This window comes from Apium graveolens, chromosome 4 (assembly GCF_009905375.1).
Source record: "Apium graveolens cultivar Ventura chromosome 4, ASM990537v1, whole genome shotgun sequence".
NCBI lineage: Eukaryota > Viridiplantae > Streptophyta > Magnoliopsida > Apiales > Apiaceae > Apium > Apium graveolens.
This window is the reverse complement of record NC_133650.1, coordinates 7900659-7961606: the sequence shown is the minus strand read 5'-3', so window position 1 is coordinate 7961606 and position 60948 is coordinate 7900659. Positions and strand designations below refer to the sequence as shown.

Here is a 60948-nt window from a genome sequence, read left to right as displayed (position 1 = left end):
ACATTTTTCAAATTGTGCCTTTATTATGCTCTTTAGATTTTTAAGGGCCTTTTAATTTTAAAGTAAATGGATTTAAAACTCAATTTATCGAATGGTGTGTCATGTGAGATAACTTATTTGTACCAATACGGGAGTGCCATATATGATGGTTTTTGACCATTTATTGGTTTTACGAGTCTTTAATGACTGATTGTATCCTTTTATGAGAATTTTGTGTCTAACCAAATATATCGTTTGGTTATATCTTATTTCATTTTAATGTCGTTTTTATATGTACATTTGTTTTTATGTTTTAATATATTTTCCTTGTTTCATTTGTTTTTATTTTCAGGATAATTGAAAGAGGTTCTACTTTGTTTCTTTTTACAGACTTTATAGCACAATCTAACGGCGGACCTTGAAGCACAAAACGTTTTGGTTTCAAATTGATGATATGAGAGTTTCTTACTATTATCGGAAGACAATAGTTATTATGAGTTTTGTATAAAATCGAGGGCACTCTTTTTCCTTCCTGAGTTTTTCCCCCATAGGGTTATACTCTTGTGAGGTTTTAACGAGACCCTTTTTGTGGGTTATCTATTTCATACATTAAAATTTTATTGTCTAAACTTTCGGAGGCAACTTGCGTGCCTTTCGATTAGATGATGAATTCTATGATTGGAAGATATACTCTTTTGTATTCCGAAATTTTATCGATGAAATTATTTCATTTTTGACAAAAAAAAAACTGAGTGTAGTTAAATGAATGGGGAGATGCAGGGTTGTTGTCACTTTGTTGTGTTTGATTTTGTTTCAACTTTAAGTTTAATTCCCTAAGAGCTGTTATCTCATCATCTATGTTGTCCACATTAGAACTATCCTCATGAAAACTAACATTAACATCCTCTACATCACTAATTACAACAGCCTCTTCAACTACACTTTCCACCCTATGACCATAGTCACCAATGTCATTAACATTATCAACAATACCCTCTAACTCTAACATTTTTCTAATCTCATCTTCTTCAACATTCTTATTTTTAGGATCACTAATATAATCGAGATACAGTTGCTCATTCCCCAAATAATTTTGTGATGGTTCATCAACAAATTTAACAGTGACAGCATACACATAGACTAACCGGGTATAATCAAGTTTCCCACACGTTGCAACTACATCACTATCATGTTTCAAGACAAATACTTCAGAAGTTTTTGGCATCTTGCAGCTTAGTTTACAATAGCCTATAGGACCAAATGCCTCTTCAAACATACTAGCAAACTTAGGGCCTGTTTGGCAACCACTAAATAAGCGGCTTATTGGCTTATAAGCCCGTAAGTACTTATCGATGAGTGTTTGTCGACCCAACTTATAAGTTGTATTTATAACTTATAAGCTGATAAGTTGAATGTTAGTAATGACGTACTTTTTCTCAATTTATTATGGTTTTTTAATTTTTTATTAATTTTAGTTTTCAAATTTATGTTTTTAAATGTTAAGTTAATTTAAAAATCATGAATTAAGATAATTATATTTAAAAAATATTTATTTTAGTTCATTTAAGTTAAAAAAAATTCCGACTAATAAGTAAAATTAACCAAACACTTAACTAACTTATAAGTATTATCTACTTATCACTTTTAAGCCACTTATTAATTTTAAGTCATAAGTTACTTATTTTAAAATTTCCCAAACGGACACTTAATCTCATCAACATCACACATATCAACTTACCTAAACCCTCCACCTACATATTCTCCATTTTCATTATTATACTCAACTCCATGATATAATTTAATTGAAAACAAGTTATTATTGGCAATAATTTTATCATTTATATCAAGGATCGGGCATATAAAATTGGGTTATATCAAACCATGTGTATAACAATGTCAATCAAAGAATTTCATATAAAGAAGAGAAAAAATAATCATTAAAATCTCACAAATCCTAAATAAACAAGACAAATAAATACAATGCTACAAACTAAGACTGCAAATACATGTGTAAACGGGAGCTCAGCTAGGAAATATTGCAAATTATCACCACCATCGCGTAGAAACCAAGGCATTGAGCTCAGTTTGCTCAATTTCAAGAAAACAAACTCAATTTTGGAGAATAAAAAAAATTAAAAGTGATAGAGGATCGAAAAGTCTCTCGAACATTACGAGAGATATAACTTAAAACTGAGTTCGATTTGGTAAACTAGGGTTTCATCTCCTCCCGAGTTCTTTGCTCTCAACACTCGTCAGGATAACACAAGGGGGTTAGTCTATGAAAACGCTACTGAACTTTTTATACCGTCTTTATATATCTGAGAATTTATCATCCCATTCTACATTTCCATTACCAGTAAATAATTTTCATTATCTTCTATTAATTGATTTTCATTTACAGTCTAATTAGTTCATTAATCCATGTGGGTTGCCTCTAATTTTTTTATATTTTAAATTCAAACCCGTGAAAAGACTAATTTAGATCAAGAATTCTGATACCCATGTCTCAAATTTTGTTAGAAAGTTTCATTTTAGTACTATCAAAGTGATTTTGTTAAGTCCATTAAACCCGAGTTCAAATTTTTAGAATAAATTTTGGTACGAATAATGGGGAACTAGTGGTAAGTCTTTGTGTCTGTGTTTTAGTGTATGTGTTTCAATGAAATTGTGTTTGATGGTCTTGAATTAGAGTTTAAATATCTGTTATGTCAAATGTGCTTTAGCAGAACAATTTCGTATGTTATGTCAAATGGTCTTGAATCGAGTTATATTTCTTTAGTAATCCTTGAATTGCAATGTTACTTCTGATTAGTAATGCTTCTTGAACCTAGTATGTGAATTTCAGACACTATCGTAAATGTATATTTGGTATCTACTCTGGTCTGTGGCGAACTTAATAATTGGTAAGTAGATGAAACCTTGGAGTGCGCTAAGTCAGTGAACATTTTCTTTTTGCAGAAGAGAATGGCAAAATCTAATAGAAGAAAGATACGTCGTGTTAACAAAGATATAATCAGTGAGGTGCCCCATGAAGATTTAATAAGTGAGCTGCCTCAGCACATACGGGAAACTATTGTATCTTTTCTGCCAATACGAGATGCAGTGAGAACCAGTGTCTTGTCAAGAAAATGGAGGTATTGCTGGACTATGATTCCACATTTAATCTTTGAAGATGAATTCGTTAATAGAATTATGGATAAATTAATTCAGTATGATGATCCAGAAATGAAGGCGCATAAACTTGTTAGTGTGATAAATAAAATTCTCCTCTTACACAATGGTCCAATTCTTAAATTCTCCTTCAGCTTTTGTGAAGAAGATTGTGATTCTCAAGTAATTCATGATTATATTGATCAATGGATTCCGCTATTCTCCAGAAATGGTATCAAGCAACTTGCTCTTGAGGACCTTCAGCTTGGAGAAACTTCAACACATAATTTCTCTTCCTTAGACCTGACTCATCTGAAGCTTATGAAACTATGGTTTCCCTGTGCACCTACATTTGGAGTTTTTCCTTATCTGACGAATCTTGAGCTAATTTGTGTCGAGCCAATCGATCTTGTTGCTTCCGAACAAAGGTTCTTTAATTGCCCTGTGCTTGAGAAGTTGACCTTGATACTTTGCGATGGTATACTCCTGACTAACTTCTGTGCTCCTAAACTCAAATGCCTACGTCAACTATGTGATGATATAACTTCAGAATATTCTTTAGCTGGGTTCGAGGACCTTACAGAATATTCTTTTGGTTTGTTGGACGGGTGGAGGACACTAACAAAGACTACCAATGTTTTCGGTAGCTTACCAAAAATTGAGAAGTTGTATATTGCATTAAAATTTATTCGGGTAATTTTCAGATCTCTTTACATTGTCCTTTTTAACTTGGCACAATGCATCAATGTCTAATTGTTTGTGCTCTTTGTGTAAAACTTGTTTCAAAGTATTTGGCTGCAGGACGTTTTCTGGAAACTCTTTCTAAACCGTTGCCTTCCCTAAAGACTCTAAATATCTCTGACATACGTTTTGATAAGTTGTCTGAGGTTTCTTGTTTGCTGTGCTTAATTCGGAGTGCTCCCAACTTGTGCAAACTAAATATTGTGGTGAGTCATGCACCATCACTTCATCTTATTCTGTGTCACTACAACTTAGCTACTGTTTGTCATTTTTTATAATATTTTCTCTATATTAGGCTGTGTGTTTAGTTGAAGGTGATCTCAAGAAATATCAGATAAAAGATTCTGGAGACTGTACCCTGGATCATCTTGAAATTGTCACCTTTGGTAACTTTAGAGGTCTTAGAGCCGAGTTAGAGCTAGTCAAGTTTCTGCTTGCCCGCTCTCCTTTGCTGAAAAAAATGCTCATTCACTACAGTGTATTCATTGAAAAGGATGTAGCAGTAACGGTGTCAAAGGAGATGTTGCAATATCCTACAGCTTCTTCTAGCTTGCAAATTAGACACTTGAATCGCTCCGTTGATATTGATGATTTTGGTGACTTCTTTTCATATTATTGTTAACCTTGTTCAGCTTTTGGCTCATGCCTTCTTTGCGCCAATGTATTAAAACTATTGTTACTGAATTTTTACATTACTTGAGTGTTATTTTGGTAAGAGTAGTTTCCTTGCATTTAGGTTGGATATTTGAATTCATAATAATTATATTTTGACTAAATATTCACGGCCGTACAATTACATCATTGAAAAATATTCAAAAAATATGATTTTAGGTCACACTAATAAAAAAAAATTCAACATTTAGAAACCTCAAACCCATGAGAAAATGGAAGTAGTGGGTTTTACAAGCCAGAGAAATTAATATTCTTAGCCCTCTATAAATATTTTACTATTATTATTATTGGTGAGGGCCGAGGGGAACTTAACTTTTCAGTTTTCACCTCTCCTACCACAGGGTGGACACAAATACCGAGTCCTTGAGACTTAGATATAAATTAATTATGCTTTAAATAAGAGGTCGTTTGGTTTACAAAAAAATTTAGATGGTACTTCAAATACCTGCAAAGTAATAATTGATATAGTTGTTTGGCTACACAAAATATGGGTATTAGAATTATCTTGAAATTTCAAATGCCTACACAATATGAGAAGTTATTCACCCACCCCTACCTAGATTAGTCACACTTCCCATGTATGGATATAAAATCAATTCATATATTAAATAATTAAAATCCAAAATTTATGTCTAAATGAAAGATATTTGTTATTAAAGTTATTTAAAAATTAAGAAAACCTAACTCACTATATTAATAAATTATAGCATATGTGCAAATAATATTTCATAATATTAATTTTTAAAATCATGTAATATAATTTGATATTTAAAATTTTAGTTAGCATACGAGTTTGTAATTAAAAATATAATTATTACAATTCAATTTTTATTATTATTCAACTAAATTTTATTTTAAAATTTAAAATGTACATTTATAATTTATTGATGATAACAAAAATAATTTCAAGTCATGTGTTAAAATACTAGTAATTATGTTTTAATACATTAATACAAAAATATATTGAATAGATATATAATTTTGTATAATTATTTTTTATTGTATATAATTAAAAAATTAAGATAAACAATAAGATAGATATTATAATGAAATAATAATAATAATAATAACTCAAAATAATTATTAAGAAAAAATAAAATAAGTAAATTAAATTAAACATGATAACAAGTACCTAGGAATTACATATACCTATAAATATCAACCAAATAAATTTATTACACTTTCACGGAAGTGCAAGTATAAAGGAAGTATAACTTCCTACGTAAATTAGTTCCCTCGTGGAACCAAACAAGCACTAAGTGTATTTTAAACGAATTTTTAACGAGTTCAGATAAAATTTAATGAATCGAACAATATTTGATAACTTATCTGATTATTTTTTTGTCCGACCTCGGTTATGTTAATATTTGAACCGCAGTACATTTGCACGAACATTTTGAACTGATCACAACAAATTCGCCAACGTCAAATATTTTTAATAAATTTTAGACCGTTTCTAAGTTAATTTAATGTAAAAAGTTAGTCCAATTATTAGTTTAACATTCCTCACCCATACAATAGCAAGAGTATATTTTAAATAGTTTTTATTTATAATTTAATGGACAGTAACCCATTACCGAAATTCTCAGTAACCAATTACCGAAATTCTCACAGTTGTTAGTACGTACGAAAGTATTAGAGCATATGCACCCATGAAAGGTTTTGCTCCATCAATTCATTGATAAAATTGATGGAATCAATTACTATTCATAATAAATCAACTTTTTAACTCAACTTTTATGTAGCTATATAGTTCAATCAATTCATGAATTACTATTTGCTGGACTTAAAAAAGGATTTTCTAAAAAGAGAATGGAAGAAAGAGATGGACACAATCTTAATATACTACTAAAAATAGGTTAGTTTTGGTGTGAATAGTAATTGAAATCCGTTGATAACTCCATCAAAAATCAAAGGAGAGTTTGATGAATTGATGGAGTATTACAAATTGATGAAGTCAATTTATTCCCAATGCATAAAAATTACGTTAAACTCCATTGATTCATTTCATGAATCAAAATTTTGATCTCCCCGGTACATATACTCTTAGTATAGGTTAAAATTCCGTTTGTAATTGCTGTTAAAAATTGATATACGGTTAAAAATGTGCTGGTGAACAAATTAAAAGACTGTTTGGTAATATTTTTAATATGTATATATTTTGATATAAAAAATTATAAAAAATAATACTTTTGAAGAGGTTTGATGGTGAAATTAGCATCCGTTTCCCGCAAAAACTGAAAAACAGCTTTTTCCAAAACTATGGAACTTAAATTCTATAACAGCAGTTTTAGCGCCAAAAGCATATTTCAGAAAAACAGCTTTTGAATTTTAACAAATAGTTATTTAAGACTTTTCAGAAAAAAGCTGATACTGCAGTCTGCAATAGCAATGCACCTAAACCAAAATTTCCAAATCAAATATGTTGGGCCCAAACATATTACAAAACCCAACCGCCATATATATTGGATCACAGACTAATGAGCTTCCAGGTTATTGGATTGATAATATATTCGGGCCATTATTTTCTTGCGTCTGTTTATGATCGACATTTGACAGTAGAAAACTCAACCGCCATATATTATTGTAAAATGTTAATGTAATCGTTTCGAACTCGAAGAAATGTAAACTAGGCTTCATCAGAATAACAAAAGAGGGTTAGTTTATCAAATCCTAGTAAATTTTAGTACTGTTTCTCCATGTGTGTATATATATAATGTTCATCATTTGCTATAATTGATTTAATTTCATCAATAATTCGAGTTATTTATAGTCTCGTAAATTCATGTGGATTAGCTTCCGATTGTTTAGAATTAGAAACACACATTACAATTAGAATTAAATGTTTCCTTTTGTACTCTCAAAGTGATTTTGTTAAGTCCATTATACCTAAGATCAAGTTATTTAGTTTAAATTTCAGTTCGTGTAAGTTGGAATAATCAGGAAATGAGTGAATTCGTATGTGTTTTTAGTGTATTTATGTTTAAAAAATTAGGTTGTATGGTTCTCGGAGTAGAGGTTAAATTTCTGTTTTGTCGTATGTACAATTTCGTATTGCATTTTGAAATTGGAGTTAAATTGTCGCTGTATTAAAGAGTTTGTATTAAATGTTAAATGGAAGGAAACTTATATGGTAATGTCTTTTATGTAGATAAAACTTAGGTTGTGAGGTCCTCGAAGTAGAGGTTAAATTTCTGTTATGTCATATGTACAATTTCGTATTGCATTTTGAAATTGGAGTTAAATTGTCGTTGTATCAAAGAGTTTGTATTAAATGTAGGGGACCTGAGATTGCAATGTCTTTTATGTAAGTAAAAATTAGGTTGTATGGTTCTCGAAGTAGAGGTTAAATTTCTGTTATGTCATATGTACAATTTCGTGTTGCATTTTGAAATTGGTGTTAAAGTGTTTTTGTATCAAAGTGATTGTATTAAATGTGGGGAACCTTAGATTGCAATGTCTTTTATGTAAATATAAATTAGGTTGTATGGTTCTCGAAGTAGAGGCTAAATTTCTGTTATGTCATATATACAATTTCGTATCACTATTTGGAATTGGGGTTACAGTTTTTGTTGTATCAAAGATTTTGTATTAAACGGGGATAAACCTTAAATTGCAATGTCTTTTATGAATTTAACTAATGCATCTTGAACCTGGTTAATGAATCATATATATGTATAATATTTGGTAAGTGGATAGAACCATGGAGTGTGCTGGTCAGTTAGCGTTTTTCTTTTTGCAGAAGAGAATGGCAGAATCTAATAGAAGAAAGGGACGTCGTGTGAAGGAAGATATAATCAGGGAACTGCCTCAGGAAGATATAATCAGTGAGCTGCCTCAGCACTTACGAGAAACTATTTTAGGTTTGCTGCCACTGCGAGATGCTGTGAGAACTAGTGTTTTGTCAAGAAAATGGAGGCATTGCTGGACTACGATTCCACATTTAATCTTTGAACATGAATTTGTTGATAGAATTATGGATAAATTAGTTCGGTATGATGATCCAGAAATGAAGGCGTGCAAACTTGTTAGCGTGATAAATAAAATTCTCAAACTCCACAATGGTCCAATACACAAATTCTCCTTTAGTTTTTGTGAACAAGATTTGGATACTCAAATAATTCATGATTATATTGATCAATGGATTCCACTATTCTCCAGAAAGGGTATCAAGCAACTTGCTCTTGAGGACCTTGAGCTTGGAGAATCTTCAGCACATAATTTTTTTTCTTTAGATCTGACTCAATTGAAGCTTATAAATTTTTGGCTTCCGTGTGCACCTACATCTGGAGTATTTCCTCATCTGACAAATCTTGAGCTAATTCAGGTAGAGCATCTTGCTGCTTCTGGACAACAAATCTTCGATTTCCCTGTGCTTGAGAAATTGACCTTGATACTTTGTGACGGACTACTCCCTACCAACTTCTGTGCTCCTAAACTCAGATGCCTACAACAATTGCGTTATGATATAACTTCAGAATATTCTTTAGCTGGGTTTGGAAACCTTACAGAATATTCTTTCGGTTTGTTAGAAGAGTCGAGGACATGGACAGAAATATCCAATGTCAATAAGGTTCTCGGCAGCTTACCAAAAATTGAGAAGTTTTATATAGCAATAAAATTTATGCAGGTAACATTCAATTCTCTTTACATTGTCTATATTTACTTTACATAATGCATCGACGTCTAATTGTTTGTGCTCTTTGTTTGCAACATGTTTCAAAGTTTTTGGCTGCAGGAGGCTCTCCAAAAACTCTTTCTAAACCACTGCCCTTTCTAAAGATTCTCAATATCTCCAACATTTGTTTTAATAAATTGTCCGAGGTTTCTTGTTTGCTTTGTTTGATTCGAAGTGCTCCCAACTTATGCAAACTAAGTATCTCGGTAAGTCATGCACTTCTTTTAATTTTAATTTGAATACAATTTGGCAACTGTTTGTCAATTCCAATATATGTTCTCTATATTAGGCTGAGCATACCATTGAAGATGATCTCGAGAAGTATCAGATAGAAGATTCCGAAGCCTGTACTATGGATAATCTTGAAATTGTCACCCTCAGTGACTTCAAAGGTCTCACAGCTGAGTTGGAGCTAGTCAAGTTTCTTCTTGCCAGCTCCCCTTTGCTGAAAACAATGTTCATCCACTTCAGCAGAGCCTTGAGATTTGCAGCGTCAAAGAGGTTAAGAGAGTTGTTACAATATCCTAAAGCTTCTTCAAGAGTGCAAATTAAACAACATCTGGTTTCCGATGATATGGATGATTTTGGTGCTTACTGTTTATATTACTGTTAACCTTGTCAGTCGAGATTTTGGCTTCTGCTCTCTGCTCTACATATTAAAAGTTAAAACCTGTGTCCTAGGTATGTTTTTGTAAGATAGCTAAACCTTTCTACTCGTTTACTCGTATGGTTTTGTTACCGCAGTGTTACTTTGCGGGATTTTATCTATTCAAGTGTGACATTTATAACGTATCAGTTTTTGGTGCATCTCAATTGGAGTTGTAAGGGCGTCAAAAGAATTTGTCGGCTTTTAGCATAATCTTAGCATTCGCTCAATTTGGAAAAAAGCACAAATTCTTGTACTGAAAATGTATACGACCCCTTCCTACTTTTGTTTTGTCTATCTTTTCTTTTATCACAAGTGTTTAATTTAAATGAGAATCATATAAACATTTACAACAACCATTTGATGATGTGATATTTTATTAACAAAAGCATCATTTTCGGTAGAAATCATGAAATACCGCATCAGTCTTCCTTCCGGCAACACACAGATCAGTATATTTGTTCATAGGTAACATTTTGCATTGTTGTACATTGATAGTAAAATTACCATTTTAACAGAAAATCCGAGAAGAGCTTGAAAATTAAACTTGTGAGTAAATAAAAATAATGTAATAGAGTGGTCAAGATCAATAAAAATAGATGCTGTTGATTATACTTTGCTTTTCCCAACCACCAATCAAACAAATGCATATTCTAAAGGCGGTGATTCTATAACTGTTTTACAGAACTGTAAAAATGAGCTTTGGTGCTCATCCCCTTCACAACTAGAACAAACTAGCATGCATGCATGCACGTTTTGGATCATCAAACACGAAATTAAGGAATCAAGAACAAAAATCTAAACAGAAACAAATGTAACTAATACCTTGCAAATAATGATTCATCCAAGATTAAAAATGCAAGATGGTGTCAAAGAATGTCCCTTCTTTTCCATGGTGTTTACATTCCAATACTGATCAAGGCTCCTTATTGCATCACCATTTCCATTACCCCACTTCTCCTCTTGTCTTTCTTTCTCTGTTCTACCATTTTCTGAACTTGAAATCGAGACTTTTCTCCAGTTGCACCATATTCTTAGCATTATGTAAAGCAATACTAAGCATATAACTGTAGCTGTAAACACAATGGCCACTATTATTCCAGCAACTTGACTATTTGATAGCCACTTTTTCTCATTAGAAGAAGATGATTGTGAACAGGATACTAATGGTGGGCCGCATAAGTTGTCGTTGAACAGGAATGTGCTTAGTGGGAATCTTGAAAAAGTTAATGGGATTTGGCCTTGAAGATGGTTATTTGAAAGGTTGAGCATGTGAAGGCTGGTCAGTTTTCCAAGGGAATATGGAACTTGTCCGCGAAGTTGGTTAAAAGAGAGGTTTAGTCTCTCTAATTTCACAAGGTTTCCGAGGGAAGATGGAATTTCTCCAGAGAGGGAGTTTCTACTAAGGTCTAGAATCACTTGAAGCTCGGTAAGTGTGCTTAATTCTGGTGGTATTGGACCGGACAAGAAGTTGTTGGAAAGTCTCAGTTCATAGAGCTTTTTACATTGCTGGATTGTTGGAGGAATGGATCCGGAAAGATTGTTTCTATGAAGGTTTAGGACATTTAAAGAAGTAAGGTTTCCAATCTCGGGTGGGATGTTGCCTGAAAGTTTATTGCTGTGAAGAGAGAGCTTGAGTAGTTTTGAACACTTACCAAGTTCTGCTGGTATCGTTCCATTGAAATTATTAGCTGACAGATCACACTCACCGAGTTCTTGCAACCCTCCTAACCATGTGGGAATCATGCCAGAGAATTGATTATTGTTGAGAAGAAGGTGAGCAAATTTTTCACATTTTGATAGCTGAGGTGGCAGTTCTCCGGAGATATTGTTAAATGACAAATCAAGAAAGTTGAGCACCATGAACTGGCCAAATTCAGAAGGAATGTAGCCTGTGAAAAAATTGTGTGCAAGACGCAGCCGGATCAGATCTTCTGACATGGCCAGTCTTGAAGGAATAGGACCGGAGAAGCTATTGTTTGTCAAGTCCAATATGGAGAGGGAAATTGAGCCAGAAAGTGGAACTATGCTACCAGTGAATCTGTTGTGAGAAAAATTGATGATTTTGAGGTTTTTCAAGAGATAAAGAGATTCAGGAAGGGGACCTTCAAATGAGTTGTTGTAAAGAGTAAGTAGAAAAAGGTCAGAAAGGAATCTGAATGTTGGTGGCAGTGACCCCGAGAGCCTGTTATCAGCCAAAACTAATCTTTGAAGCTTTTTGCAGTTTCCTAAACTTGGAGGAAGGGTCCCTGACAAGTCGTTTTGCCTCAGCTGAAGTAATTTCAGATTGCTGAGTTTCCCAATTGTTGGAGGAATGGAACCTGAGAAATGATTCCCAAAAAAGTCAATCTCAGTTAAGCTTGAGCAGTTTGTTATCTCTTTTGGAATACTTCCTGACATCTGGTTGTCATAGAGATATAAAGTACTCAAGAGTTGTAATTTCCCAATCTCAACTGGGATTTTTCCTGTCATCTTGTTTCCAAAAAGAAAAAGTGTCATCAATTTACTCAAGTTACCAATTTGAGGAGGTAGAGTTCCGTTGAAGCTGTTATTGTTTAGTGCAAGATCTGACAGGTTCTCTAGTTTGTCCAAATCAGCTGGTAGTTCTCCTTCAAACTTGTTATCAGAGAGATCAACTTCTTGAAGTAAAGAGCAATTCAGTAGCTCTAATGGAAAGTTCCCAGATAATTTATTCTGAGACAGGAAAATATAGCGCAGATTTGAATCTTTCACACAGAGGTCAGCAGGAACGCTACCTTTTAAAGAATTATCAGATAAAGCTAGAGCCTCAAGGTTCTTCAGTTGGAAATTGAGCACAATAGCTCCTTGCAGATTATTGCTTGACAAGTCTAGACTCACGAGCTGACTCAGTTGGTTGATTTCCGATGGTATTGAACCACTCAGTCTATTTCCTAGCAAGTTCAAGTATTTCAAATTGGAAAGATCGCCCAACTCAACAGGAATTGATCCAGAAAGACTGTTATTAGCCAAGTTCAATATCTGCAATGATTCAAGCTTTCCCATTGAAGCAGGAATATCTCCTTCAAGCCTATTATTTGCTGCTGTAAATCTTTGAAGCTGTATGCACCTACTTATCTGTTGTGGTATGAGACCGCTGAGACTATTGTTCTGCAAGTCCAGAGAATTTAGATATTTCAAGTTACCAATTTCAGCTGGAATGCTTCCATTGAGCTGGCAAAAAGCAAGTCCCAAATTCCTCAACTCGCTCAAATTGCCAATAACTGGAAGAATCTGACCGGATAACATATTATCTCCTATTCTCAAAACTTGCAGTTTCGTCAGAAGGCCTATCTCTGGAGGAATCATGCCGGAGAGAGAATTTGAATACAGAAGTAGTTCCTTCAGATTCTGAAGCTGTCCAAGCTCTGGAGGAACTGAGCCAGTGAGATCATTCATTGACAAATCAATTGTTTGAAGTGAAGAGAGACGAGACAATTCAGGAGATATTGAACCAGATAACCCTGAACCAGTTAGATTCAGAATCGATATACGAGTAAGATTTTCTGAACATACCAATCCATTCCAGGAGCACAAATCATTACTTGTTGACCAGTTCTTTAGAACGCCTTCAGGATCAACAAGCTCTGATTTAATCCTCAGAAGCCAGTATGAATCAGTAGCTGGATCTCCAGCAAGAGTCACAACAGAAATGGCAACAAGTATCGAGAATCTAAGCATCAAATAACACATTTGATTGCTACTTTCCAAAGACGTGATCATCTCTAGTTATCAGAATAAACAGAGAGGGGCTCACTCTGACATACTCAGCAACTAAACATGATCAAGTTCGACAGACTTAGGATGACAAGAAGATTGCAAAGACTTAGGATGACAAGAAGATTGCAAAGATACAACTTTAATCAAGAACTAATCCACATTGAGAAAAATTTGGTTTACTGAACTTTAAAGAGCAGCAGGGTTATATAGGTTTGTATGTGGGGTTCCTAATCATCCTATTAAGAAAATTAAACAGTAACTATGCAAGTAACTAACTGCATGATTAACTGTAAAACCTCTTGCCTTGCTCTAGCTCTTCTAAATTAATATATTTTCTTAAAAAGGTTGGTGAATTTTTCCCCTTCTAAAGACAATCATGGAACTATGGAGCATGTTTCTGTAACTTTTGGAATGGGAAATGTACGAAGATAAGGTGTTGTGATGGCCATGCAGAAAAAAATAAACAAAAAGTTATTGGGGGACTCCAACAACTTGTGCCTGGCTAAAAAAAACACTCCAAAATGTGGGGCTCTCTCTAAGGATTATACATAAAGATTTTAACATCATTTCAGTTTCTATCAAGGAAAGAACAGTAAGATTCATCTGAATATACTCCTAAACTATTACATTGGTTTGGACTTGTAAGATACGTAGACAAACAAACCACAAAGTTTCAAGTTACTAGGTATAAATCCACTATACTCCCTTGTTGAGGTCACAACAGCATCAAAATGATATCATCCTTTCACAAAAGATAAACTGATTACAAGTACTTGATGGTGCAATAGACTAAATCTTCAATAATTAACCCTTATTCACCATTACTTAAGAAGCTTTTGACTTCGATTTCTTGATAGTTTCATGAGAATTAATTATGATCAAAATCAAGGAGACTTTTGATGCCACATTCTCTCAACAAGTAAAGTATGGAGTTTTGCTATTAACTCTCCCTAAATTACCAACTCTCACCTAATCTGTACTTAACAATAAGAAGAAAACACAGGTGAAAACCAAACACATGTAGAGAATTTTAGAATAGTGGAGACCAACATCAATTTGTCAATCTGAAATCCAGGATATAACAAGTACAATTTTGATATAATCTAACAAGAAATGTATGAGAATAGAACCTAATAGACATAATATATTGCAACACATAGAGGGAATGGAATATACAAAATAAGATTCTGTAAAGAAAATACAAACAATGTAAAGATAAACAAGTTAACATCAACAATAATTTTCCTAGATAAAGAACATCTATGTCATTTGGTTTTCATGGCTACTAGCTCTATCTTGGCCTATTTTTTCAGGATTAAAGCGTAGACAATCAAGATGTATCAAGTCGACCAGACGGATCTTTGCAAAAACAATCTCTTTACTCTTTGAGTAGCGATGTTACTTTCCCAGACCCTACTTCCAAATGAGATATACGGGATATGTTTGATTTGAATTAAAATTTACAATCAATATGTAACTTATAGCCCACTGGAAACTGTCCCCCCCCCCCCCCCCAAAGAGCCCCAGACAAAGAAGCAAAGTTTTTCATACAGCAAGATAAACATTACCCAAGTGCTTTACTCACTTGTCTATCTGACAATTACTTCCACTATGCAAATATGCATGCTCTGGAATTCAAGGTTGTCTGTAAAAATTACCTTCACATAAACAATCTATCCTTCTGCTTTATTCTATCTTTCAACTACTTTTTCGATTGAAACATACACAAAGCACAGAGTTATCATTAAGCTTATAGACTGATTATTGTCCAACCAACTCAAGACATGAGGGACATTTGATTTAAAAGATTTTGTCTTCTACATAATCTAGGCATTATGTATAATCTTCCACTTGAAGTACAAACAATTAGCCACTCACCTAAACCTTACCAACTCTAAGAATTTGGAATAAGAAGTAATTATGCTAATAACACAAGAAATGATATAGTAATTATAAAAAAGACATAAATCCAAAGTAGAAGGTTAATAATTGGAGATTATAATAACAGTCAGTGATTAGGAAGTCATAATACTTTTTTGTTGTAAACTAACTACTACCAGAGAAGGGACAAGAACTATCAAAGAATTCTTTCTTGTAACCATAGTCCATACATAAATGTTTGTTGAAACTAGACTTTAAAGTTCACACACAAATCAGAAAATAGATCTTGCATCTCATTTAATCACTTAAATGTTATCTTTTAGAATATTTAATTTGGATATAAGAAGTTGACTTTGGCTTGTTAAGACCTTAGGTCATGTGTCTTTGGTGGCCTACTCTAGTTAACTGCCACTCTTATGCCTTTAACAACTTGACTGCAAAAAAAATCCCAAACTACACATTTTTGCACAAAAATATTATAAGATTGGGAAAAATTGGTCTAAAAATCACAAGAAGGCTCACCTCAGCAATGCATGCAATGTTTAAAGCTCTCCTCCCAGATTGTAGATATATTGGTGCAATAATATTTATTTTTTATAAAAATTTACCACCATTTAATATATATCTCTGCTCAAACAAACTTTGATAAAGATAACAGCAGACCCTATATTCCAACTATATGTGAGTTCATGCATCAATAGCAAGGTAGCTGACAGGAAATGTCAGGCCTCCCATACCTCAGACAAGATTTTGAGTTTCCGTCGCATTTTTAATCTTGAAACCCAGAGAGAAAGCTCTGCCATTGAAAAACAAATATTTTTGTGACGATTATATGCACCAAACACTTCGATACATTGATATCATTTCCACATCATTCACAACTTTGCTAAACCTGCAAGATTTAAGAAATTATATGGTATCACCTTCTGCCAGTGAAAGTGGACAAACAGAACGAATTTTTATCCAGAGACTATTGCGTTGTGGATTACAAAATTTTAAGATGCAGTTTTTCCAAGGTTGAACCAATGATTTCTGCTATACAAAGATACTTGGAGAACAATCAGTACTTTTTTCTCAGACCAATGACTTCTCCATAATAGATCTTCTAGTAAAATTAAATCAGTGCCATCATATATACAAGAAATTAATAAAATGGTTTCTTTCTGTAGCACATCAACAGTTAAAACCAGCTTCTGGGCTTCGATAAAAGAGCAACGTTCATTAAAAACAGCAACATTCGCTTCTGCACCATAGATTCTAGTTCCCAGAATTCTGCTATCAGCTTCATAATACACTAATTAATTTCCTGATAAGATTCAATGATCCCTTTTCAGAATTCATCAGAGCTTTAAAGAACATCTTGAAGAACCAAGTTATTTTCACATCCAATGTGTTTTTCTACTGCAGGAACTAGAAGTCACACCTTACTGCTCAGTAATGATGGCAGAGGGCAAAAACCTCATAAGGAAGCTCGAAAGGGACCAAATACAAATCACCCCAAGGCACTGAAGTACATTCAGTAGTGTACCCAATGAACTATTGATTGCTAAGTTGTGTGTTGTCATCTCAGCTCCTCTCACTGTAAATGAAAGAGCTGTAACCAGTTGTGCTGCTCTATTTAACTGATGCAATCTATACACCTGCAAAGCATTTTAAAGAGAAAGCGTGTTCTTTAGAATATGTCCAACTCTCTCCACAAGAGTCTGGAAAAATATTTAATCAGAAAGACTTCTCTTTATAGAAATTACAATAATAGTTACCAGAACTCAGCCATTAATAAAAAGAAAGAATAAAATGCAATCTGGGGTGTCATTCTAATCATGTAGAAATTGAAAATATTATGCACCAGGCATAAGATTTTAGCAAAACTTAATCATAGAATATTATTCTTAGGCATAAGAATACTGGTTGCCTAACTATCCCCCTTTCCAACTTTAGGTAGGTGGCTCTCTTTCGCAAGGATCATGAACCTAGTCGTACAATATCATAGCGACATTGATGAGTCTCTTTCATGAGAATCATTGACCTAGCCGTACTTTGTCTGAGCTGTAAGATAGAAGTGGGTATTACAATCTAACACCTGTGAAACCAGTGGGGTTTAGGACAAGCATAATTTCTTGAAGAAATAACAACAATTGCCTAACTACCATTCCCTGATTATAATTCACCTTTGCTTAATAGAATAATCATGAAACGTGACTATTTGACTGTCATGACTTCAGCCTAAAGAGTAGAGACATTGGTGTCTGATGTAATTAAGTCCATCCTATGTCGCACAATACCATAGCGCAAGCTTCATTGATTACTCCAGCAATTAAAAACGTCAACAGCTATTTATTATGAGGTCTTACCAACTACCATTCACTAAACCACACAACAAACTTATCTGTTTTTACTTTTTACAAGAAGTAACCCTTCAACCAAGTGAGTGAATTGTTAGCATTGGTCATTACCTGGAAAACCACAGGAACAACAGGATATGATGGTGATTTTATATATCTTGCATACTGCTCAAATGCAAATTGCACAACAATACCAACAAGGTAGGGAGCAAGTGTAGCAGAAGCTGCAGGACCTGTCCATGGCCACACAAGACCCATAGTTACCATTGGTATTACAAGACTAAGTACCAGGACAGTAACAGAAGTGATCTGGTACTCCAGCTCAGGTGGGGGGTTTCTATTATCTGCAGTCACTTTCTGCTCCGCAGGCCTTCGTAGATGGTCTACTATATAAAGAAACAATGCAGCCCCACAGTAAAAGAGAGCCTCTGTAAAGAATAGTATGAGGAAATCTGCAGAGAAAGGTTTAAGAACATTCATCAAGACAAGCACGGATACTGACCATTAAATTATAATCCCAGAAAATACAAATAGTAGAAATGAGTTCCGTACATTCAGATTTTATAAATTTGAATTGTGTGTGTGTTGGAGGGGGGGGGGGTTAAATACTGCAAACCAACAAATTACTGAATTGTATTTGTTTTCAGTGAACCTTCTTGTTATATGATGAATACTAATTATATTCCTCGTAAATTGTACATCCATGTCTTGTGAGCTAAATTTTACGTGATTGGATTTCTACTATGAATCTTATTTGTATTTTGATGAATTTTGTAGGGTTATATAGTAAATCTTGCAAACTTTTTGAGTTGCGATTTGATTTGGTTTGTATCCAAACTTGGACCCTACATATGCAGAATGGTCTTTCCCCGCCAAAAGCCCAATTATCTTTTGCTTCTTGATTTCATTACTTTGTGTGTGGATAAAATCATTCGCTAAGAAAATAAGACAATTACAAAAAGAAATATTAGAAAGTAGCATTACAGCAAAAGAGTTTTTACCTGTTAACAAAGAGTCCTCGAAGATAGTAGAAAGTATCCTGCGGAGGTAAAGCGAAGGAAACACAAAAGAGGCGACAAGCACAGCAGGGCCGACAAACCACAGCACTTTACTTTGATTGCTTCTAGTACTATCTTTAGGTACATTTGCTTCTTGTTTATAAGGATAATTATAAAAGGAAATAAGACCTGGCTTTCCTCCACCTCCTTCAGCATACACAAAAGAACTTCTGGCAGAAGACACATCGTCGGTGAGATAATCATCTTCTTGATCTGAAGCATCTGGTTCAACATCAGCATACTGTGCTACATCTTCTGAGGAAGTAGATAATAAACATTGCCTCTTTGTAAACCTTTTCTCTGCTTTTAGCGATCTAGGTATTATTCGGCATGAGTTCACTACTTAAAATAAGATTGTACCAATCAGAATAGAGTAAAGACAAAAGCAAATAATAACAGTTTCCAACATATGGACTTAACTAGATCAACGAATCATGTTTTATCTGCAAAAACAAACTTTATTGCAACAAGCAACTGGAGGCTAGAGGCTTTATCTGGTAAATCATAAAACTTATTTAATGACACTGAACTTCTCAAGAAGAGCAAAGGTAAAATTTGCATACAACAGTTAAAATAGAATTCAAAATGATTTATATCAGGCTACGAAAGGCACCAAATAGCTACTTTGCATAAAATATTAAAAATACTACATAGATATTTGCAATATGCATTTAGGTTACTAGCATTTTAGAGATTCACAGAGCTACCTTTAAAATTTTTCTGTGGCTTTGTAGTGTACAGCTGGCCTCCAAACAACCTAAGTGATAAATTCACCTGAGGATGAAGAATTCGTACCATAAGCTAGAAAGACTAATCCTCGAAAAGATAACAAAGTAAAACTAGGTCCACTGACTGAACCCCTATGACATGAGAAGAACAATCATAAAGCCAGTTGCATTAACACACGGAGGAAAGAAAAGTAGTTCGGAAAATATTCCAAAGTAATTTTTGCCTTAAAAAACAAGATGAAATAAGATCAAAACTCCAACGTACACTTGTTTTAATATTGTAAAGACGCATGGGTAAACCAGATATAACGAAAGAAGCAAAGTGCCCGTCATACATTCAACAAATTGAGCCATCTAGGTCTACTCAAAAATTCAAGATTGTTATTATAATTCATATTTGACTTATAAAACAGAAATCACATTAGAAATATCATCCCTCGGGGTATTATAATCGAGAGTCTTGGAATCCAGAAAATCTTTTCAACATGCAAATAACATAACAACCCTCATATTAGTTCTGAAAATTAATCGCCTATAGACTTGTAATAACGTGAGAATCCTCAAAATGCAACATAGCATAATATAAATCATAGATACTCTGCAATATAAAGACAAAACAATCTAAAACTAAATTCAGCCCATACCTACCAACATACATTACATAACAGAACAAGAAACAACTGTGCTTGCAAATACAACTAAACAGATTGACCCACCAATCAAAATGAACAGATACATACAAATACACACAACAGCTCAAAACCCAAAAATTACAAACATGAAACATTCACTAAAAAAGAAACAATCTTGAAATGATTAAAGAATGCTAAAACTTAAAATTGCAATAAAAATCATACCTTTGAGGAAATTGATCTGGGTCGAGATTGAGAAGGAAAAGAAGTGAAAACAGAGGAAAATTGATAACCACACTTAGTTGCCATACTTGAACTGAACTAACTGGTGAGTGATTTTGAGAAGAAGGGGTTGTAGTACTAAAGAAACTATGAAAAGGGTAAATTTTTATAGTGAAAATGAGTGTTTTGAAGATTGATGTGTGTGAGAATTTGGGGCTGGAAACAAAAATAAGAATGAAATGGAAACTACCCAAGAAGGCGGCTTCTTGTTGTTTTGTGTTATTATGTTGTGCAAGGTTTTGGGGCATTTCTAGTATAAATCGGCGCCGATAAATCACAAATCGATACCTCAACCTAATAGTTCCGATTTTCGAAATCTATAATCACAGTATAAAGTGTGAAATATTTATTTATATATTCGAAATTATTAAAAAAAAGATTTTTTTAAAAAAAAAAACAAGTTTGTTGTGATTGTTATTTTGTATAAATTCTATTTATAAAGACTGTTCTGACCTGAAGCTAGATAATAAGAAATTAATTTTCATTCTGATCACATAACATGATAACATCTGCTGAAAAATGAAAAGGAATTGCAGCACTGTCTGTGAGTAAGCACCGAACATGTATTGCTCACCAATCCTGCCCATCATTTGGTATAAGGAAATGGCATTACATGGCAAATACCAAAGGTCTATAAGGAAATAAATTCATCATAGTTTCAAACTAGCAGTCATATTCATTCATATGATCACACCAGTTTCCCTCATATCATAGGCTAAAATCATAGGATTTGGTCCGCAACTCAGATCAATGCAAATCGGTATCGTTTGAAGACCGCCTACCATCGACCTTCTACGAGAGGGCGCTCCTAAAATTAAGTGACATGAATATACGCCATGAAGCATATTTTGATACGTAGTCAAATTATTATCTTTCGGATTTGCTAAGATATGAATTAGCAGGGGCATCACTGTCTAAAAGATTACAGCAAATACACCAATCAAGAACAATGGTGTGTATGTACACTCGAAGTGACAACATGAAATCCGTAGAATCTCAGGAAGAAGCTATAAGGTTGGATTGACAGCTACCCGACTCAGATCCACCGACTTCCACCCAGACTTCATTTACTCGCCCTATGAAACGCAGAGGAGAATTGTACTGTGCAATTGAGTAAGCATATTCACTTTCAAAAGCAGTGAAGTTTGCCCAGGCAGATCTGCTCAAGCTGATCGCCAGTTTTTCTACTTCAGTGACAATGTTTTTATCTTTCGCAAATCCAGAAAACTTTCTCACAGCAATGCAGCGGCTGTTCCAGTAATCAGGTTTAAGGTCCAATTCTGGGAGAGGAAGCGGAGGGGTAGCTTGAAATTTAACAGGCAAATAGAATTGCACAGAATAAGCCGATGATTGAAGTGGTCCTGCTCCTGGGACTATGCTTGTCAAGACAGGGATCGTCATTGGGACACGGGACGAGTTTAAGTTTGCACCTTCAATGTACTGAAATAACCTGACATACAAAAACACAGCAGATTTTAATTTTTTTTGAACAAAAAACTTGATATATATTAATGATCTCGACTCAGTTAGAGATTCGATTCTAGTTTCTACAAATCTAAAACGTCTTCCGTTCCTACATCAATAAAAGAAAGCACAGCAAAAAAGTAAGGTACTTATCTGACCAACTATTCATTATTCAATTAGACCTGAAAAATTACATTGGGTACATAGAAAACAAGAGCTTCTATACTATCTTAGTTTCTCAGTATCCGTAAAATACAAAGTGTGATATGCAATTATTAGAATTCAAAATATCAGAAGCACGTAGAAGCTACATTGTTGTTTGTTGACTCTTACCAGCAAAAGCACAACTAAAATAATTAAGACGTAAATTGAATCAAACGAGTTGTGTAAGTGTTATAATTTTAGACTCCAGAAGTATCCAATAAGCAACAAACAGATGATAACACACATAAGACTCAAGGTTTAGAGTAATTGACCTCAGTTCAGCAAACTCTTATCACTCGAAGAACATCAATTCTATAAAATAACTATGATTCATTTCATTAACTTATCCAACTGTAATAGTCTCATCTAGTCATTTTACAACCATCTACTAAAAGAATACATTCATTTCGAGCAATAGAAGCAAATAAGTCGAGAAAATAATCTCGAAAAATAGTCATATCACTATTCACTAGTCTTCCTGCAATAGCATCACTATTAATTACATTTTTTGGTGTGATTCGAATATAATCTCGATAAAATGCACAATTAGGAGCCAAATTTGTTTCTAGCAATTAAAATTAGAAACAAAAAATCATTCAAATAAATAAATAAATAGAAAAATGAGACAAAAAATACGAATAAAAGGAGACCTGTGAAAGCCGTTACGAGTGGCTTTTTCGAAGGAGATTTGAGACTTAACAGGAGCGATCATCCAAGCGGCGACTCGGTAAAGTCTGATCTCATAATCGGACTCGGAGTGAATGAGTGAGTACTCGGGTGACTCGTAACGAGTTGACTCGTTAGCATTAGGTTTAATGATTCTAAGAGTATTCAAAATAGCTGCCATCATCATCAGCGTCATCAACGCAGCTGCTGTTCTGGGCTCCATTTCTTACTGGTGAGTTGTGTGACCTTCCTTTTAATCCCCTTGAATTGTATATACCAGGAAGGACTGACTGACTGTGGACATGAAATGCTGGACAAAAATATTACTTTTGAATAGAGCCGGCCAAATGTGCGGGTTCGAACCGCTCATTCGGGACCGGCTCGTACGGAACCAGGAAAAAATTCGGCACGAAACGAGCCGGTTCAAACCCGCCCAACCCGCTAAATTAGATGAACCGAGTACGAATTCAATTTTAAGAACCCGGAACCGCACAAGCCCGCACGAGCCCGCACGAACCAAGCCCGCACGAGCCCGCACGAACCAAGCCCGCACGAGCCCGCGGGTGTGCCTCACGCTCCAACAGATTCCGGTTGTTTCTGCCATGCTTTCTGGATTTTGTTACTGTCTGGTGCTCTGTACTTGCAGTTGCAACGTTAACATCCAAGTTAACGTTACTTGCAGTTGCAAAATTCTGGTTCTATCATCCAATTTATGAAGCTATTTGGAGGCTGTTTTACATAAGTAATGGATTGTAGTTGAGTAAGTAGATCTAATGGTTGTGTGTCGTTGGTATGGTTGCTAATGTTGTTGTTCAAGAAGCTTTAGGGGCATTTTGTTGAGGTGTAATTTGAGAATTGAACTGGTGAATATTGTTCTTGCTTTTGGATGAACGAGTTGTTAGTGAAATGATTTAATGTTCAGCTGAGATGTGATGTGACAGAGAGAGAAATAATTACTAATATAATATTTGAATGATTGTTGAAGACTTAAGTTGGACAAAGAAACGAGTTGAACAACCATTCAACCCGCACAACCCGCGAGCCCGCGTGCCTTCAACCCGCCAACCCGTGAATCGCCCGGCACGCACACGAGTTCAGTGCCGAATCCGAGTTACCTTCTGTAAGTTCAAGCACAGCCCGGCCCGATTCGCTCGATTCAAGTGCCGGTTCAGTTTTATTCTTTCCGGTTACAGCCCGTTAACAACCCGGCCCGGACCGCACGACCCGCACGAATGGCCACCTCTACTTTTGAACTCATTTCTTTAAGTAATTCTTCATTGGCACGTATTTTAAGACCATTATGGAGTATATCATCAAAATTTTTAAAAAATATATACATAAAAATTGAATTTAATATTTTTATTTAGAAGAAAATAAATTTTAAAAAAATTAGGCAAGTACATTTTATAAGAGTTTTAAAGTACATGTTGAGACCTCACCCCTAATATAAAAAATTGGCTGAAACGAAAGAAGTACTATTATTTTTTCAGTGAAAATTCTGTTATTTTAAAATAAAAATACAAGTACTAAAAATCTGGTAGAGATGTGAGTATTTTATATTTTAAAAATAAAAATATAAGTACTTCATATGTTGGGCAATAGACAATATTGTAACATTGAAAGAGTCTGAATTGTGTTAAACATAGTATACATATCTTGTAAATATCTTTGTAAGTTGATAAGCGTAGAATTAGTCTTAGCGTAGAATTAGTTTCCATATTCTATGCCTTAAATCTCTCTTTGTATATAGTTAGTTTCCTGTAAAATAGCCCAGGATGAGGCTACTATCCGATGTATATATTTGAAGATTTTGGAAATGAGAAAGGCAAGGAAGATATTCTTTTATGGTATCAGAGCGGGTTTCTCAATCTCTTTCCGCTGAACCCTAGCTGTGATCTCCGCCCCTCTTCCTTTCTTCTTTCTTTTTATGTCTTTTCTCTTCTTCAACAATAATGTCTCAATCTAAAACTTTTCATCCTGCTCTTGCTGTCTCTAACATCAAGAATCATATTCCTATAATTCTTGGGATGGAAACCGTGCAATACTCAACTTGGGCGGAGTTGTTCAAAGTTCATGCACGTTCAAACAAGGTTCTCCATCATATCCTCCCTTCTACGACCAAGGAGAAGACTCCCAGTGCCTCCCCTGTGACCAAGGAACAGCCTGCGACTCAGGAGGTCGAAGATGAAGACATGTGGGCTACTCTTGATGCCACAGTCTTATCGTGGATTTATTCCACAATTTCCAATGATCTTTTACACACCATCATTGAGCCGGATGCTACGGCCATGGAAGCTTGGAACCGTTTGCGTGACATTTTTCAGGACAATAAACATTCTCGTGCGGTGACACTTGAACATGATTTCTCTACCACCAGGATGGAAAATTTTTCCAATGCTTCAGCATACTGTCAACGGCTCAAATCTTTGGCTGATCAACTGAAGAATGTTGGGGCTCCGGTCTCTGAAAGTCGATTGGTACTGCAGCTTGTCTCGGGTCTTACTGCTCCTTACCGTGGTGTGGGTACTATGATCCGACAAAGTAATCCCCTACCTCCTTTCTATCAAGCAAGGTCCATGCTCACCCTGGAGGAATCAGGCTTGGCTAAGGAGGCAACTATGAATTCTGAATCTGTCATGGTTGCAGCTGTGAACCACGATGAGAATCCCTCTTTTGTTACGCCTCATTCGGGACAAGGGAAGGGTCAGCAGCCTACCGGTCGCAAACAGTCTTCGCAAGGCCGGAGAAATTCAGGAGGTCGTAATGCTGGCAAGCAAAACAGAGGCGACAACAATGGACGTTCAAACAGGCCTGGCACGCGAGGACATCCACAACAACAGATGTCGTATTGGGGTTGGGGACCATCTGCAAATTGGGGTTGGCCTCAATGGGCAGCTCCACCGTGTCCTATGCCTACCCAGGGATGGGCTCGTCCTCCTACTGCCAACAATAGACCTGGTGTGCTTGGTTCACGTCCACAACATCAGGCGTACCAAGCTGACACTGCGTTTATGTCTCCCTCCGTTCATGGCCAGACAAGTTCGTATGTACCTACAGACATTGAGTCAGCCATGCATACAATGACTCTAAATCAATCGGATTCTACTTGGTATATGGACACTGGCGCAACATCCCATATGACTTCATCAAATGGTACTCTTTCACCTTATTTTAATTTGAGTAGTCATAATTCTGGTATTATTGTTGGAAATGGTCATTCAATTCCTATCAGTGGCTATGGTCATACTGTTTTACCTTCTCCGAATACCCATTTATCCTTACAGAATGTTTTACATGCTCCCAACATTATCAAAAATCTGATTTCTGTTAGGAAATTCACTACTGATAATTCTGTTTCGGTTGAATTTGATCCTTATGGTTTTTTTGTGAAGGATTTTCAAACGGGGATACCTCTAATGAGGTGTGATAGTCAGGGTGATCTATATCCTTTTCATTCTATCAACAATCAAGCTATTCCATCAGCCTTTGCAGCTATCTCTTCCTCGCTTTGGCATGATCTTTTGGGTCATCCAGGTGCTCCGGTTCTTCAAGCTCTTAGGGTCAATAAAAGCACTGATTGTAATAATTTTTCTACATCTCCAGTTTGTCGTTCTTGTGTGTTTGGGAAACATGTTAAATTGCCATTTGTTTCATCTGTTTCAAGTACCTCTTTACCTTTTGATATTATTCATAGTGATCTTTGGACTTCACCTATTTTGAGTTCTGCAGGGCATAAGTATTATGTTTTATTATTGGATGATTTTTCTAACTTCTTGTGGACTTTTCCTTTGGGTCAAAAATCTGACGTCTATGAGAAGTTTGAGATTTTTAAAAATCATGTTGTCACCCAATTTGAACGTAATATTAAAAACATGCACTGTGATAATGGGAGGGAATATGACAATAAATCTTTTTGGGATTTTTGTAAAAAGAGTGGAATGTCTTTTCGTCTGTCGTGTCCTCACACTTCTCCTCAAAATGGGAAGGCCGAACGAAAAATTCGATCTATTAATAATATCATACGTACTCTTCTCACTCATGCATCTATTCCACCTTCTTTTTGGCATCATGCATTACAGATGGCAACATATCTCCTAAATATTCTTCCAAGCAAACTTTTGGATAATAAGTCTCCATTAGAAGTTCTATATCGTAGGGTCCCTTCCTACTCTCATCTACGGGTTTTTGGGTGTCTTTGTTATCCTCTTATTCCTTCCACTAAAATCCATAAATTACAAGCGCGATCTACTCCTTGTGTATTTTTGGGTTTTCCACCTAATCATCGGGGTTATAAATGCTATGATTTGTCTTCCCGTCAAATTATCATAAGTCGTCATGTCATATTTGATGAGACCGTATTTCCATTTGCCTCACTACATACTCTTTCATCACATGCATATGAATTTTTAGATGACGTTTTTTCTCCTTATGTGGTGGATCATCTCCACCAGTCTGCTACTCCACCGGCTCTTCATAGCACAATTTATACACCACCTACTTCCCCATCACACATCACCCACACTCCTCATACTTCACCCACGGCCCAATCACCTCCAGAAACAGCCATGGTACCCTCACCTGATCCTCCACTTCCTAAACCCAGTATGGTTACTCGTAGTCAGCGTGGTATTTTTAAACCAAACCCAAAATATCATGCACTACACACTCAGATTTCCATGTCATCGTTACCTCGTAACCCAGTTGATGCGCTTCATGATTCAAACTGGAAATTGGCCATGGATGACGAATACCATGCACTTATGAAAAATAAAACGTGGGATTTAGTACCCAGACCTCCTGGTGTGAATGTAATTCGTTCAATGTGGATTTTTGCCCATAAATTTAACTCTACTGGTGGTTTTGAGAGGCATAAAGCCCGCCTTGTTGGTGATGGTAAAACACAACGGATAGGTATCGATTGTGGTGAAACTTTTAGCCCAGTTGTTAAACCGGCTACTATTCGGACAGTTCTCAGTATTTCTCTATCTAAGGCATGGCCTATCCATCAATTAGATGTCAAGAACGCCTTTCTTCATGGCGAGCTTCAAGAAACTGTGTACATGCATCAACCACTGGGGTATAGAGATCGTACCCATCCAGATTATGTTTGCCTCTTGCGTAGGTCAATATATGGGCTTAAACAAGCTTCCCGAACTTGGAATAAGCATTTTGGTGATTATGTTTTGTCTCTCGGTTTCACTCAGAGTCGTTGTGACAACTCTTTATTCATTTACAAACAGGGGACAGATATGGCGTATATTTTAATATATGTTGACGAAATTATTCTGACAGCTTCTTCACATGCTCTACGGCGTTCTATTATGGGTCTTCTTAATTCTGAATTTGCAATGAAAGATCTTGGACCATTGAATTATTTTTTGGGTATTGCAGTCACTAGATATAAGGGTGGAATGTTCCTATCTCAACACAGCTATGCCCGTGAAATAATTGAACGTGCCGAAATGACATCTTGTAAACCCTCAGCCACTCCAGTTGATACCAAATCAAAGGTTAGTGCAACATCAGGTACTCCTGTTGATGATCCTACTCTATATCGCAGTCTTGCAGGGGCTCTCCAGTATCTTACTATCACAAGGCCGGATATTTCTTATGCTGTGCAACAAATTTGTCTTCATATGCATGATCCAAGGACGAACCATATGTCTGCTCTCAAACGGATTATTCGGTATGTCCAAGGTACTATAGACCAGGGCTTACATTTGTACTCATCGTCTATTTCTTCGTTGGTTTCGTACACTGATGCAGATTGGGGTGGGTGCCCTGATACACGGAGATCTACATCTGGTTATTGTGTGTTTTTAGGGGACAACTTACTCTCTTGGTCCTCAAAACGACAGCCCACATTATCTTTATCTAGTGTCGAGGCCGAGTATCGTGGGGTGGCCAAGGCAGTGTCAGAAACATGTTGGTTAAGAAACCTTCTACTCGAGTTGCATTGTCCATTACAGAAAGCTACGTTGGTCTATTGTGATAATGTCAGTGCCATTTATTTGTCGGGTAATCCAGTTCAACATCAACGTACGAAACACATAGAGATGGATATCCATTTTGTTAGAGAGAAGGTTGCAAGGGGACAGGTTCGCGTTTTACATGTTCCATCACGGTATCAAATAGCCGATATTTTCACAAAGGGGTTGCCTCGAGTACTATTTGAAGAATTTCGGGACAGCCTCAGCGTTGGTAAACCTCCCGTTTCGACTGCGGGGGAGTGTTAAACATAGTATACATATCTTGTAAATATCTTTATAAGTTGATAAGCGTAGAATTAGTCTTAGCGTAGAATTAGTTTCCATATTCTATGCCTTAAATCTCTCTTTGTATATAGTTAGTTTCCTGTAAAATAGCCCAGGATGAGGCTACTATCCGATGTATATATTTGAAGATTTTGGAAATGAGAAAGGCAAGGAAGATATTCTTTTAAATTGTTCCGCACAAGATGCTAATCTATATTTATGACTTCTCGAATTTAATCTATTAACTTTTAGGATCAAATTTTACGCGACGTCAATTGGGTATCATTACATTCTAGCACAAGATTTTCTAAAAGTGGTACTCTCGGGTTTGGATTTGACTGAATTATCCATTAAATGGTGTCCCACTAAACTCAATGTACTATTTGAGATACATTTATCTTAGTGCACTATATCATATATATGATCTCTTGCAAGCCTAATAGACATTTGAGTTGCATAAAGTGTTGTTATAGACACTAAAGTTGATAGTCTGTTGTAACAATATTATTGTAAAGTGTTACGTAAAATGTGAAAATGTTGTCAGTAAAAAGAATATTTTGACATTTTAAAACAATTGCAATACTTTTAGAAAAGTGTTACAATACATGTTACACTTATTTCCAAATGAATGCAATTTATAGGCGGGAGTTCAAGATTTTCAATAGGCGGGATAAAAAATGGCACTAAATAATCAAATATTCTATTAAAAAATATTATTTGACCAAAACACTACCCCAAACCTCTCTCGCACCTCTCTCTACCCCTCTCTCTCGGTCATCTCTCTTGCCATCCGTCTAACCCATTTCGCACTCATCTCAATCATCTATATCACCCACCTCTCACATCATTCTTAAATTCCTAAAGTCGATTAGAGCAGAACCCTAAATTTCAAAACTGATTCAAGGGAAGGTTAGAGTAAAGATTCCATTGAAGCTTCAATTAGAGGTAGATTATCCCATATTTTTTTGATTATATGTGATTATATATGTATGCATATGTATACATGTCAAAATTTTTGGTTATATGTTGGATTATATGTATTCATAATTTTTTCCATTAAAGCTCGGGTATTATATGTTAAATTAGTAGGATTTTTGTGTTAAATGGTACAATTTTTGTGTTAAATTTGAGTTTATTATTTTTAAATTTTGTGTTACTCAGAGAAATTGTGTGTTAAATTATCTATTTTACATCTTTTAACAGTTTTTAAATGCTTATATTTTTAAAATTATATAAAAAAAATTAAGTGACGAAGTGCTATGTTCTTTATATTAGCTTTACATTTTGTGTTCATAGTTTTGTGTTGTTGTGTATGTAATTTTAATTTGAATTGTATGTTTTATGATGATGTAATGTGGTAGATTTATGTACGGAAATATTCTTGTCGTGCTACCAGCTATATACTCTGTTCTTTTGGTTGAAAATAAGGAATGAAATTATCACAGTCAAACAAGGGATACAGTAAAACAAGAGTAAGTTGTTCACTTGAATGTAATATCCAGGATGCAGTACTTTGCTTTGTACTGTTTATTTTGCCAAAAATGTAGAACTATGGTTGCTTTTCATTGTAAATAAACCTAGTCAACAAAATCACTTTTCTTTACTCATTTAAACACATTTACTAATAACTTACACATAGACACCCAAAGCCTAAACATACTTGGATGATTAATTCTTAAAACGTTAAAATTTATATCGTCGTTTATTTTATGGATGGTTATTTGTCTCTTCCAATCAGGTGTATTAGAAACCGCAGCTAATATCGGCCTCCCATGTGAGCCTTGTCGCCTACAAATTTTGTATGACAAGCTTGCTATTATTTCTCGATCTGAACTATATTTTATTTATAAATATTTTTGTAATTTTGTATTAGGAGCCGAGGGTGAATAAGGACAGGGAGATCCTTATCTTGGATGCTGAAGCCGCAAAGAACTTCAAGGAAAAAATTGATGATGGATATTGGATAAACATGTATGTGTTCACTGACTTGTCTGTGTCAATTTAGTTTCTAAAGCTTTCTTAATGTTAGTGTTGAACTCTTTGCCGTATTTATCTATTTTCTAATTATTAGGAATTTTTTCTAGTTTCAGGATCAACATTAATATTTACTCATTTATGTTATGAAAAGCTTTCAACAGCTTGATCCATTTAACATGTACTATAATTCTTGCTTGTGTCAATTTGATTACAGGTTCTGAAGAGACCATTAAACAAGAAGGAGTTTATTAAAAATGAAGCAGACATCATATTTATAAAATCATAAATGAATTTTTTTTCGGGTCACTAAACTAAACTTAAGTTTAGTACAAGTGCTAGCTACTGGGTTTTAAATGAAATGGAATAGTAAACACTAAATCAAGATAAACTTTGTATGCAATTTAATTATATTATTGTCTTAGATACTTGTTTCCCCTTTTTGTAGTTAATTATTTGTCATAGTTAATGTTAATGATAGTAGGTTATTGTCATTCAGCATATTTACCTTGTTAAATTTATAAAAGATTTTTATATAAATACGGAGTGCATTCAATTCAAGGATGCAGACTTTATGTATATTATCATGTGTCTCTATATTATGAAAGCCCCCAGAATCTGAATACTAAAACTGGCAGGTACAACATTCAGTACCTTATCTATTATTCTTCATCCATTATTTTTTACTTTTACTAACCTTGCCATTTAGTCTAATTTTAAGGTGCTAAAATTTTAAAGAACCCCCAAATTTCTTATATAGTGATAGGTGTAGTTCAGAACTCTTTGCAACATATAAAATGTATACGCGGGTCTATATTCCTAAACTTTCGGTAAATTCATGTTGCAACATATTAAGTGATTTTTTGATGTACAATTGCTTTCTCATGGTGCAATTTTTTTTAAATTAGTATAAACAACTGGGAGCAGCCCTGCTTGGGGCTAGGAGAAGTCTAGGCCTTTTTTCTAAAGAAAGTAACTCTGGACAGCTGTTGGAAGTCTAAATGGAACAATAATCCACAAGTTAGTATAAAAAAATATAAACTCATGGCCTTGGTACATTTTTCAGTTAACTTGTGTAACAGTAGGGGATATGAAGACAGTTGCACACATGCGCATCGAGAAAAATATAGATGGCTAGGCATTTAGATGCTTTGATTGCCTTGGCAGTTTAGTACAAGGCCTACAAGTTTCACAAAAACTTTATGATGATCAAAAAAAGTTTATAGACTCTACTCTCTTCTGCGATAAATTTCATATATATTTACACAATGTATGATTCACATGTTCATTTTTTCCAGTTTGTGTAATATCGTAGAAGGGAGTGACCGTTGCATTGGAGACAAGGAGAACAATGGTTGGCAAGTTGACCATATTTGTTGTTTAATGGGAGAAGTCATTTCACGGGAGCTTCTTGTTAGGACCAGATGTAACTTACAATGCAAGTTATTATTTTTTTTGTCATTATTTATTTGGAATTTAGACCAAAGTACTAGATATAAGATGATGTAGTAGTATAAGCCGATTTTGTTTACAATGTATTAGCATTTGTTTTGTTGAATCTGATATCAAATAAAATTTTGAATGTAAATGATTTTTGGTATAATTTTGTGATGGTATATCAAAATATCAAAAATAATAATTAAAAATCCGGACTAATATAATGTGTTGTAAATAAATGTTGCTAAAACGTTTAAAAGCCGATAAAAGGGGAGAAAGTGTTACATGAAAATGTTGCAATAAATTGACTTTGTAACACATTTAACTAAAATATGTTACAAAAATATGTTGCATTAGTTTATTGCAACACCATAAAAGTGTTACTAAAATAAACTAAAATGTTGCACTAAACGGGCTATTGTGATACTTCCAAATGTTGCAATAAGTACATAAAATGTTGCTAAAGGGGTCTATTGCAATGACAACAAATGCAACACCGAATTTTAGGAAAAATATTGCAAAAAACTCTATTGTAACATATTCGGGGTCTTATACTACACTTTTCTTGGCTTGCAATAGCCCATATATGGTGTAGTGGTGGTATTTGCGAGAATTTATCTTTTAAATTTGATTTTCCAGAATGACAAATAACAATTTTATTGTGACTAGGAGCTAAATAACTCAAAGACTTTCTATTTATCACTCCTGTAAAGTGATTTTAATGGAGTACTATATATATATATATATTATAGAACCATTATTTATTTTTTAAGTGGGCCACATTTACATGTCGTATAGATGTATTCGAAGAGTACGATATCATTGTAAAAAATAACCAAATTTCAAATATGCGATATGACATGGTAAAAGATGTGATACATAATGATTATGGCGAGATGGAATTTCGGCTAAAGAGGATGCACTCATTACTTTCTTACACCTCCAGCTAAAGTCAAATCAATTTTTATGCTAAGTGATGTGTTAGTTTACGGTCTAGATCAAGGAAAATATACTTGTATTGATATTACGAGAATTTTTTTATTACGTTAATCGGGCAATTGAGTATTTATAATTGATCAGACGACTACAAATGCACAAGGCAAGAGTGCGTAAATATGATCAAGTATGTAAAGATATTCAACACATTTTGACACATTCAAATTCTTATTTTTGATAATGGAGTTTTTTAGAGGAGTATAAAAAATTATTAACAAAAATGTTATAACTACAGTATTAGATAGAATTTACCATTTAATGAGATAATGAGACACAGTTTATTACTCAACTATCTCGTACACATGTATAAATTTTTTTTATTGCTCTTAGTTTTCGTTTTAAAGAAATAAACAAGATAAAAATGGTGTATCAAATGTGTAACAAAAAATTGGTTAATCATCAATCAACTAATTTATTGGATCCCGATATATCAATTGAATTACTCGTTTCAAATTTAACTCAATTTATTCACTAATTTAAAAAATCGTATAAATGAGGTCATTTTCCGATTGGGTTATATATCAAAATGCTTGCTGAAGTGGATCCCTTCTATCAAATAAATCATTAAAACTTTCGACTTATTAAGTGTACCACTCTAGTAAGGAGTAATGACAAAGACGTGAAGCTCATCTGTTTACTTAACGGGAAACGTCTTGACTTTAACGTGGGAGGCATGTGGACACAGGTAGATACTGGTGGAGGATTGCATAGTATCCAGTCAGCCCATGTTTTTTTTGACAAATAAGTGAAAGATATATTAAAACATTATAAAACGGCCAGAACAAACCTCTGAACTGTCAACTACAATCTGATTGTGAAACAAAAAATAAGCTAAACAAATAGCCATTTTATTTTCAGATCGCTAAACACATAGAATATTCAAATTCTTCAATCTAAAAGGTATTACAATGACATCTCGATCAATCCAAAACACATCAGTTATGAAACTAGTAACATCATAATTGACATTCACGTAGGCATCATCTGTAGCCCAATGTTCAGAACTATCAGTTCCATCGGCTGATATTGGAGTATTAATAATCCCAAAATATGAACAATTTTTTTTGTGAAAGGTGGGCTTTTGCGATATCCACCACTGTTAGGTAATGAATTACACACAAGGGGGGTGGATATGTTTTTGTATTTTTATGCTTTTCTTGAATTATTTTGGTTGTGAGCAAAATAAATCAAATCTTGTAGTGAAGTGTGTTACTGCATAAATTAAACATGCAATAATAAAGAACACGGCTCTTTCAAAACTCACTTAATTTTATATTAAAATTAAGAATTTTTTGCTACAAAATTTCTAGGCTTTTTGTTTATAAAGAGCTTAGCTTCTATCTTGAGAGAATACAAGAATTTCTGATCTAATTGTTATAACTTACAAAAGGACCAGTGTTAACTTTATATTTTAGTTAACTGCTGGTTTACACAATGTACAATAAGAGATGTTATTCACTTTAGTAAACTGTCACTAATCATTTCCATTTTAGGAAAAGTATATCTTCCATTTATGGCTTAACATATCTTTGCATATTGTGTTAATCTTGATCTTCCTTTGTCAGTTAATCTTCACCATTGATCTTGCACACTCTTCAAACTGCTTTTTGTGGACTTGTCAATCCAGCTGGTTGGATTGTTTGTTGATTGTTAATCTTGGATATTGAACTGGTCTGTAATTTTGTACTTTGAGATTTTACCTCGAGATCTCCAGTTTGGTCTATAGAGAACTTGACATCTCGATAAGTATATTGGCTTATCGAGATCTCTAGTACTCCATAGTTAATTTAACTTGTAGACGTCCCTGAGTTCTCTATAAGAGAATTTGGCTTGTCGAGATCTCTAGTCTTCATATCTTCACTTGACTTATCGATATCTCTGAGTTCTTTAGTGGCTTATTGACTTATCGATAACTCAGAGTTCTCTAGTCAAATTTGACTTGTCGATAACTCAAAGTTCTCTAGTGAATTTTGACTTATCGATATCTCTGAGTTCTCAAGTGGAATTTGACTTATCGATAACTCAGAGTTCTCTAATGAATGTTAACTTGTCAATAACTCTGAGTTCTCTAGTTAAGAAATGACTTGTCGATATCTCCAATTTTCATGTCTTCAATTTGGCTTGTCGATATTTCTAAGTTCTCTAGTAGCTTTTCTGAGTTCTCTATAAGTCATTTGGAGTTCTCGAGTGACTTCTCTATAACACTAAATCTGTGACTTGTAGAGATCTTGACTTAGAATATTTTCTCAAAACAGATTTATTCAACTCCAAGTTTCTTCATAATTCTCCCGAGGCATGATCTTCTTGATCTTCTTCCAGATAGAATTCTTAGGCTTGACACTGTTTACAGAAAAATACTCCAGTCTGCTCGTTTGACATTTTTACAGACTTTAAATGTTACAATTACAAAATACAAATTAAGATTATAATACAACTTACTTAGAGTTGTCAATTTGACTTAGTCTTGTTAAGGTACATGCATGTTGTTATTCCTAGTGGACTAACAATGAGATTTACAGAAGGGGGGTTGAATGTAAATCTCAAAACTTTTTCAAGTTTTGAGCAGTTTATGAAAGTTGTGTGTTCAAGAAGAACAAGTGTGTGAATTGCTTTAAGCTAATACAGACAGATATATAGTCAAGAACAAATGTAAAGAACACAACAGACCTTAAAAACTTTTCTGGTGGATTTGTTGTTCCACCAGAGATGGTATTTTAGAAAATCTGTGATTAAACAATGTTGATCACAGCTGCATCCTAGTACAAACTAGATGAATTTTCTCTCAATATTTTTCTAAACAGCTCTGGAAAATCTCACATCTAATTACTAGCTTCTACTTGGTTTATATATTACCAAGTGTACAAGTGAAGAACAATATAAAATACAGTAATAAAATAAGATCTTCACTTGCTTCTTTTCCTGTTCACTCCAGTACTTTGTTGACTATTGCATCTTTGTACTAGAGAAGAACGGCTGCTTTTTCTGTTGTTCCTGAAATTCGGCTACCACATCTCAGTTGTCTCTATCAACCCATGTGCCTCTGTTTGTAGGTACAACTACCCCTTATCAACGGCTAATCATCAGAACATCCGTTGAAGCTTTCATCCGTTGATGCACTCATCCGTTGAAGGATATTATCCGTTGAAGCTTTCATCCGTTGATGCACTCATCCGTTGAAGGATGTTATCCGTTGATGACTTTATCCGTTGAAGCTTTAGAGACATCCGTTAAAGCTTAGCTTCTCATCCGTTGAAGGTCTTTAAGTCATCCGTTGATACCACTTCACTTATACAAAATTACAAGGCATGAAGTATTTACAATTGGCCTTCCTATCTGCATATCATCTAGTAGTCAACATGACTCATAGTTTCTCTCAACTTCCAAGAATTACATTTTAAATACAGAGACTGAAATATGCTACAACACTAGACTTATTTCTAAGTAAAGCTACACCATCAACGGATAGCCAAAGTGGTCTTATCCGTTGAGGCTACAGACACTAAATTTCTACTTAAGTATTTTGTTAAACATATCATCAAACTAATGCACATACATTCCTAACAATCTCCCCCTATTTATGTCTATAAGAATTGTAGGCATAAATTCAGGGTTAACTTGATGATAACAAAACACTTAACAGATATATGAATTGAAACTAAGTAGAAATTTAAAAATGCTGCAAAAGTGTATGTACTAGGAGATAATTGAAGATTTACAGTGTTTCCAAGGACACTCCTTTAGTCTGAGCAAATCATCTTTTTCTTCTTTGTTCCCTGGTTTTCTTTCCTAGCCTTTTGTCATTTTCCTCAATTTGGAGTTGGAGTTGTCTGAAGAATTCAGCTTCATCTTCAACACTGACATCCAACTTAGATTGCATTTCTTTGAGAGTTTCATTGCTGGCAATCTTGAGTTGGTCTTCAAGTCTGAAAAATCTTCTGACTCCTTTATCATCTCTAAATTCCATCAACCAATGAGGTGATTTGAGAATTTTCATTTCCCTTTCTTGAATGAGTAAAGTCCTGGGTAAAGCATTGGGCTCCCTCCAAGTTTTCCTTATATTGGCTATCTTGTTGAGAATTTCAGTCTTGGCAGTTCTGGTAAAGCCAGAATCCTTTTGTATAGCTGAATAGACTCTAATCAAGGTAGAGTAGCCTTCATCCAGAATCCTGTGGAGAGGCCATGTTCTTTCCCCAGCTCCTTTATATCTGAACACTAATCTCTCTGGTAACTGTCTGTAGGCAGCTATTCCCCTTACATCCTCCAGCTCATCCAGATAGAGTTCAATGTCTGAAATTTCTTTTATGTCACAGATGTGAACATAATCATCTTTAGAAATGGGTGACTTAGGCTTAGGTTTTTGTTTTTGAGTGAATTTCTTAGAGGTTATGAGAGGTGTAGATTTTGGTTTTCTTTTCTGTTTCTTTGGTAGTGGAAGAGTGGTTAGAAAGGTAGGCAATTTGATAGTGTCCCAATCAATAGGTTCCTCTTTTGGAATGATTGGTTCACCATGGATGTTTATTGTGGGATCAGCAACAAGGGGTTCAGGTATGGAAGGTAGTGGTTTAGATATAGATTTGGTTACTTCAGTGTTATCTCCACTCCTTCTATGTGCCTTGGCCTTTCTTCTGTTTCCCTTCTGCCATTCCTCTCTTTCTTCCACACTCTCACCAAATATACTCCCTAAAACCTCATCTAGGTTTGTAGTCTTGTCTTCACCCCTGACTTCAATCCCTTTTTCTTTTTCAACTAGACTTGACTTTAGCTGTTGTTCAAGCTTTGCTTGTGCTCTTTTGTCAGCCTTTAATTGCTTGTCTTCTTCCTTCTTGGCTATTGAGAATTTGGGATGTCCTTGCATCACACATATGCTCTTTCCCTCTCTAATGATAATAGCTCTATTTCTCCTTACAGCCTCATCCATGGTCTTTTTGAGATAAGCAATACTTCTGCCTAAAATCTTGTTCTCATCAGCTTTTGGAGGAGGAAAGTCCACTTCTTTTAAAGGATTCTTTGTTGAGTCCTTATTGGATCTTTCATTGGGCTTGAGAATTATAGCTTGTAGTTCTTTGGAAGAAGCTTCTCCATCCTTATGACTCCCTACTGGCATGAGCTCCATGTTGATTGGTTCAATTTTTGTGCTGTATTTCACAGATGTTGATTTGTCTTGTGTAGAACCAAACAACAGTTGCAACCTTTCATCAATTCTCCTCCTTTGCTCTTTCACTTGAATTTCAGCTGCTGCTAGCTGAATCAAATCAATTCCATCAGGCTTGCCCTTGATTTGAATGATTGGAGAAGTAGTGATGGCAGGAACTAGCACTTTAGATATGTTGACTTTTGTAGATGGCTCTCCTTCCCCTTCCCTTTTACTCTCCCCCTTTTTGTTATCATCAAGGAGAGGGGTCAAGCCTTGTGCTTTTGCCAGCTGCATTAGGAGACTGGTTTGAGATTGTTGATTGTGAAGAATGGTGGCCACAGAATTTTCAATAACTTGAACTCTGTCTTCTAACTTGGCCAACCGTTTTTCAGTAACAGATTCTTTCTTCAATCTCAAAACCAAGTCCTGCAATGTACCATAGGGCATGACTGAATCCAATTTTTCTGAAGTATAGGTTTTCAAGTCAGCAATATCCTTCCTGAGATCATCCATACTCAGATTCTGCTTCACTTGCTGCAGCTTCATGAGATGCAGTGAGTCCAGGTGAGCTTGAAGGATAGCCTTGATACTTGCATGTGAAGTATTCTGAATGGCCTGTTGAATAGTGTTGATTTGTTTGACTAAAGAGACATTGAATTCCCCTGATCTGTACTCCTTAGTCAAGGCCCATTCAGGTAGATTTGGAATTGAACTAGGGCCTTCATCTCCCCCTAAGTTCATGCTTCCATCAAAAGAAATAGAGTCATCATCATCAGAATTTGCTCCAAATTCCTCAGATGGCTCACCAGCTGTAGAATGCATTTTGTTAATGGCAGCTTTATCCCTTTGAAGAGATTCCGTTGTGTGCACTAGATGTAGTGACCTTTCTGCTTTCTCATTGCCCTGAGCAGCCAACAGTTGATAGGCTGTCACAGGATGAGTAAAAGTGTCAGCATCCAAGGAAATGTTATCAATTACAGCTTTGTAATGTTGCTGAAATTGTCTTTCCTTTTCAGCATCATCCACAATCATTGACTCATTAGCAATGGTTGGTTCCACCCTTGTATCTACTGTACCTGCTTTTCTCTCTTTTTCTCTATGTTCTTGCATCAGGGGCTCCCCCTGGCTCACACAACTCACTCCCTCACCTTCACCTACTAAGGTGGTACTCCACTTACTTACTTTTGCCATGCTGGAAGAAATAGCATGCATTTTTGAGCTCTCAATCTCTCCTTTTGCCTGGGAGCAACCCAGCCTCTCACTCAAATTGTCACTCCCTTCCCTCAATCCTAAGAGTGATTGCACAGTATTCATGTCTTCTACACTTAGGATTAATTCAGTTATTTGTGTAGAGACTGTCAACGGATGTGGAATATCCGTTGAAGGTGAAACTGATGTTATCAACGGATAACTGCTGTTAAGCTTATCCGTTGAAGAACAACCACTTGTCAACGGATGAGTGATATCCGTTGAAGAAGGAAAAGAAGTTGAAATTGAAAGTGATATAACTGTTGAATCTGTGTAGATTGATTTGAGATGTGGTGACACAGATCCTTCAATTATATCTGAAAGAATTTGCGGGTGATCCAACAAATCATCCAAGAGATGATGATCACCTGTATTTGAGTGGGGCTTCTCCCTGAGTTGTAAAGAGGGAGAATCAGGAATTGATGGGAATAACATATCCACATCCAGAGATGGTGATGAAGTGTTTGGTGATTGATGTGTGATTATTGTGAGAGAATGGGGCTGTGACTCCACATTTATTGGAGTCACATCAAACTGAGTTTGAGAAGGCATAGATACAGATGGATGTATCTGTGCAGTGTGTGCACCCTGTGTAGAAGATTGGGTTCTAGCCTTCTTTCTTCTAATAAAGGCTTTTGTTGGTGAGTGTTTGGCTTTAGTGTCCCTCCCTCGTTTGTTCTGTGTTCCTGGTTTGGAACTATTTTCAATAGTAACATCCTTTTGGGAGGATGCTACTAGGGATGTGCTAGATACCTTTTCAACCACCACAGCTTTTTGAGAAACTGTGGCTTGGCTAGCTTGGGAAGCACTCAACTTTCCTTCCTTATCCTGGGGGTTTCTTTGATGTTCACCCCTCCCCTCACCACTCACACCCTGTTCACTCACCTCAGGGTTAATAGTTGGTGTTGCAACTGTTGTCTTTTGAGAAACAACAGAGGTGGATTTCTTTGTCTTTGATTTTGAAAGTTTAGTTTTGGTGACCTTGGTAGAAATCTGTTGGGGCATCACAGATTTCATGGCCACACTAGAAGATAAAGAAATAGAGGGGTTGGAAGAAGTAGGAGTTGTAGAAGCAATTACCTCACCTACCTGAGGTGCATTCATGATTGGTAAATATACCAATGACACACTGCTGTTAAGATCCATTCTCATCAAGTCTGCAAGAACTCTTTTCTCTTGTGCCCAGCACTTGAGTTTATTATTCTCATTGATTATGACTAAACCTTCAGCAACATGGTTAGCCAATAACATAAAGAATCTAGCATAATAGATGTTATTAGGTCTATTAGCTTTGTTACCTAATCTAGTACCTAATTCTAGCATCACATAGTTGCTAAAGTTAAAATACCTATCAGAAACAAGCATATAGAGCATATTAACCAGAGATGAAGTTATGGCATCAAAATTACTAATTTTTCCAGAGAAAACCTTTATAAAGGCATCCCCAAGGAAACTCCATTCTTTCCTAAGGCCTTTTCTTCTAATACTCCCTAAATTAGCAGAGTTAAGAGAATAACCTATGGAATCTAACATGCTGGATACATCACTATCAGTGTGTGGTGTCATGGCATTGTTCTCAGGCAATTTAAAACATGCTTGTAAATCATCACAGTTAATACAGTGAGTTTTACCTTTGAGAGTGAAGGAGATAGTCATATCCATGGAGTTGAACTCAGCAGTTGTCCAAATCTCCTCAACTACTTCACAGAAAATTGTTGGGGCTTCCAGCATTGCATAGCTAAGTTTACAGTTTTTGATGAAGTCCATCATTTTGTGATAGTCTGAGTGGGCTTCATTCTTTTCTACCAAAGCTATGAAATTGTTCTTTTCATAGATGAACCCAGATTGAGACATAATCTTCACGACTGATGCCATTGTTGTGAGTAGAAATTGCAGAGAATAACTTGAAGTTTTTGCAGAGAGAAAATGGTAAATGCTTGAAATTTTAAGAAAGCGTAAAGTAAAAATGAACAATCAGAAGGACTTATATGCTTTCTCAAATTAATAAACAAAAATATAAAATAAAGATTTATCAATAAATATGCGTTAGTGAATTTCAGCCGTTTTAAGAATAAACTGTAAGTATTCTAAAAACTACCTTTAAAACCAATACATACAGATGTATGTATGAGTATCAACGGTTAAGAGAATAGAATCAACGGCTGTTAAACACCTGAATCAATTGATGTGACATTTCAACGGATAAGGCAAATTGTCATCCGTTGAAAGGTACTTCAGTTTTATCCGTTGACGGATAAAAATTCCAGAAATGTATGTGTCTTTCAACGGATAATGATTATCCGTTGATAGAGCAATTTTGACTTTCAACGGATAGGGAACATCCGTTGATGGAATAAACTATGTTAAAAGTCAAATTTGTTCTTAGCAACTAATATATTTCAGGCTTCAATTCAAATTGCAATAAAGACATGAATTTTAAGAGTAATTAAGCATACCTAGCTCACTTACCAATCTTGTGAATGTTGATTCATCAAGTGGCTTGGTAAATATGTCAGCAATTTGTTGTTCACTTGGAACAAAATGTAGTTCCACTGTACCATTCATGACATGCTCCCTAATGAAGTGGTACTTGATATCAATGTGCTTGGTCCTTGAGTGCTGCACAGGATTCTCTGTTATGGCTATGGCACTTGTGTTGTCACAAAAGATAGGAATTCTATCAACATGAAGTCCATAGTCAAGGAGTTGGTTCCTCATCCATAACACTTGAGAACAGCAACTTCCAGCAGCAATGTATTCAGCCTCAGCTGTAGAAGTAGAGACTGAATTTTGCTTTTTGCTAAACCATGATACAAGCTTGTTTCCCAGGAATTGGCAGGAGCCTGTTGTACTTTTCCTATCTATTTTGCAACCTGCATAGTCTGCATCTGAATAACCAATTAGATCAAAGCCAGATTCTCTAGGATACCAAATACCTAAATTTGGTGTACCCTTGAGATATCTGAAAATCCTTTTGATAGCAATTAAGTGAGACTCCCTAGGATCAGCTTGGAATCTAGCACATAGACATGTAGCAAACATTATATCTGGTCTGCTAGCAGTTAAATATAAAAGTGAACCAACCATGCCTCTATAACTTGTAATATCCACAGACCTTTCAGTCTTATTTAATTCAAGTTTGGTGGCAGTGGCCATGGGAGTTTTTGCAGATGAACATTCCATTAAGTCAAACTTCTTTAAAAGATCATAAATATATTTAGTTTGACTAATGAAAATTCCATCACTAACTTGTTTAACTTGTAAACCAAGAAAATAGGTTAGTTCTCCCATTAGGCTCATTTCATAATTACTTTGCATTAGCTTAGCAAACTTTTTGCAAAGTTTATCATCTATAGAGCCAAATATTATGTCATCTACATAAATTTGAACAAGTATACTAGAGCCATTAACATCCCTAAAGAAGAGAGTTTTATCAACAGTACCTCTAGTGAAGTGATTCTCCAAAAGAAATTTTGATAAGGTTTCATACCAGGCTCTAGGTGCTTGCTTCAGTCCATAGAGTGCTTTCAACAGATAATACACATAGTCTGGAAAATTTGGATCTTCAAATCCTGGAGGTTGACTTACATAGACTTCTTCCTCTAATTTCCCATTTAGAAATGCACTCTTGACATCCATTTGATAGACTTTGAAATTGGCATGGGCTGCATGGGCTAGAAATATTCTGATGGCTTCAAGTCTTGCAACAGGAGCATATGTTTCATCAAAATCTATTCCCTCTTGCTGAGAATAGCCTTTAGCAACCAGTCTGGCTTTATTCCTTATGATAATGCCATTTTCATCCATCTTGTTTCTGAATACCCACTTTGTGTCAATAGGACTCTTGTTCTTTGGTTTGGGTACCAGCTTCCATACTTGGTTTCTCTCAAATTGGTTCAGCTCTTCCTGCATAGCTAATATCCAATCTGGATCCAATAGAGCTTCTTCCACTTTCTTAGGTTCCTCCTGAGACAGAAAACTACTATACAGACATTCATCTTGAGTGGCTTTTCTTGTTTGCACTTTAGATGATGCATCACCAATGATCAGTTCAAAGGGATGATTCTTGGTCCATTTCCTTTGTGGTGGAAGATGTGCTCTAGATGAGGTGGCCTCAGTATTGTCATGATGTGAGACAGAGTGTTGACTAGTTGAAACTCCCCCTGAGTTGTTGGTCCTTTGCAGGGAACTTGGAGTTCTATCAACTGATGATGTAAATCGATTATCCGTTGATGAACTATGATCAACGGATGCTTCATTTTGTACTTCAACGGATGATGCACTATGTCTTTCAACGGATACTGCATTGCCTCTATCAACGGATGCAGTATTTTGTGCATTATCCAAGGGCATGTTTTGAATCCCTTTTGAAGTGTCATCTCCATCAGTCTCCTCTTCACTATCATCACAATATATCTCAATGTTGTCAAATTTGAGTCTCTCATTCTGTCCCTCATCTGTTAGTCCATCAATCTTTTTATCATCAAACACAACATGCACAGATTCCATAACAATGTTGGTTCTTAGATTGTAGACCCTATAAGATTTTCCAGCTGAGTAACCAACAAATATCCCTTCATCAGCCTTTGCATCAAACTTCCCTTTATGGTCAGATTGATTCCTCAGTATAAAGCATTTACATCCAAAGACATGAAGAAAGTTTAGAGTTGGTTTTCTTCTCTTGAACAACTGATAAGGAGTCATGCCTTTAGCTTGATTGATCAAAGAAATATTCTGAGTGAAGCAGGCACAATTAACAGCTTCAGCCCAGAAATATGTTGGTAACTTTGATTCTTCAAGCATTGTTCTGGCAGCTTCAATTAAAGATCTGTTCTTTCTTTCAACAACCCCATTTTGCTGAGGTGTTCTTGGAGCTGAGAACTCATGCATGATTCCATTTTCTTCACAGAACAGCCTTAATGTCAAATTCTTGAATTCAGTTCCATTGTCACTCCTGATATTTCTAACCTTCAAGTCAGGATGATTGTTGACTTGCCTGATGTGATTGATAATGATTTCACTTGCTTCATCCTTTGATCCAAGAAAATAGACCCATGAGAACTTTGAGAAATCATCTACAATCACTAAGCAATATCTTTTTCTTGCAATAGACAATACATTGACTGGTCCAAACAAATCCATATGTAGCAGCTGTAATGGTTCATCAATTGTTGTTTCAAGCTTCTTTTTGAATGATGCTTTCCTTTGTTTGCCTTTCTGACAAGCATCACACAAACCATCCCTTGAGAATTCAACTAGAGGGATTCCTCTAACTAAGTCCTTTTTGACTAGATCATTCATTGTCTTGAAATTCAAGTGAGATAGCTTCTTGTGCCATAGCCAACTTTCAACTGTGCTTGCTTTGCTGAAGAGACAAGTAATGGATTCTTCATCTGTAGAGTTGAAGTCAGCTATGTACACATTTCCTTTTCTAACTCCAGTTAGAACCACTTTGTTGTCTTTCTTACTAGTGACAACACAGGCTTCAGAATTGAAGGAAACTGTATTCCCTCTATCACATAGTTGACTGATGCTCAGTAAATTGTGCTTGAGACCATCAACTAATGCAACTTCATTAATGATGACATTCCTTGTTGAAATCAAGCCATATCCCATAGTAAACCCTTTGCTGTCATCTCCAAAGGTTATGCTAGGGCCAGCTCTCTCCTTGAACTCTGTGAGCAGGGAGAAATCTCCTGTCATGTGTCTTGAACAACCACTGTCCAAGTACCATAGATTTCTTCCATTTCCCTGCACACCATAAAATCAATCAATTTGATTTTGGTACCCAAGTTTCCTTGGGTCCATTCTTGTTAGCCTTTCTCCTAGACTTCATTCCTCCTGCATCTTTAGACTTAGGTAAGTTTGAGTCAACCTTGGTCTTATATGTAGTTGGTTGAGGTGTAGGGTTAGTCACAGAATCATTTAGCATATTTGTAAAATTATTAGGCATTGATTGTGCAAACATGTTATTCCATATGGGCATATTGTATGGCATTTGAGGCATACTAAATGCAGCAAGATAAGGATTGTTAAAATATGGCATGTTTACAAAATGTGCATAAGGATTTTGTTGAGACATAACAGGCATAGCATGCAGAGGTGATGCAGACATATTAGGCATAGAAGAGGGTACATTTATGGGAGTCTTCTTAATGGATTTACAACTAGCAGATAGATGATTAACACTACTACAATACACACAGCTTTTTCTAGGAGCATACCTATCAGGTGTGTAATTGTTGTGTTTATTAACTCCTACCTTCCCATTTCTGTTGGATTTTCTTTTAGATTCCTTTTTATCCTCAACCATCTTGAGCCTATTATTTAACTGTTCTAAGGTCATGTGCCCTACATTCACCTTACTGACATCTTTGGATGTGCTTGCTTCTTCTTTGACAAAGTTCTTTGAAGTTGAACCAAACTTTTTGTTGAGTTTCTTTAGATTCTCTCTTTTAGAAACATCTGCCTGTTTTGATTGAGGAACCTTCAACGGATGCTCCTTTTCTTCCTTCAACGGATAACTTTCATCATCCGTTGATTCCACATCCGTTGACAGCCCATCAATTAATTCCAGTTTCTTTTTATTTTTATCCCAGGCAGTTTCACAGAATGATTCAATTCCTTGGACCTTAGCAATTTGAGCACTTACATCCCTAGATGTCTTCCAGGCTTTAATCACCTCTTGCTCTTTCTCTAATTGATTGGAAAGTATTTCTACTTTCTTAACAGATTCAGCTAGTTCATTTTCAACAGATATACAATGCAACTTTGTTTTCTCTAGGTCAATCATCTTATCTTCTAACAAAGCATTTCTATTACTTAAAAACAGATTGTTCTCTCTAATCCTACTATTTTCTTTAACAAGAGATTTAAGAGACACACGCAAATGATACAATTCGGTAGACATGTCATTAAAAGCATCATTGCACTCTTCTTTAGTAAGCTGTGTTAAGTCAGTAGTGATTACCTGATTGCTTGATGAACTAACTTCATTTTCTTCAGAATCAGCCATGAGAGCAAGGTTGACATACTCCACATCTTCATCCTCTTCATCTCCATTAGCTGCCCAGTCCCTTTCTTGAGTAATGAAAGCCCTCTCCTTTTGCTTGAGTAGATCAAAATATTTCTTTTTGTAATCTACTTGTTCAAATTTCTTCTTTTCAGAAGTTGGCTTTCTGCACTCACCTGCAAAGTGTCCACTTATACCACAATTGAAACACTTGAACTTGGATTTGTCCACAGTGTTTTTGTGAGGTTTAGTGGCTCTAGTGTTTTTCTTGAATTTCATCTTTGCAAATCTTCTGGACAGAAATGCAAGATGCTCATCAATACCATCTGAGTCATCTTGGCTGGAGTTGTCTTCATTTTCAGCAACTTGCTCTTTCCCCTTGCTTGATTCCTGATTTCTTATACCATCTTTGGAGTTTGATGTAGATCTCGCAGTTTCTTGTCTGCATTTCCTCTCATCTTCAGCTACCAATGCAACTGAACTTCCTTTCTTTCTCCCCTTCTCCAATACCTCATCCTGTTCCAGCTCTAGTTCATAAGTCTTCAAGATTCCATACAATCTTTCAAGAGTGAAGTCCTTATAATCTTGAGAGTTTCTTAAGGAGACAGTCATGGGTTTCCATTCCTTTGGCAAGGATCTTAAAAATTTAAGATTTGAATCCTTCACCTGGTACACTCTTCCATACAGCTTCAGTCCATTCAACAGCTTTTGGAACCTATTGAATGTTTCATTTAAAGATTCATTTTCTTCAAAATGAAAGTATTCATACTGTTGAATGAGAAGCTGCATTTTGTTTTCTTTCACTTGTTCTGTACCTTCACACAGTAGTTGAACTGTGTCCCAAACCTCTTTGGCAGTTGTGCAATTTATCACATTATCAAACATATCCATGTTAAGACCATTAAACAAAATGTTCATAGCCTTCTTATCCTTGTGGACTTCTTCTGTGTCTTCCATTGTCCATTCTGCTCTAGGTTTTGGAATGGATTGACCAACAGCAACTGTGGCTGTAGCAACTGTTGCTACTTTGTGGGGAATGTGAGGACCATTCTCAATGCAGTTTACATAACCTTCATCTTGGGAGAGTAGATGAAGGTGCATTTTCACCTTCCAATGGTGATAACTGTCTTTGTCAAGAACTGGGATCTTTACTCCAATATCCTTCTTACTCATCTTTGTTAGATTCCAAGATCTTTAAACTCTTTGTATGTCAAGAGCCTGCTCTGATACCAATTGTTATTCCTAGTGGACTAACAATGAGATTTACAGAAGGGGGGTTGAATGTAAATCTCAAAACTTTTTCAAGTTTTGAGCAGTTTATGAAAGTTGTGTGTTCAAGAAGAACAAGTGTGTGAATTGCTTTAAGCTAATACAGACAGATATATATTCAAGCACAAATGTAAAGAACACAACAGACCTTAAAAACTTTTCTGGTGGATTTGTTGTTCCACCAGAGATGGTATTTTAGAAAATCTGTGATTAAACAATGTTGATCACAGCTGCATCCTAGTACAAACTAGATGAATTTTCTCTCAATATTTTTCTAAACAGCTCTGGAAAATCTCACATCTAATTACTAGCTTCTACTTGGTTTATATATTACCAAGTGTACAAGTGAAGAACAATATAAAATACAGTAATAAAATAAGATCTTCACTTGCTTCTTTTCCTGTTCACTCCAGTACTTTGTTGACTATTGCATCTTTGTACTAGAGAAGAACGACTGCTTTTTCTGTTGTTCCTGAAATTCGGCTACCACATCTCAGTTGTCTCTATCAACCCATGTGCCTCTGTTTGTAGGTACAACTACCCCTTATCAACGACTAATCATCAGAACATCCGTTGAAGCTTTCATCCGTTGATGCACTCATCCGTTGAAGGATGTTATCCGTTGAAGCTTTCATCCGTTGATGCACTCATCCGTTGAAGGATGTTATCCGTTGATGACTTTATCCGTTGAAGCTTTAGAGACATCCGTTGAAGCTTAGCTTCTCATCCGTTGAAGGTCTTTAAGTCATCCGTTGATACCACTTCACTTATACAAAATTACAAGGCATGAAGTATTTACAATTGGCCTTCCTATCTGCATATCATCTAGTAGTCAACATGACTCATAGTTTCTCTCAACTTCCAAGAATTACATTTTAAATACAGAGACTGAAATATGCTACAACACTAGACTTATTTCTAAGTAAAGCTACACCATCAACGGATAGCCAAAGTGGTCTTATCCGTTGAGGCTACAGACACTAAATTTCTACTTAAGTATTTTGTTAAACATATCATCAAACTAATGCACATACATTCCTAACACATGTCTTGCACAACAACTACCGTCTCAGATCCGATGCGAGTCTTACAGATCTCCCAAAATATCATATAAATCATTTTCATAAAATTTATCAAAATCCATAACTGAACACACAAAAACAGTTTAACAGAACACACTAACATCCTAAAAAGAAGGGCACGAATAACAACTTTGATAATAAGGTACTCAACTTTGTAAAAATCCAAATTTTTGACATCGGTAAAAGACCTTTATGAATAGTAACCTTGTGGTTTAATAAAAACTTTTGCAATTACACCATATACGAGTTTTTAATTTAAGATTCTGAGTTGATATTGTGATTATACATGCCAAATGAGTGTTTGTAAAAGCCTTTTATTTTCGGAGAAAATGAACTTTGTAAAACGACCTTATCTTACGGGCTATCGAGAAATACGAGAATCACATTATGATGAAGAATTTAGAATTTTACAAAATTAAAATCCAAGTACAAGGTTTCAAAGCATACAGGATTTATAAGGAAGGATTTACCCCGCGAATCGCTTACGAAGATTTATTACGAAATGAATAAGCGACCAAACGAATACGTAATGCAAGCCATGAAAACCATGCAAACTAACTAGTAAGGAAGTAACCAAGGATTGACAACCAAATAGTAACCAATCTAAGATGCATAGTAACCTAGTTAGGTAAATAGTAACATGAATAGTAATGGTGGTACTTGGCTAGCTAAATAGCTTTGAAAATATCCAAGCTAGCAAGATATGATGAAAATTTGTTTGTCTAGGATATATACACAATAAACATCACAAATATCACCCAATACTTCAAAAGGAAGCCTATCCATACAACTCTCTCTCTCTCTCTCTCTCCAAGAACACAATGCTGATTTTCAAGAACACCAAGGAAAAAAAAATTCAAATCTCATGTTCTACTCATTCAAAACTCACCAAACTTTAACCAAATCTTCCTCATATCATATACAAGGGACATTCAAAATTTCATGGCCATTGGATTAGTATAACATAGTCAAATCCTTGCTCAAAGTTGGTGATGAATAGTAACTTTAAAGATTTCTTTTTGTTTTCTTGATTTTCCATGAAAGTATCATCTATCAAGAAGAGAATATCCCAAGCTACCAAAAAAGGTATAAACCTTCATCCAAACTTTTTTTAAGCTTTAAGTTTCAAAAAAAGTAAGGATCTTGGATGTAAGCATGGTTTTGATGGTTTTTTTGTTGATTTCTTGAATATTAGTTAGTTAGATGCTAAGGTTGATATTATGACTCAAGAACTTGATGTTCTTGAGATGATTAAGTAGTTAGATGTTGGTATGATGATTTTCGTTGGTAATTAGTAGTTTAGAGTGAAAACGAAACATGGATCGTAAACGTAACGACAATAAAATGATCGAATCACGACATTAAGTTTCTGCAAAGATATAGAAAGTGTATACTGTGTTTTCTTGAAAAATAAGAATTAATAATGATAGATATTGTTGTAAGGATCATTTAGGCGCTTGAATTGCTTGATTTCGATTTACAGTTCAAAAGTTAGGTCCATTTTAGTGAAAATGATTTACGCGACAAAAACTGCTACGAATACTGAACTTTGGAAATATAAATGATCGACTTAAAATTATTCTAAAGCCATGAAATTTTTATGGAGATTAAAAATGGAGTTTAAAAACTTCCATAAAAATTTCAAGGGAAAATATTGATATTTCGATTTTATAAAAATATCGGAGCCGATGTCGCGCAAACTACGAACCTCAAACACAACCCACTGTTAAAATTTGTTGCTTCTGGGATTAATCTGCCCAGAAAATCATTTCTCAAGTATTCTATTCTAAATTTTTTCTAGATCGCGCACGTGAAAATAGTGCGTCAATTGAGTTAACGGTTTGAGAGAAATCAACATTTTAGTGAAAGTGGCATGAATAGTAAAACTCCGTAGTTGAGCGAACTTTTAAAATGTTTTTCACCTATTTAAATTCATTTATCAAAATGAAACTTTTATGATAAATATTAAAAGCACTCAAGAAGCTCCTCGAGATGGTTTCGTATTAAAATATTAATGTTTCGATTTATTAAAAATATTAGAGTGCGAGTCGCGTAATAGTAACATTCGGTAAAGTCAACTCTAGAAGACCATTTTGACCGTCCGTTTCGACCAATGATTGATACTTATTTCGAGTCGGTCGAATATTGAAAATTATGAAGTATTGTACTTATTAGAAATATAAGTCGGTGATGAGATTAGGAATACTGATTAAGATTATGATATTTGTTGATTTGAAAACCCGGAACGAGAGGAAATCGAAAAACGTATCTTGGACTCCAGACAAGTTTACAAACCCTAAACTTTCAAAACTGTTGTGTTTGTTTTTGAATAACTGCAATATATGCATGATACTGTTTAAACTGTTTTACCGAACAAGATATGTTGTTACGAGTAATTGTTAATATTATTGATATAGTAAAATACCGCATATGAAAAGATATATTTAGACCGAAAGTCGGTCGCTGTAAGTTTATAAAAACTCGGAAATATTCCGAAAGTATTTATATTTGAGAATATTTATGCTAGCGAGTAGCGTGATATTATATATTATAGACCGAGAGTTGGTCGATATAAGTTATTTAAAAACAAGGAAGAATTACGGAGATGTTTTGGACGAGTAAAGTCCGTATCAATTTTATTTCAAGGGACTCGATGTCCTCTTACGATTTATTAATTACCTCGAATTTATTTAAAAAAATTCCAAAGATTAGTTTCCCTCAACCTTATTTAATTATCGAACAATGAATATTATTTCAGATTTTCATTTAAATCTCCAACGATTATTTTATTTTAAGTTCAATTATTTAATATTATTATAAATCAATTTAAAGTCTTAAATATAAATTAGTTTAGGAATATTATTTTAAATATTCTTTTAAAATAGAACTATTCGAGGTTTAATGATTTAATAATTATTATTTAATTATTAAATATTTATTAACAATTTAATATAATTTAAAAGTCAAATATCTGCTTTTAAAATAGTTTATGAACTCCAAAATATCATTTTGACACTTTCAGATCGTTGAAAAATATTGTCTCGACGTATTTTAAATAATTTGACTATAATGTCAAAAGAAACTCCCCCTTATTTATTTATCTATTGACAATGGCCAATTCACATTATCTTAGTACTCCCTCCGAAAATTCTCGGAAGTACATATATACATATATGAGATGAGTTGTGCTTATCAACAAGCAAAATACTTGGGGAATTTCGATATACTTCGAGTTTCAGAAATATGATAGGATTCTTCCGGGACAAGGGATGGGTAGAGATCCAGTACTTCGTGTACTTGGGAGACTACTAGTACCGTATGAGACAATACCATGTGCACTTAAGGACCTACGAAGTGTGTGTATACCCAAAATGTGACACATATCCTGTATGTGGCTAGGGTGATAACTGGGAGTAAGGAAGTCATCCTTTTATATGTAGAGAACAATAATATTCTGTTGTACGACTGATCATCGTATAGTAGGGGCTCCGGTGAATGTCATATATTCTTCCAATTGGAATTGAGATGCAATACCGTAACCCAAACCTAGGTGTTGGGTTTACTATTATGATATTTGTAGACTAATAAGTCAATCGAAAATGTTATTTTAAAAAGAGGTGTATAACACCAAGAGTTTGATTCTCCTGAGTATATAATACTATCGATAGCATGGTAAAGATATTTTGATATATATATATATATAAAATATTTGATTTGATTTAAAGAGAAAAAGGTGTATACCACCAAGTTTTCAAATCATCATATTATACGACGAAGTATTATTTTAATAGTTATTTTCCTACTGTTTTGTACATTATGGCTGAGCATAATTGCTCACTCTTGATTTATTTTAAATGTCACAATACAACAGATTACCAATATGCCGATGTGGGACTTAGTCACTTGAAATCGTGGGGAGAATCCCTTGCAGCCTTGTCTCAGGTGGACCAGAGTATTCAGATAGGTATAAGATGTTAGTAGTAATTATTGTAACTTCATGTAGATGTTACGAATAATTGTTTAAGATCCTATAAAGTACATTGAGTTGTAATAAAAGAAGACTATATTTTGTATATCGGTTTTATAGAGGTTACGAATAATTGTTTAAGATCCTATAAAGTACATTGAGTTGTAATAAAAGAAGATTATATTTTGTATATCGTTTCTAAGGCTATAACTTGTGTGTGTGAGTGTGTGTGAAATTGGGGTCTGTTGGATTATTGAATCTATACAAGTTATACATGACCGAAGGATGGCGTGACGACCCATATTCCTGACCCTGGATTTGGGGGCGTTACAATCTATAGCCCAATGTTCAGAATTATCAGTTTCATCAACTGATATTGGAGTAACAGATAACCCCAAAATATGAACAAATTTTTTGTTATGAAAGGTGAGCTTTTGCGATATCCACCACCGTTTTAAATCCGATGCAAGTCTTACATATCTCCCAAAATATCATATAAATCATTCTCATAAAAATTATCGAAATCCATAATAGAACACACAAAAATAGTAAAACAGAACACACTAACATCCCAAAAAGATGGGAACGAATAACAATTTTGGTAACAAGGTACTCAACAAGATTTCCTCAAAAAGGATTAGATCTCGGTTTTATTGAAAAAACTGAAAAACAAAAGAGAATGGAATAATGAAGAAGAAGGAGGAGGAGGACGGGGGAGATAGGAAAGTGAATGTGGGGCGGTTAGAAACCTAGACACGAGAGTCGACTCTCAAAACCTTATGTTTTCAAGTAAATGCAAGTTGTCAACCCATGTTAGTAATATAATAGAATACGAACCGATATATGCAATTAAACGTTTATCTTTTAAGAAAATAGGATCGATATTTGGGAGTGAAAAACCCTAACTGGATTGGAGAGTGTGCGTACGTTGTTTCAATTAGGGTTCAAAAATCTTGACTACACCGAGGTATGTACACACTAAACTATATATAATTTGTAGATCATAATGTAGTATCATTTGTTCATTGTTTGCTTAATTAAAATGATATGTGTAGAGTAATATGAATTGATTGTTTTGTTTGCAATTTAAAATATGTCTTCTGCTACTCTATACATTTGTTTGCAATATTAGTTACAGTGGTGGAAAGGTTGAAATTATCTCTAATTTTGATTGTGATAAGTTTAGTTTCCATGATCTTGATGACTGTGCTGAAAAGCATTGTTATGATTGCAATTCTCTAGTGTACTTTAAGTGTGATATACACAATTTTAGGATAGGTACGAGGGTGGTATAAGATGATATCTCAGTTAGGGACTCAGTTGATTTTTCCAAGCCTTAAAATAAAATTGACTTGTATATGGATGACTTTAACCTGGATGACATCGAAGTACCAAATTCTCCAAAATATAATGAAAAGAACTCAAATATGGGGTCGTCGAACCTTGGGGATGATACATATTTAATGAAAATGGGGGTTATGAGGAGGGTAGTGAGGATGATACATATCATGATGATCTCGAGTATGTAAATGAAACAGATACTTAATAAGGATTTTGATAATGAATGCTTAATTCCTTTTGAAAATGATACTGATCCAGAAATAGAAGCTATTAGGCAAAATGAAATTTAAAGATGAAATGTTTAATGACATGAATGCTTCTAATAGAGGTGTTAGTGATAACTTAGAGGGGGCAGTGAAACACTTAGGCCAATATCATCCTCGAGTGAAGATGAGAACTGTAAAATTGGCTATATTATACCACCAAATCCTAAGAAAAGAAAAATGTATAAAAAAATTGAGTAGTTCAGAATTTGAGGTTGGTCAAAAGTTCATTAATATGAATGAGTTAAGGGAAGCGGTAAAGAAATATGCAGTGAGTGATAGGAGGGGAATACAGTTTGTCAAAAATGATACTGTCCATTCTATATATAGTGTAGAAAGGATAAGGACACTGAGGGGTGCACTATAAAAACATTGGTTGATAGTCATTTGTGTACTAAACCATATTCTAACAAAATGGCATTTGTTAAATATCTACCTGAGGTTTTTCGTGATAGAATTAGGAAGAACCCACAGTGGAAGGTCAAGAAATTGGCAGAAACAATCAAGAATGAGTTTGAGATCCCAGTTCCAAATATAAAGATTATAAGAGTGAGAAAAATTGCATTAGAAGGTGTTCTTGAGTCTCTAAAACAACACTATGCTAGGTTGAGAGACTATGGACATGAATTGCTTTTGAGTACTCCTCATAATATTATAAAAATATCCACCACTAGACTGAATGAAAATGATCTACCACAATTTAAGAGGTTTCATGTATGCTATTATGATTCAAAGGATGGCTAGAAGAAAGGGTGCAGACCTCTCATAGGACTTGATGAGTGTTTCCTTAAAACAGTCACATAGGGGAAATTGTTATCAGCCATTGGGAGGGATAGGAACAACCAGATGTTCCCTATCTGTTATGCTATTAATGAATCCGAGAACGAAAATTCTTGGTCATGGTTCCTTACTTTGCTTGTAGATGACCTTGAGCCGGGAGATGGACATGGCTTCACACTTATAAGTAATCAGTAAAAAGAACTTGAAAGGGTTGTCAAAGACTTGCTCCCTGGTGTAGAACACAGGTTCTGCACTAGGCATCTTTGTGAAAACTTCAAAAAATGGTAAATTCTTTCTTAGTTTCATGTCAATAATGAATAATTATGTGCATTAAGTCTAACATTTACATGTTGCAATTGTCATAGATTCTCACACAAGATGCTACAAGGTCTGTTTTGAAATATTGCTAACGCTACACACAAGGTTGCACATACAAGAGCAGTGAAACTACCGTTGAGAAACTCAAAAAGTGCACATGGTGTAAAGCATTTTTTAAAACACATTCACTGATTGAGAACAATGACAACAATATGAGTGAGAGCTTTAATAACTGGATCATTAATAAAATGTGTGATTTTGATTAAATGCATTTAAATGAACTTATCTTTTATTCTCTACTTTCTATAATGTGTATAGCTTGAATATATTGTAGGTTTATGCCAATCCTCACAATGTTTCAACAAATCCATTTTAAGCTCATGACAAGAATTCGACAAATGAGAGATGAAATCCAGGGAGGTGGCGTGCAGATTACTCCAAGAATAAGGAGGCAAGTTGACCTCCTTATTACAGAGACTAGGAAATGGTCAGCTTCTTGGGACGGTATTAGAAGATTTCAATTGAAGCAAAGAACAAGATATGTGACTGTTGACTTAGAGTCCAAAATTGTGATTGCAGGTGATTTGATTTGACAGGAATTCCATGTCAGCATGCAATAATTGTAATACATTCAATAAGACAACATCCTTATGAATATGTAGTAGACTATTACAAGAGGGAGAAAAATCTGGCCACTTATAGCTACACTCTAGAGGCCATGAAAGGAGAGGATTTTTGGGAATTCATTTGGAAGGAGGAAGTGCTACCACCACCAATTTCTAAGAAGATGATGAGTAGATAAAAAAATTGAGAAGGAAATAACAGTGGGAGGGAGGAAGTAGAAGTCAGTCACAACCTTTTCAAAGGGTGTTTTTACAATGGTTTAGCAATAAAAGAATCATGCATTGATCTCATTATAGACAACCTGGACACAGAGTCTCAAAAGGTACGACAAGATTTGGTGAAAATAATGAAAAAATGGACAGAAAAATGCAGTGGAAGAAGAATCAGGTAATGAAAATGAAGCAAGAGAAGACATTGAAGAAGGAAATACACATAAAAATAGTGCAGTTGACAGTGGCGCAAAGAAAGATCAACTAACAAAAGACAATGGAGCAAACAAAGATCAACCAGTCACCGGGAAACCAATTCCAAGGGAGCTTAAAAGGCAGAAACTCAGTGTTAGAAGACCTAAAAAAGGGATTGTCATCAAAGAAGTGGTACTGGAAAAATCAAAAATCTTAATTCCATGTTCTCAAGGAGGATCTTCTAGAGAATGGCAAGGCCAAACTAGTAGAAGAAGAAGATAAGGATACAAAAGGAGATGCATAAATTTTATTTGGTCTAGATGAGGATGAAGATATGCATGACTTTGGCTAGTCAGAAGAAAAAAAAAGAGGACAATGTAGTGGTGGGGAATAAAGATAAAGGGACTGATGCAGAAAAGACTAAAGACCTCATGCTTTTTTTGCAAGTGGTGCCAAGGAAAAAAATGCCCCTTGTTAGAGGTGAGGTTGCCTATGAGTGGGGAAAAGTGATAAAGATTATGTGATATTTGCTGATAAACTTAGGGGGAGTGTTGGTAAAATGTCAGTCTTTGTTAGGTCTTAATATATTTATAGAAAGGGGGTTGAATACAAACTATACCATTTAATCGAATAAAATGCGGAATAAAAAAGTGAAACAAAATTCAAGTTAAATAAAACTATTATTAAACTTGAAAGGTGTTACAACAACGGTATCGTTTACAATGAATTAATTTCAAATAAATTATTCCAAATCTAGAATAAATTCGACATGAACTTTTTCTATTTTTGAAATAAAAAAGGATCAAATGCTAAAAGCAATTTGAGATTAAGTTCTAGGGATTTTGATCCGCTAGATAGTTACACAAGAACAAGAAAATGATTTCTAGTGGTTTAGATTTAACAATGAATACTAGAAATTAATGATCTGAGAAATTGCAATAAGTTCTCTACTATTTTCTTGGTTCTGTGTTCTTCTGTATATTTCATATTCAATGCACTGTCTGTTGAAAATCAGCTGCTGCTCTTTTATATTAAATCAATCCTTAATTTAACTGGCAAGACAATCCTTTTAGCTTGGCAAGATAATCCTTTTAATTAGTAGAACTTTCGGTAGGACAATCGATTGAACTGGTAGAACTTTTGGTAGGACAATCGATTGAACTGGTAGGATTTTCGGTAGGTCTATCTAAAAGGCTTGGAAAGACTTTCGGTATGACAATCCAATTGTCATACCAGTTCAAATATTTGTCTGCTGATTTAATTTTGAATATTAATTCAAAATCATTTCTGAAAAATGCATAATATTAATTCAGAATTAATTAACCAATTAATTCAATTAATCAATAAATTAATCTTTGCAGATTTAATTTATTTTCTTAATTAAATTATATGAATTAATTAATTAATAGAGAATTAATACTAATCTTGAACAGCAACCACTCTTCTGACAATCTGCTGAAAATCACTGAAACTTATGAATCCATTTCTCCACTTCAATGTTGACACTCGATGTACTGTCTGGTTCATGAATGACTAACATCTGTGATGTTTCTTCATGTCTTGATTTTCTTCAGATTTAAATCCCTGTAATTAATTGATACCCTGACGAGATCTCTGTCACTTGATTAACTCCACAATCTTGATTTATCTCACTGAGGCTTGATCAATTTCTTGAGCTTCTTCCAGTGAATTAAGTCCTCAAGTCTGTAGATGAACAATGTTACTTAATCCTTTGACATATCTTACTTTGAGAGATCTCTCTGACGATAGAACCACTATTTACTTGTTACATCCTTATTTGAGTTGAGTTAAATCCTCGAATAAATAAATAGGCTATGATATATGCCTTTCAGTCTTTATGCCCACTCTTGGCCTACTACCATTTGCACCTTCAAGGGGGACACCCCCAGCTTCAACCTCCTTAGTAATGTTCCTTCTCAACTAAGCAACAGTTCCCAAGGCAACAAAAGCCCATCGGGGAATAATGAAGCCTCTCAAGCAACAAGAAAGTCAGCAAGGTTGCAGATGAAGGGCAAATTTACATTCAAAAATACCCCGGATGATCCCATTCCTTTCATAAATTACTATGTTCATTCCTGTTATGGTCTTTCCTTTTGTTTAAGACTTTGTAATTTAGTTGGCATGTCTATTTGGCACTTTATTATGCTAATTTAGAGTTGTAATGGTACTTTATTTACTTTTGTTCTGGACTTTGTAAGTTATTTTGCATGCCAATTTGGTGGTTAAGACATTTTAATTTGTCAATGCACTGACATCTTTTGACATATATCCGTTAATTTGATTCTTGTTTTGACAAATCCACAAAAGTAATCATTTTATTTAAGCAAATAATACATAAATTCATTCATTACATCAACCACTATTGCACATTCACTCCATCTAACATATCTAACAACCATACTTATTGTTGCCTTTACTACAACTACTTAGAAAACATTTTTTTTCTCAATACTTTCAGCAAGATTTTCTTTAACAAGTTTAAGCTTCTCTTTGAGATGAATTCTTCTATGATTTAAGTGAGTAATAACATCCAACGATCGGGGGCAGAAATCTTCTGCAAACCACTCAAAATAATGGCATCCATTTTTTCCTACATTCATATATTAAAATTACTAGTTTTACAACCCGTACGATGCACAGATCTTCATCATATTTTTATATTATTTAAATTTATAATTTTATTTGGGATCATTACCTTATTAGTATATTTATAAATAATAATATAAATATTTGTTGTTGGCATGATTCGAACCTGAATCTTTGGCAGTGTATAAATAATAATATAGATATTTGTTGTTGGTGGGGTTCGAACCTGTGAGTTTTAGTAGTGTATAAATAATGATATAAATATTTGTTGTTGGCGGGGTTTGAACCCGTGAGTTTTAGTAGTGTATATTGTTTTAGTATTTGAATCTAACAGTCCTGATCACTTCATTATTAGAAAGATCCGACGGTCATAAATAAGGATAACTAAACCAACCAAAAAAAAGATATACCAAATTATACTTCATTTCGGTTATTATAGTATAGTATAAATTTTATAATACAATCAAACTTGTAATTAAATTAATTAATATTAATTCAAGGATGTACCTTTGCAATGGCATAAGTGTAGAACCGTTTCCCAGATTTTTCAAGGTCCATGAAGTGAACGCTCGAGCTCTTCTTTCACAAAAGCAAACCTTATACTCTTCATTCCTCACCGAGTCAATAGATGTGGAGCTACCAGTTTTACCCATTAGGCTTCCATTATAGCCATATGAAGATGAAATATTTGGAGGAAATTTGATTTTTGTTGAAAAACAAATATAGGAAGATGAAATACTAACAACCTAACTGATATTACATATATACACATTACATATATGGCCGTTGTATTTGCCACGTCAAAGACTGAGTAGGGTTACCTTACACTTTATGTCCAAGTCAATTTTGCCACGTAGTCTCTGCCATGTAATCTCTTCCGTTAGGTAAACAAAATAATATAACGTCTCTGTCATTACTCCTTACTGGATGGGTATATTTTATACGCCGAAAATTTCAATTAATTATTTGATATAAGATCTACACAGTGAATATTTTGATATATAACCCTTTTTTTGATAAATAATTTGATTAAAAATTCAAAATTAGTGACCAAAATAAAGTCAAAGTTTTAATGAGTAATCATATTGATACATTTGAACCCAACTAATCGTGTCATCGGTAATTAACCAAAAATAATAATAATTTACAGAGAGCATGCAAATTGTTTTTATTTGATACTCCCTCCGACCCTAAAAACGTTTTTTATTTGTGTTGGACACGTTTACCAATACACACTTTTAATTTTTAATATCTTTAAATTCGTATTAGTATTAAATATAAAAATTTCACTGTATTAAATTACTGATAAATACGAATCCAACAAGATCACTGATGACTATGTTTGATATTATAGATTAGACTTAAATTAGTAGTCAA

At 34.8% G+C, this 60948-nt stretch overlaps 5 protein-coding genes across 10 annotated transcripts; 2 read left to right on the top strand and 3 right to left on the bottom strand.

Moving 5' to 3' along the window:
* Nucleotides 1-1971: 1971 nt before the first annotated feature.
* On the top strand, nt 1972-4616 carry LOC141717656 (F-box/FBD/LRR-repeat protein At1g13570-like). Of its 4 annotated transcripts, none has more exons than XM_074519823.1 (5): nt 1975-2249; nt 2938-3113; nt 3285-3822; nt 3918-4076; nt 4166-4616. In XM_074519823.1, exons 2-5 carry the CDS (start codon nt 2944-2946, stop codon nt 4490-4492), a joined length of 1194 nt encoding a protein of 397 aa, XP_074375924.1. In that variant the 5' UTR covers nt 1975-2249; nt 2938-2943; the 3' UTR covers nt 4493-4616. The 4 variants fall into 4 exon arrangements, 3 of the variants coding, with proteins under 3 accessions (XP_074375924.1, XP_074375923.1, XP_074375925.1); XM_074519824.1 differs by having other exon boundaries at nt 1976-2249; nt 3357-3822; nt 4166-4615; XR_012573720.1 differs by having other exon boundaries at nt 1972-2249; nt 2938-3822; nt 3931-4076; nt 4166-4303.
* Nucleotides 4617-7081: 2465 nt separating this feature from the next.
* Nucleotides 7082-10133, top strand: LOC141716633 (F-box/FBD/LRR-repeat protein At1g13570-like). The gene is made up of 4 exons (XM_074518824.1): nt 7082-7199; nt 8285-9172; nt 9268-9426; nt 9510-10133. The coding sequence occupies exons 2-4, from the start codon at nt 8291-8293 to the stop codon at nt 9831-9833; spliced, it is 1365 nt and encodes a 454-aa protein (XP_074374925.1). The 5' UTR covers nt 7082-7199; nt 8285-8290; the 3' UTR covers nt 9834-10133.
* A 321-nt stretch (nt 10134-10454) lies between these two features.
* LOC141717655 (uncharacterized) lies at nt 10455-14338 on the bottom strand. Its single transcript, XM_074519821.1, has one exon. The coding sequence runs from the start codon at nt 13605-13607 to the stop codon at nt 10707-10709; it is 2901 nt and encodes a 966-aa protein (XP_074375922.1). The 5' UTR covers nt 13608-14338; the 3' UTR covers nt 10455-10706.
* Nucleotides 14339-16373: 2035 nt separating this feature from the next.
* On the bottom strand, nt 16374-20763 carry LOC141717654 (uncharacterized). Of its 3 annotated transcripts, XM_074519818.1 has the most exons (6): nt 20471-20763; nt 19593-19659; nt 18829-19227; nt 17939-18279; nt 16909-17125; nt 16374-16791 (listed from the first exon to the last, which is right to left on the bottom strand). In XM_074519818.1, the coding sequence occupies exons 1-5, from the start codon at nt 20552-20554 to the stop codon at nt 16910-16912; spliced, it is 1107 nt and encodes a 368-aa protein (XP_074375919.1). In that variant the 5' UTR covers nt 20555-20763; the 3' UTR covers nt 16374-16791; nt 16909. The 3 variants fall into 3 exon arrangements, with proteins under 3 accessions (XP_074375919.1, XP_074375918.1, XP_074375920.1); XM_074519817.1 differs by having other exon boundaries at nt 16380-17125; XM_074519819.1 differs by having other exon boundaries at nt 16382-17125; nt 18829-19224; nt 20471-20762.
* Nucleotides 20764-21157: 394 nt separating this feature from the next.
* On the bottom strand, nt 21158-23186 carry LOC141717652 (uncharacterized). The gene is made up of 2 exons (XM_074519816.1): nt 22846-23186; nt 21158-21977 (listed from the first exon to the last, which is right to left on the bottom strand). Exons 1-2 carry the CDS (start codon nt 23082-23084, stop codon nt 21524-21526), a joined length of 693 nt encoding a protein of 230 aa, XP_074375917.1. The 5' UTR covers nt 23085-23186; the 3' UTR covers nt 21158-21523.
* Between the last annotated feature and the right edge of the window lie 37762 nt (nt 23187-60948).

Excerpts from the sequence above, each read along its gene's own strand:
- LOC141717656 (XM_074519822.1), top strand. The coding sequence starts at position 2,944 with ATGGCAAAATCTAATAGAAGAAAGATACGTCGTGTTAACAAAGATATA. Across the intron at positions 3,823-3,917 it reads TTGCATTAAAATTTATTCGG|TATTTGGCTGCAGGACGTTT; the intron begins GTAATTTTCAGA and ends CTTGTTTCAAAG. Across the intron at positions 4,077-4,165 it reads TGTGCAAACTAAATATTGTG|GCTGTGTGTTTAGTTGAAGG; the intron begins GTGAGTCATGCA and ends TCTCTATATTAG.
- LOC141717654 (XM_074519818.1), bottom strand. The coding sequence starts at position 20,554 with ATGGCAACTAAGTGTGGTTATCAATTTTCCTCTGTTTTCACTTCTTTT. Across the intron at positions 19,660-20,470 it reads CCAGATCAATTTCCTCAAAG|GTGAATTTATCACTTAGGTT; the intron begins GTATGATTTTTA and ends CTTCATCCTCAG. Across the intron at positions 19,228-19,592 it reads GCCACAGAAAAATTTTAAAG|TAGTGAACTCATGCCGAATA; the intron begins GTAGCTCTGTGA and ends TCTTATTTTAAG.
- LOC141717652 (XM_074519816.1), bottom strand. The coding sequence starts at position 23,084 with ATGGAGCCCAGAACAGCAGCTGCGTTGATGACGCTGATGATGATGGCA. Across the intron at positions 21,978-22,845 it reads ACTCGTAACGGCTTTCACAG|GTTATTTCAGTACATTGAAG; the intron begins GTCTCCTTTTAT and ends TTTGTATGTCAG.
- LOC141716633 (XM_074518824.1), top strand. The coding sequence starts at position 8,291 with ATGGCAGAATCTAATAGAAGAAAGGGACGTCGTGTGAAGGAAGATATA. Across the intron at positions 9,173-9,267 it reads TAGCAATAAAATTTATGCAG|TTTTTGGCTGCAGGAGGCTC; the intron begins GTAACATTCAAT and ends CATGTTTCAAAG. Across the intron at positions 9,427-9,509 it reads TATGCAAACTAAGTATCTCG|GCTGAGCATACCATTGAAGA; the intron begins GTAAGTCATGCA and ends TCTCTATATTAG.
- LOC141717655 (XM_074519821.1), bottom strand. The coding sequence starts at position 13,607 with ATGATCACGTCTTTGGAAAGTAGCAATCAAATGTGTTATTTGATGCTT.